Source organism: Dermochelys coriacea, chromosome 3, assembly GCF_009764565.3.
Source record: "Dermochelys coriacea isolate rDerCor1 chromosome 3, rDerCor1.pri.v4, whole genome shotgun sequence".
Classification (NCBI taxonomy): Eukaryota; Metazoa; Chordata; order Testudines; family Dermochelyidae; genus Dermochelys; species Dermochelys coriacea.
Genome location: NC_050070.1, coordinates 21,781,722 through 21,853,810, shown reverse-complemented (window position 1 = coordinate 21,853,810; position 72,089 = coordinate 21,781,722). Strand labels below are relative to the sequence as shown.

Genomic DNA, 72,089 nt, shown 5'->3' with positions numbered 1-72,089 from the left:
AAAGAATTAATTAATTTATTCCTTTTTTTGTTCCTTTCAGATGTGACTTTTATGCATTCTCTCTTTTTGGGAGCCATCAGTGCTCCCCATAACGTTGTAGTAAAGGAGACAGTATCTGTATTTCCCTTCAAAAAGTTGGTAATGGATGTTTCTAGAATCCGAAGAAATGTAGAGTCTCTAAGTAAATGTGTGTATAACTTTCATCTTGAGGATCTTATAGGACTATGACCAGTATCTAAGTGAAGAGAAATTAGAGCATGATCAGAGATGATGATATTACCAACTTCCACCTCCCGATACACAGGAATTAGCACCTTAGATATTATTAAAAAAAAAATCTAATCTGGAATAGGAGGTGTCAACCCTGGAGAAATATTTGTAGTCACACTTCATAAGGTACTTCAGTCTCCAAATATCCACTAGTCCAATATCCTTCAGTAGGGATAATAGATGGCTTGCAAAGGCCTGAGATTTTCACCTGGAACACTGAAATTTGTCTAAAATATCATCCATGACACTGTTCCAGTCTCCTTCTAGTACCACTGAGACATCACCTCTGTTGGAAATAATGTCAGTTATTGCTACAATAAAGGATGAGGATTCATGCATGGGGGTTGAGGAGACCAGGAGTTAGCACAAAGGGGACTGTTTGTGACTCCGTGTTAAGGCTGTTGTAGAGCCTGAGGAGTTTACACCTATTACTGGGTTAGTATGCATGGTAATCTATGTATAGAACTCATAACCTATTTGGGGTGTGTGCCCTGCTTATTAGCAATCTGCCCTAAGGTTGGTACTCATGCTCCTGAGCCACTCCAGATAGCTTGACTGGCGTAGTTATAGATCATAGCTCAGAACGGCTAAAAGTTTAAACTTGATACTGAAAGTTTTTAAAGGCTAAAGAATAGACACAATGAGTGAATCACCATCATATGATGATCTTGACAGAAAAGACCTTGAATAGTTATGCAAGGAGAGGGGAATATCCCATAAAAAGAAAACTTCAGTTCAGGAGCTGAAAGCTTTACTTATAAGTGCTGACCAGACAGAGCCTGAAAACCTTTCTACCCCAGATGCAATAGAGGAAAACACCACAGGGGAATTGGCCTGATTGATTCCTGAGAGCCCAGGAAGAACACGAGCACCAGAGACTCACGGCAGAACTGCTGATCAGGGAGACCAAAGCAGTTGAGGCAGCTGAAGAGAGATAGCCCACCAGAGGCTGATGGAAGCTCAAGCATTACAGCTCAAAATACTGGAGCAGCAAAAGGAATTTCTCCATCCAGTGGCAGGTTTCAGAGTAGCAGCCATGTTCATTTGTATTCGCAAAAAGAAAAGGAGTAGAATCATAGAATCATACTTGGGGCACCTTAGAGACTAACAAATTTATTTAAGCATAAGCTTTCGTGAGCTACCTATGCAAATTGGTGAGGATTTTTATCAAGCTTTCCCCAGGAAAGGGGGTGTAGGGCTTGGGGGGATTTTGGGGGGAAAGACATTTCCAACTGGGCTATTTCCTGGTTATATTTGTTAGACGCTTGGTGGTGGCAGCAATAAAGTTTGTACCTTGGGGAAGTTTTAGCCTAAGCTTGTAAAAATAAGCTTAGTGGGTTTTTTCATGCAGGTCCCCACATCTGTACCCTAGAGTTCAGAGTGGGGAAGGAACCTTGACCTCAAATAAATTTGTTAGTCTCTAAGGTGTCACAAGTACTCCTTTTCTTTTTTTCCATCCAGTGAGTATGCCACCTCACAACACCAGAAAGTGAGAGGAAGTCTGCCCAATTTATAAAGAAACTGACTGTGTAGCAGAGAACCTGTCCACCTCTGAGAGACTTTGTGGGATGCACAAGATTGCAGTGGATAAACAGATGCCTATCCTCTCAATCAGATTAACTGGGAAAGCCACACAAATGTTTAATGATATGGAAGAGGCGATGCTAACAACACAAAATTTAAAGAAAATGTATTGAAAAGATTTAAGATTACCCCTGATACCAATCCACTGAAGTATAGAAATTTCAGAATGTTTGGCAGTATCACTCATGTTGAATATGTGCATAAAATGTGTAGTTTTATGAGAAAAGGGACAATGGGGGCAGCAGCTGAAGTGATTATTAAAAACTGTTTGATCTGATGGCACAGGAGCAATTGTTATGGGTAGTTAACGGTGAGGTGCAGCCATCTGTAACAAAAAAACAACAACAACCGAAAACCAAAACCTTCCACAGTTTTAGGGGCTGCAGAAATTGCTGATGAACATATTGAATCAAGGGTCCACAGGAGTCCAAATCCCAGCAAAGGAAAATCCCCATGTCACCCAGAGTAAGAGGGAGGAGGGGATTGAAAATAAACCTAACCCCAACTTTGATAAAAAAAACAAACAAAAAAAACAAGGAAGCCCAGGTTTTAAAGACCCGTACCAAAAGGGAAGGCAAGTAGTCTGCCATCACTGTGGTCCTGGTCATATAAAGCCAAATTGCCCAACATTTAAGGCAACCCCAAGATCCACACCCACACCTGACACAGTGAGTGCCACTACCACTACCCCAGAGGAGGCAGTAGAGGAGGTGAGAAACCCAGTGAACTATATTAGGACTGAATCTTGGGAAGGTAGTGAAGGATTTATTAAGAATGCTAAGGTAAATGACATACATTGTAATGGCTGGAGAGAGACAGCATCCCAATTCACTTTATTTAAGGAAAGTTTGGTAAGGGAGGAAGACAGACTTCTTGGTAAAAGTTTACATATTTTAGCTTTGGCAGAATTCTCTGGAATTGTACCTTTGGCTAAGGTCCACCTCAAGTTCAAGGATTTTAAGGGAGAGGTTGTGGACATTAGGAATCTGCTTCCTGCTGATATTTCAATAGGTAAAGATATTTTAGTCATGTCTAGGTCGGTTAATGACGTAAGTTGTACCCAGAAAGAGTATGGGTCTTTGTCTGTGGACAGCAGGGATGCTTGCAAGGAGGAGGGAAATGCCCTCTGTCCTTTGTCAGCTGAAGGTAGCAGCTTGACTTCAGAAAAGGATTCCATTGCTTTGCCCAAGTCTGCTCTGAACTTAAGTGAGACTCAAAAGGAGTTTTCTGAGACTCAGCAGGTTGATCCTTCCCTGGACAAAGAGAAGAATGTGGCTCAAATTAGTACCCTGGCTGGGGAAGATTTTTTTTCTAGAAGGGAGTTTGTGCACAGGTGCCAGCTTCTAATTTTCGCTGGGGGTGCTCAAACCCCACTCAGCCCCAGGACACACCCTAACTCCACCTCTTCCCCCAAGCCCCCACCCCTGCCATGCCTTGTCCCACCTCCACTCTACCCCTTCCCCCAAGGCCGCACTCCTGCCCCACTTCTTCCTGCCCCAACTCTTTCCAGCCTCTTTCCACCCCCTCCCTCGAGTGCAACCTGTCCCCACTCCTTCCCCTTCCTCCCAGCACCTCTTGCATAGAATCATAGAATCATAGAATATCAGGGTTGGAAGGGACCCCAGAAGGTCATCTAGTCCAACCCCCTGCTCAAAGCAGGACCAAGTCCCAGTTAAATCATCCCAGCCAGGGCTTTGTCAAGCCTGACCTTAAAAACCTCTAAGGAAGGAGATTCTACCACCTCCCTAGGTAACGCATTCCAGTGTTTCACCACCCTCTTAGTGAAAAAGTTTTTCCTAATATCCAATCTAAACCTCCCCCATTGCAACTTGAGACCATTACTCCTCGTTCTGTCATCTGCTACCATTGAGAACAGTCTAGAGCCATCCTCTTTGAAACCCCCTTTCAGGTAGTTGAAAGCAGCTATCAAATCCCCCCTCATTCTTCTCTTCTGCAGACTAAACAATCCCAGCTCCCTCAGCCTCTCCTCATAAGTCATGTGCTCTAGACCCCTAATCATTTTCGTTGCCCTTCGTTGTACTCTTTCCAATTTATCCACATCCTTCCTGTAGTGTGGGGCCCAAAACTGGACACAGTACTCCAGATGAGGCCTCACCAGTGTCGAATAGAGGGGAACGATCACGTCCCTCGATCTGCTCGCTATGCCCCTACTTATACATCCCAAAATGCCATTGGCCTTCTTGGCAACAAGGGCACACTGCTGACTCATATCCAGCTTCTCGTCCACTGTCACCCCTAGGTCCTTTTCCGCGGAACTGCTGCCGAGCCATTCGGTCCCTAGTCTGTAGCGGTGCATTGGATTCTTCCATCCTAAGTGCAGGACCCTGCACTTATCCTTATTGAACCTCATTAGATTTCTTTTGGCCCAATCCTCCAATTTGTCTAGGTCCTTCTGTATCCTATCCCTCCCCTCCAGCGTATCTACCACTCCTCCCAGTTTAGTATCATCCGCAAATTTGCTGAGAGTGCAATCCACACCATCTTCCAGATCATTTATGAAGATATTGAACAAAACGGGCCCCAGGACCGACCCCTGGGGCACTCCACTTGACACCGGCTGCCAACTAGACATGGAGCCATTGATCACTACCCGTTGAGCCCGACAATCTAGCCAGCTTTCTACCCACCTTATAGTGCATTCATCCAGCCCATACTTCCTTAACTTGCTGACAAGAATGCAGTGGGAGACCGTGTCAAAAGCTTTGCTAAAGTCAAGAAACAATACATCCACTGCTTTCCCTTCATCCACAGAACCAGTAATCTCATCATAAAAGGCGATTAGATTAGTCAGGCATGACCTTCCCTTGGTGAATCCATGCTGACTGTTCCTGATCACTTTCCTCTCCTCTAAGTGCTTCAGGATTGATTCTTTGAGGACCTGCTCCATGATTTTTCCAGGGACTGAGGTGAGGCTGACCGGCCTGTAGTTCCCAGGATCCTCCTTCTTCCCTTTTTTAAAGATGGGCACTACATTAGCCTTTTTCCAGTCATCCGGGACTTCCCCCGTTCGCCACGAGTTTTCAAAGATAATGGCCAAGGGCTCTGCAATCACAGCCGCCAATTCCTTCAGCACTCTCGGATGCAATTCGTCCGGCCCCATGGACTTGTGCACGTCCAGCTTTTCTAAATAGTCCCTAACCACCTCTATCTCTACAGAGGGCTGGCCATCTCTTCCCCATTTTGTGTTGCCCAGCACAGCAGTCTGGGAGCTGACCTTGTTAGTGAAAACAGAGGCAAAAAAAGCATTGAGTACATTAGCTTTTTCCACATCCTCTGTCACTAGCTTGCCTCCCTCATTCAGTAAGGGGCCCACACTTTCCTTGGCTTTCTTCTTGTTGCCAACATACCTGAAGAAACCCTTCTTGTTACTCTTGACATCTCTTGCTCAGGGGGTAGAGAGGGGAGCTTAGCTGCTGGTGAGTGGCATCCTGATGAGGTTTGCAAGCTGGTGCTTGTGCTTGATAAACACAGAACAGAGTTGCTGCAGTTAGCTCATGATTGCCCATTGGTGGGACACTTAGCAGTGGCAAGCACCCACCTGTGACTCCATGTTGAAGCTGTTGCAGTGCCTGAGGAGTTCCCACTTGATACTTTTTTTTTCCCACCAAATGCGTCCGATGAAGTGAGCTGTAGCTCACGAAAGCTTATGCCCTAATAAATTTGTTAGTCTCTAAGGTGCCACAAGTACTCCTTTTCTTTTTGCGAATACAGACTAACACGGCTGCTACTATGAAACCACTTGATACTTGGTTGGTGCAATCTAATTATAGAACTCACAACCAATCTGAAGTGTGCGCCCTGCTTCCTAGCAATCTGCCCTCCGGTTGGTACTCACAATCCTGAGCCACTCCAGACTGTATGACAATATGTACATGAGTTGCCTGGTTTTCCCAATCACCGTTCCTTTTCTTCACGGTTTATATTTTCATTTTCTTTTCCTTTATGAGAGGATCATGCTGTTACCCTTAATGAGATCTGGTCTGAATTCCTGTAGTGCTTGCCAAGCAGCTGATGGGGTATTGAAGTATTTCACAGAGTTAGTCAGCTTCATTATGAAGATTGCAGGATCCTTTGACACCTCGTTTGATGCCATTCAATACTTTTCACTTTTTGCTTAAATTTACAGAGAAGTCTAGATACAAGAAAATTGAAAATCCTTATACTTAAAAATTCATTTTTTCTGAGCAGCAGACATCAGCTAAAACCTGAGCCATTTAAAGATGATGGGTCAGGGGTTGAGTTATTGGCTTTCTTTCTGGTCCTTGCCACTCAATATGTTCTTTCAATATCCAGAGGAAGAAAACTGGAATCCAATCCCAGTACCTCAGAGAATATATTCTGGAGAAAGCTAATAATATTTTTTTCCTTTCAACCCTTCCAGGACCCCAGTAACTGCAAATTATTCTTGCATAATCTGTTTTTAAGATCTTCTTGTTTCTCCCCAAGACTGGTTAGTCTTTGCCTTAAAGAAGCAGTCTCCATTTTAACAACGAGGAGTCCAGGAGCACCTTAAAGACTAACACGGCTACCCCTCTGACACTTATTCTCCATTTTAACCTCCTTCAGTTCTATGGCAGTTTTTTGTAGTTTGTTATCTAAATAGGTCGAACGAGCTTTGACTTCTCCAACATCTGTAAAGAGCTCATGTATATCTTGAGATGAAAGATCAAATTTGGTAGTTAGAAAGTCCTTCATAGCTGCAAAGTTCTGAGTGAGAGACTGCTTGGTTTCCTCAGCCTTACCTTTCTTTGGAGATTCAGGGTTGGGTCATTTGGCATTTCTATTTTTCCCAGCAGGATCCATAATAACATTACAAAAAGTAAAGGAATACTTGTGGCACCTTAGAGACTAACAAATTTATTTGAGCATAAGCTTTCGTGAGCTACGTAAGCTTATGCTCAAATAAATTTGTTAGTCTCTAAGGTGCCACAAGTACTCCTTTTCTTTTTGCGAATACAGACTAACACGGCTGCTACTCTGAAACCTCCGTGAGTAGGGTGACCATATTTTCCCAAAGGGAAAATGGGACACCACTCAGGGCCAACCTGAGGCTCCCATGTTCTCCCCGGACACAGGACCAGCCAAAGACCCTCCCCTGCCACCCACCTGCACGGGGCTAGCCTGAGGCCCCCTTTCATCCCCTGTACGTGGGGCCACCCCAAGACCTCCTGCTACCCGCTTGTGCAGGGCTGGCCCAGCCCAAACCTCTCTCCAGAGCCCTCCCTCCCATACAGGGATGGCATTGTCACTTGCCTCCTCTCCCCCCACACGTTCCTCCACCCACCACTAAGGGTCGCACCGCACTTTTTTGGCAAAACTGGGCAGTTGTCCAATTTCTTTTGCCAACTGATGATCAGTTTGCAAGAGCAAATGGGACAAATGCAGTTTTGCCAAAAAAAGTTGGGAGGGCCGGGACAGGGACCGTACCCATACGTTACCAGGGATGTATCTCGTCTCTGCCAGGCCAGAGACAATGGTGAGTGATTGTTTGTCCATTCAAAGTAAAACACTACCTGGGACAATAGGTTTGCTCTAGCTGGGAGAGTTGTCTGAAGGGAGGGGGGTTTGGAAAGTAATGGAAAGTTGCCAGGAGAACAAAAGAAGCAGGTGATTGTAGCAGGAGTCTCTAAATTGACTCATGGGAGGAGAGGGAGAGTTAAATGGGGAGAAACCCATTTAGCACCCAATTAAAATGAGGAAGGCTGCTGCAAGGGCAGGGTAGGCAATGGGGTGGAGGAATGCCTGACTGACTGATGGAACACCAATGACCCCCGCAAAGACTCCAAAGGGGTGTTGCCAACTCTCATGGTTTTGTCACAGGTCTCATGATAATTACTGTTTTCCTTAAAGCCCCAACTCCTGGAGTTGAGTGGACATGTGATGATTTCAACCTTCATTCTTAAAGAAAAGGTAAGTTTCTAGCTCTCATGGCTGTGGAGAAAGTGCCAAAATGTGACCCCAGTACTGTGCACCCTCAAGGCTCAAAAGGCAAATAAAAAGAACCACCAAATCTATCTTTTTACATAATCTCATGATTTCAAAGCCAATCTCATGATTTCTGGTGAGCCTGACTCATGATTTTTGAACATTTGGGGTTGGCAATACTGAGTGAGGGACACTGTGTTTGAATGTTTATTATGAGCTGTTCTCGCCTGTGTTTACATGATTAAATATAAAGACCATAAAGATGTTAGACTGTACAAAGGGGGAGGAGGGCTGTTTGTGTGGACTGCTTCAAAACCACTGCGTGCCTCGGAGGCAGTTAAAATGTAAACCAGAATCTTTCCATCTTTGGGGTGGAGTTCTGAGAGCAAGGCGTGTTGTAGTACTGGGGACTCTGAAGGCCAAGGGTCCACTCTGCTCCCTGAGAGGCTAGGCAGCTGGACAGTGGGTTCCAATACTTGGAGAGGGATGCCAGATAGAAGGTCTGTACTCTAAGCATGTACCTTGGGACCCCAATATTGGAGCAGTGGCTGGACTCCAGTCAGGCTCCAGAAGGTTGAAAGACCCTAGGGATCCAGAGCACAGAGGCTTGCATTCCCCTCACAGCAGTCCTACTGGGGGGCAAGAAGTGGTGTCCCCTAGAATCTGTGACAGCCTTATTCATATTGTCTAGCCAAACTGCATTTGGCCTGCATTATCTTGAACTGATTTTTATTTTAAAAGTATTCTACTAACACAGGACTTGGCATGTGAAGACAGGCCTTAAACCTACTTAGAGTTAACTACTGGATGTGTGGGTTGGCTTTTCTTATAACGCCCCATGAGCAGCTCCATCCTATACCTCACAAGTAGTTGAGACTGGAATTCCACCTTCCTGGGTTGTACGGTAACTCATATTGCATAACATGCAAATTCTCTCTAAGACCCCAATGGCGGCAGCAAGATGAGTCAAGAACACAGTTACAGCTTTACCTCTCAGTTCCCCTGCTTCACTAGCTTTATGTCAGGCAGACCTTAACGTTATTTCAACACACTTCTGTTGTTTAACACAAAAAGAAAATGCTTTTCCACAAGAATGCCTAATAATATCAGAAGTACACACGAAGGATTGGCTCCTGCACTCTTAGGCTTTGTCTAAACTACAGAGTTTTGTTGACAAAAGGCAGCTTTTGTCAATAAAACAGTGAATGCGTACACACTGCAATGCAATGTTTGGTGGCAAAAATTCCCTGTTTTGGTGACAAAATAAAACCACCCCAAAGACAGACATAAGGTTTTTTGCATGAAATTTTTATTGACAAAGTGCCAGTGTAGCTCCCACTCTTGATTTTGTTGTTTTAATTGGCCTCCAGGAGGTGTCCCACAATGCCTATCCTGACCACTCTTGTCAGCAATTTGAACTCCACTGCCCTGCAGACAGGTAAATAACCATCCACCCCTCCTGCTTGGAAGCCCTGGGAATTTTTGAAATTCCATTTCCTGTTGGCTTGGCGTGGAGAGGTCTCATTGCATCTTTCCAGGTGACCATGGTGGCTTATTGCAGCAAACGCTCACCTGCTTGAACCACTGCAGAGCTGCTGGATCTGCTCAATATATGGGGAGAGGAGGCTGTGCAGTCCCAGCTGTGCTTGAGCTCTATGAATTTTGATACCTACGGGCAGATTTCTTGAGGTTTGTGAGAAAAGGGCTATGATCGGGACACACAGTAGTGCAGATTGAAGATAAAGGAGCTGAGGCAGGTGTACCATAAGGCGAGGGAGGCGAACCATCGCTCCGGTGTTGCACCTAAGACCTGCTGATTCTATAAGGAGCTGGACGCTATCCTCAGTGGACCCCACCTCCATCACTAAGAGACACATGGTGGATACTTCAGCGGGCCTGGAGGTGGCAGAAAGAGGACCTAACCTGGAGAATGAAGTCATTGCTGAAGAGGTGGAGTTAGACGACGATGTGGAGCTCCCGATGGGGTCACCTGGTGGGGCAGGCAGCCAGGAACTGTTCACCACTCTGGCCAGTCTCCACAGTTGCTCTCAGGCGAGCAAGAAGCAGGAGAGGAGACACCTCATAAGTGGCTGTGGTTTGTATAGTGCTGAGGTGGGTTCAGGCTCTAAAAATGTACAAGGCTGGCTGTGTTTCTGTGTGCTGGACATTTCCTTGTGTAACTAATCAGTACAGCAGAACAGGGTGTTGATACATGCTGAGATATCACAGGAATCCTCCAGAGAGATTTCTAGGAAAGTTTCTGGGAGGTACTCAGCAATCCTCTGCCAAAGGTTCCTTGACAGATCTGCTTTGTTCCTTTCCTCATTGTAGGAAACTTTCCCATGCCATTTGGCAATCACTTGTGCAGGGACCAAAGCGGCACACAGGCGCGCAGCATAGGGACTAGGGCGGCAGCCACAGCCGTGTAATAGATGTGCCCTTGCTTCCCTACTTACCCAAAGAAGTGAGATATTTGCTACAGCGTGGGAGAATTTCAGAATTTATTCCCTAGTTGGCTGCAATGCAACCTTTGCAGAGTGCTCTTTTCCCCATGTAGAGCGCTCCCCCACCACCAGCACTCACCATACTTTGGGTGTTTGCCAAGATGTGTGCTTGCCAAGGGTCAGTGAGAAAGTTATTGGTATGTTACCAGAGGTGTATCTTAATGAAATGTTTCAATGTTGTGCGTGAACTTAACAATCATGCTTCTGTGCACTGTCCCTTGTGCTTCGGCAGATGTGGCCTTGAGGAACATCCCACACACACCGGCCAAGCTTCTCTGCCAGATCAGAAAGCACCCAAGACGGAGCAAAGAAGACATGTTCTGGGAGGTCCTGCAGTGCTCCAATGCAGAGAAAATGGAATGCACAGAATGGAGAGAAGCCAAAAGGCAGCACAGAAAAGAAAATCAGGAGTTTGGTAAGGACACCATTGAGCGGATGATTAAAGCCATGGAGGAGCAAACGCAGATGCTGAAGTCCTTAATAATGCTGAAGACTGAGCAGATGTGTGCCTGCCCTCCCCTGCAGTGCATTCAGAACTGTTTTCCATGCCCACCCTCCAAAATTCCACCCACATAGTCCTTTCCGCTTTCCGGGACTTCTCGGTTTCCTCGTACCTCCACCCCCTCGGACAAGTTTCAAAATGATAGCTGGACCTACACACAGCTCTGAAAGTCTGCCCTTCCCTGGCACTTCCTTTCCCACCAAGCATCTTTGGGTATGTGTGTGTTGTTTCTTGTGCAATAAAAGCAAAGTTTTTGAATGGTAACTCATCTTTATTTGTTTCTGACAAATTGAGATAGCAGGCACTACCAATACATACACAGGCAGTTTAAGCATTTGCTTACTGGAATGTAAGACCCAAATTTCACCATTGCTTCCTAGGAAAACTACATTTAATTTAACATTGCGGCACCAATCACTGAGATATACATTACTGGTTCTCATTTTCAAAGTGTTGCCTCAAAACCTCCCTGATTTGAATTGCCCCCCTCTAGGCCCCTCTGATAGCCCTGGTATCTGGCTTCTCAAAATCAGCAGCCAAGTGGTCTGCCTCAACATTCCACCTCTGAGCAAACCATTCACCCTTAGCTTCAAAAAGATTATGCAATGTACAACATACAGCTATGACCACAGGAATATTATCATCATTGAGGTCTAACCTGCCATAAAGGCATTGCAAGTGCACCTTTAATCTGCCAAAGGCACATTCCACGGTCATCGTCACCTACTCAACCTGTTATTGACCCGCTCCTTACTGCTGTCCAGGTTTCCCATGTAAGGTTTCATGAGCCATGGCTGTAACGGGTAGGCTGGGTCTCCCAGGATTACTATGGGCATTTCAACATCCTCCAGTGTAATCTCTGGTCTGGAAAGAAAGTTCCTGTTTGTAGCTTTCTGTACAGGCCAGTGTTCCTGAACATGCATGCGTCATGCACCTTCCTGGACTACCCTGCGTTGATGTCAGTGAAATGCCCACAGTGATCCACAAGCGCCTGCAACACAATGGAGAAGTACCCCTTCCTATTGAAGTACTCTGTTGCAAGGTGGTCTAGTGCCAAAATTGGAATATGTGTGCCATCTATCGCCCCTCCCCAGTTAGGGAAACTCATTACTGCAAAGCTGTCCACTATTTCATGCACATTTCCTAGAGTTCCAGTCCTTTGTAGCAGAATGTGATTAATTGCCCTCACACTTGCATTAATGCAGCCCCAATGATCAACTTCCTGACTCCAAATTGATTCACAATTGACCAGTAGCTTCTCTGTTGATAGGGCAGCTCTCATTCTGGTCATTATGCCATAGTGCTGGGGTGAGCTCTGTGCACAATTCCAGGAAGGTGGCTTTCCACATCCAAAAGTTCTGTAGCCACTTCTCATCATCCCACACCTGCATGATGATACAATCCCACCATTCAGTGCTTGTTTCCAAGCTCAAAAGTGACGATTCCCTGTCTGCAGCTGTTCTGTAAATGCCAAAAGCAATTTAAAGTTGTTCCTATCCATATTACATAGCATGTCAGGCAACTGGGGGGGTCTTCTTCAGTTAGGAACTCTGTGATTAACTGCACTGCCATCCAAGATGACTTCATGACAGTTATCAGAACACAGGAGAGCAGTGAGGGATCCATCCCTTTTCACAATGATGCTGGAGTGCACAGCAAAAAAGGGCCATTGAAAAATGCTGTGAAAGAAATCTGGAAGCCCATGGAATGTTGGGATAGAAAACAATGCATCATGGGACATTGAGCTCAGTCCCAAGATGCGCCATGATCCGCTCTGCCTTCCCACAAGACCTAACGACAGAAGGTGTCGAGCTGGCCTCTGGGATAGGTACCCACAGTGCATTCCTCACACTGTCGATGATAGTGCCCTAACTGTGGACGTGCTCTGCCAACAGAGGGAACTAGTGTGAACATGACATACCAATTTTGATTATAGTGATTTTGAGTGGTGACATCACTTTTGTCAACAAAACCCTGTAGTGTAGACAAGGCCCCTTAGATAGAGGAGCACACATCTCTGCATGTCAAGTTAAACTGACCGATGTGTATGCAACAGAACGTGGGACTGAGCCCTTAAATACTGGACTACAGGTGTAAGAGTCAGAAGCAGATGCTGAAACACAACAACACTGTATTTATATAATGTACTTCATACACTCCATTCAGAAAGTACTATCGAGTCAGTTTTAAGCTATAAAGGATAGGAAAGTCTGGTTTACGTTTATTTAAGATGATGAGGTGGCATAATTACTTGAAAGGAAGTAGTTAGGGAAGTGTTTCCAGGTAAATGGAAGAGACCATGTGCAAAAGTCACCCCTGTCACCCTTACATATGGGGAGTCAAGTGAAGCAGGCCAGGATCATCTCAGGACCATAGGTCCAATGGAGACGCATTGGAGATGAGGACTAGAGTTTTGTGTCACCTACATGCACTGATGTCCAACCAAGGCATGCAAGGAAACATTTCTAACTTTCATGGTTGTGGAGAAAAGCTTGGAAATGTGAGCCCCTAAGAAGGTCTATGTAGCAGAAAAGAGGCTTAGGAACAGTTTACTGCCTAGTATAAAGGAAGAGACAGAGCTGTAAAGCTTCCACCCAATACTCAAAAGGACAAAATAGGTAGGTAGAATTTCAAACAGGAGAAGTATGAGCTAGAGATAAAATCTTTGTACTGGAAGAGCTCAGGAGAGAGAGAGGGTAATCAGCTCCTCCTGAAAAGCCACACTGAGATCAGAGCACAGGTAGGATGAAAAAATAGGGATGACTCATCAGAGGAAAGTAGGTCAGTTATTCACATCCTGGGAAAGGGCACCATAATACAGGGAAAGGTGAGGAAACAAGCACAGGAGATGACTGTGAGGAAACAGTGAGTGAGGAAGGGCCAAGGGAGTATAAATAAAGGGTTGCAAGATTTGGTTTGCAAATGGAACACTAGAATTCTCATATGAGAAGTTGGTCTTGAACCAGACCCATCCTGTTTGCTTTATAGTTTGACTTTGATATATTTAAACTTTCAAGGGAACAAGCATCTGCGAGCACAGGAGCCGAGCTAGAGGCATCACTCAATTTTATACCTCAACCTAGCTCTCCACTGAGGACAAGCCCTCAAAGTTTCCCAGCTACTGCACTAAGCCTCCCAGGGTACTCAGCCTAAGAGAGAGGGACAGTTCACTAAGAGAAGGATTCCCCTCTCCTGCTGGGGCCACTTTCTGGCTATCCAAGTGATATGTGAGGGAAAAGAATTCAGTGGCCTTTCCTGGTAGCTTTCCAAAGATAGAAGATGGGCGAGCAGCCTGTGGTATTAGGAACTTGTACCTTTAAGCAGTTTAGCTTTAGAGATGGGATGTCTGTGGGGGATGAGGGTGCTGCAGAAGTCTATGCTCTGCTATGCAGAGGCAATTGGAACTGGTCAGTGATTAGAAAGGCTCTCTTTCATGCTCTGTGGGCTCAGAGTGATCCCTGAACACCACACAGCCTGCCTGTGTATCTGAAGACCCAGGGAGACATAAGACTGGTGGTAAGGACACTTAGGAACCCATGAAGAAAACTGCGAGAATCAGAGTTCTGGGGGTTGGTGTGGGAGATGGGTTAGCTACTCAGGTACAGGAAGGCATCTGGCTGGGAGGAGAAAGTCTGTGGATGTCTGATGTATTAGCTTCTTCTGCCAGGATGTGCAAAAGGCCATGGACCTCAGACCCAGGCTTTGTTCAAGTGAGCTCAAGGTTTGCTACAAATATTTTGTAAAGCTGTAGTTATAGTATGCATGAGCCTCACAGAATCCTCTCTAGGATTCCAGCAGGTACCTCTCACTTATGAACACTTAAGAGAAAACTTTGCTATCAGCACTGTGAATAAATGGCATAGTGTTTATTGGAGTTTTCCCTTCAAGCATTCATAAACTCCCATTCTTATAAATGATTTATGGCCTTTATAGTACAAAGCAAAGCCAGCCCTGCAATATTCCAGATGAGCAATGCCAACTTGCAACCCTGTTAGTGCTGAGTGTGGCCTCAAAAGCCACTGAGTTGTTACTTTACAATAATAGCATTTATATGTTTTGTATTTGTACCAAATTACTTAGCATCCCTGTTTCCATAGATGGTGCTCCAAATAGTGAACATTTACTCCTTGTTCAGGTCCACAGCTAGGTTTTATGTTGTCCCATGTGAAATAGGACAAGAAGAGCCTGAGGCAAGCTTCCATAACCCCCAAACTATGGGTGGAGGAGTATAAATTGTGTTGTCCAGTGATCACTCAGTACTTACACAGTGTTTGCAAGAGCTCTGCTTTGTTCTGAGTCCGATTGCAACTGGCTGACAAGTGCTTCACAGCGTCCAGCACAGATTCTGTTTGGGACGCTCAGCCCTTAAAGATACAATCCCCAGTACCACAGGAGTGACAGATTGGAGCAGACTGAGGGAGTGATATTCAAGATTCTAGGAATTACAGTGGGGAATCAAGAAGCTTTGAGAGGACACTGAATGTAGAAGTTGTCACTCTAAGCTGAAAGACCCCTGAACACCAAATTCATGTGTCATGGTGGCTTGCAGCAGGCAGTGAAGGTAGTGGTGCATGGTGAGAGAGCAAATGAGCAACAGAACATAGCCCATCCTACGCCCCCACAAAAAATGCATGGTCTCACACTTAATATGTATCTGAGGCCAGCCTTGCTTAATGCATTGGTTTTTGGCCTTTTTCAAACTGAGTACATTAGCGGATCTTCCTTCCTGACACCGGCCCCTCCTTGTCCTGTCCAGTTCTGCCTCGTTGGGATCTTCCCCTATTTAGCAACAGGGGATGGGCAGGGTAGTCATGACCCTTTGTGTGCTGTACACACACTCCCAGGTTGAGAATCTCTGTACTAATCCAATTCAGTTTGACTCTCACATGACACAAAACCCCAGACCCAAATTGCCCCCAAAATGTGAAATTTGGATCCAGACCTAGACCAGGAAATCAGTGATTGCTTCTAGAGCAGGAGGAAATGAATCCCTGAATCTGAACACTGGGGAAGGTTGGCTATAGATCGACATTCAGTCCTGCGGTGAGTGGGCATGACTCCCCATGAAGTCAAGGGGAGATGTGATGCACATTCTTATTCCAAAGGCTTAGATTTGTCCTTCATGTACAAAAAATTATTTGTTTCTAAGATAATCTTGCTCTTGTTTATATGAAAGGAGCTTTGTCGATTGTGTGTTGCAAGAGGTAATGTGACATGGGCCTGAAGCAGACCAATACATTCAAAAGTCTGAGTAACCTCTACAGATATAATTTTCTCTTGAGAAGGCAAGAGTATGTGTTAATTACACACACTTCATGATTGCTGGGTTTTTGTCTTTCCCCAACGCAACTTTGAAAAAACTTTCTCATTTCTATATTTTCTGTTCTACTGCCCTTCCCCCACTGCACCAAAATCACTCCATTTTAAAAATAATTCACTCTTCTTCAGAAACATTTAATAGTGGATTTGGGGTCCCCAGTTGAAAGGCCCCTGATTCAATGCCCAACCTTCTTTCCCTTTGTGCTCCAAAGTCTTGTGCTCTGCCAGCTTCTAGGAGGTCCGGAGTTGGGGGAGAAGAGAACTTTGAAACATAGGCGCCAACTTCTAGTTTTCCCCAGGGGTGCTCCATCCCCACTCTGCCTGAAGGCCCTATCCCCACTCCACCTCTTCCTCCAAGGCCCTGTCCTCACTCTGCCTCTTCCCGCCCCCACTCCACTCTCTCCCCTGAAGCCCTGCCCTCACTCTGCTTCTTCCCACCCCTGAACCATCCCCTCCCTGAGGCCCCCACCTGCCGGTCTCTGCTCTCCACCCTCCCCCAAGCCCTTCCCTGAGCCGCCAAACAGCTGTGTCTGGTTGGTGCTGAGCACCCACTTTTTTTTTCTGTGGGTGCTCCAGCCTATGCTCTGAAATGTGAGCCAAGATAATACCTAGATGGAGATTATATGGAAAGTGGTGTGGGTGTTTGTAGAGGGAATTAGGGGGAGAATGGATAGATGTTTCCTATTAAATAAGAAGTGTGGGAACTTCCTTTATGTTTTAACCAGAAACTTGATAAAGAGGGCGGATGTCCTAATTCCTCAGGGGCTTCAAGTTATTATCACTACAGAGCTCCAAGTCATCACCTAATACCTCCTGCTCCACCTCAGGTAGCAAAGAAACATGGCTATCCCTGGCATCTGCATGTTCGGAAACCTGGGCTGAATCAGCACTGCCTATAAAACATCGATATAATATGTGCCATATATCTGGAAACAAATGATTGCCAAAGGAAAAACCATAATGCAGCAAGGTAACAAGGTAAACAGGTCACGCAGATTATTTTTCCAAAACGTGCAATTTATGTGGAAAGCTGCCTCTTCAGGTAACAAACTGCAGAATCAAAGTCTCTGGGTGCTAGAAGATTTTCCCATAGACATCTTTTTATAGTTGTGGTTAATGTGTGACTAATGCTTTTTGTGGAAAGAAAAGGAGTACTTGTGGCACCTTAGAGACTAACAAATTTATTAGAGCATAAGCTAGCTCACGAAAGCTTATGCTCTAATAAATTTGTTAGTCTCTAAGGTGCCACAAGTACTCCTTTTCTTTTTGCGAATACAGACTAACACAGCTGCTACTCTGAAACCGCTTATTGTGGAGTAACCACACAACCACTCCTTAAAGCTGTGATACAGAATGGAACTTAACTTCATTAGTAGGGGTTTGTTTTAAAGTACAAATGCAGAAAAAGATTAACAACAATGCTTTTAAAAAACCCTCTGAAAGTTTGTGCATTCTCCCACTGTGAATGTGCAAATGGCTGCAAATAGACTTCAATTAATATTTTAAAATAACAAATAGACAAATCACCTGACAAGAACAGTAAACAGGTCAAAGGCTTCTGATTGTAGGCAACAGCCATCAAATATTAACTGTAATATTTCAGCAGTAAGAGCAGTCCCTACTTAAAGTCTCCATAAGCTGTATGCAAATTAACATTTCATCCAGTGTAATAATAAATAATAACAAACAATAATAATTAATAATAAACCACACCATATGTTCAAAGTCTGTAAAAGGGCAGTTAAAGTCACCCAGACCATTTATTTCTGCCCTCTGCAGTGCTGTCCTGAGGACAATCAGAAACTCTAAGGAAAACTTTATCCATCAGATAAGACGATTAAGACTCAAGTACAATTGGCGTTTGATCACTCATGAAATGAATGTGTGATGGATGGATAAGGTTGTCTCAGACTTCTTCCTGTCCTCATGGTGGCTTTTCCAATGCTCAAATCCTTTAGTGAGGGGGCATATAGGTATGGTTGAGTGGTTAACTATGTATTTGCATACTTTTAAAAATACTTTTATTTTAATAGATTCATAGATTCCAAGGCCAGAAGGGATCACTGTGGTCCTCTAATCTGAACTCCTGAATAATCCAGGGCATAGAACATCCCCAAAATCATTCCCAGAGCATATCTCTTATAAAATCATCCCATCTTGGTTTAAAAATTGTCAGTGATGGAGAATCCACCACAATCCATGGTAAATTGTTCCTATGGATAATTAAGCTCACTTTTAAAAATTTACACCTTAGTTCCAGTCTGAATTTGCCTACCTTCAACTTCCAGCCATTGGATTGTGTTACAGCTTTCTCTGCTAGATTGAAGAGCCTGTTATTAAATATTTGTTCCGCAGGTAGGTATTTATAGGCTGTAATCAAGTCACTCCTTAACCTTCTCTTGGTTAAGCAAGATAGACTGAGCTCTTTGATTCTATAAGGCATGTTTTCTAATCCTTTAATCATTCTTATGGCTCTTCTCTGTACCCTCTCCAATTTAGCAACATCCTTCTTGAATTATGGATACCAGAACTGAACACACTATTCTAGCAGCAGTCACACCAGTACCAATACAGAGGTAGAATACCCTCTCAACTCCTATTTGAAGATTCCTCTGTTTATGCATCCAGGAATTGTCTTAATCCTTCTGACTGCAGCATCACACTGGGAGCTCATGTCCAACTGAGTATCCACCACAACCTCCAAATCTTTTTCAGAGACACTGCTTCCAAGGATAGAATCCCCCATCCTACAGTTTTTGTTTCTATTTAGCCATATCAAAATGCATATTGTTTGCTTGCACCCATCTTACTAAGCAATCCAGATCACTCTGTACCAGTGACCTGGCCTCTTCATTATTTACCACTCCCCCAATTTTTGTAGCATCCTTTATCAGCGATGATTTTATGTTTTCTTCCAAAACATTAATAAAAATGTTAAATAGTATAGGGCCAAGAACCGTTTGATGATGTTTTCCCATTTACATTACATATTGAGACCAAGCAGCCAGTTTTTATTTTATTTAATGATATGTCACGTTCATTTTATATCATTCTAGTTTGTTAATCAAAATGTCATGTGGTACCAAGTCAAATACCTTGCAGAAATCTAAGTATATTACATCAACACTATTACCTTTATCAGCCAAACTTGTAATCTCATCAGAAAAGTTATCAGGTAGTCTGACAGGATCTATTTTTCATAAACCCATGTTGATTGGCACTAATTATATTACCCTCTTTAATTCTTTATTATTCGAGTCCCATTCCATTATCTTACCTGGGATTGATGTTAGACCTACAGACCTATAATTACCCTCATCATCCTGTTTGCCCTTTTTACATATTGGCACAACATTAGCTTTCTTCCAGTCTTCTGGAGTGGTATCATCTCTTATGATTGCATCACCTGGTTTTTTTACCAAATAGAGGACAAAAAGTAAAGTGCAACCTTAAATTGGAATGTCTGGGTTTTCTATTATTTGTGACCGTTATAAGAAAATTATAACATTCTCTTGATGATTTTCTTGGCTGAAATTACATTAACCTTAATTCCAGATTAATTTTTTTGCATGGGAATTTCCTTAGGTCTTAAAAAAAAAATTGCTCCATGATAGGAGTCTCTGTGGGCCTTGTAAGAAATTGGAATGCTGGAAGCACCTGTAATGTATGCAGGAACGGACCCTGTTGTTTCCAATCTCTATAGGTGGCTTCTTCTCTCCCACTCCCTGTCCCAGACCTCTTGCCTTGCAGGTAAATTTCCTTCTGTTCCTTCGAAGACCAAATCCACCTGTTCCACATGTGCCAGGTGCCTTCTTATCATGGCCGTTTGCATCTGAGCAATAAACATTATGCAAATCACATATTGCACCATGCAGCCTTACAAAGCAAGTGGCCATCTGACAGGTGCACGCTGTAGCATTCACACATTGAACAGGGTATATAATGAAGGTGTATATTTTTAAATGCATAGTCTTCCCCTCTTACCACTACACAATATACATAGACAAACAAAGACCCAAGTTGCTGGATTAACGACTCCTGAAGCGTGGCTCTCAGCAACAGCACATTTGCTGTGCCTATGCTAAAAAGTTAGAGAAAGTAGAGTGGGAAAACAGACTAGAACAAATCAGTATGTGAAAGTGAGAGCAACCCGCTGGCACTGGGCACCTGTTCACAAGGGAGGAAAGCATTTCCTAATCCCACTCTCTTTGGCATCCACCAAAAGATCTCCTCCTCCAAGTGACTGTCTATTATTATTATTGTGTATGATCATAGTATCTAGGAGCCCCAGTTGTAGACCAGCTCACCATTGTGCTAGGCACTGTACTTACACCATGCCCTCCCTGTTGTGAGATTATCGCGTATTCTAATTTCGGATAAGATCTTCTGGTCCAGGAGCTGTGTTCATGCTGTAAAGCTCTGTGCACATCTACAACCCTGTATAAGTAATAGTAGAGATAGGATGGTGTCAAGTGGACAATGCAATATGAAAATAAAGTTTAATATTCATTACAGAAAATTCAGCACTGAATCAGTGTTGTCATCTTATTGTGACTGTTATAGGGTTATGCCTACATGTAATGAATATAGTAGAAATCTTTCCTCCTTTAATGCCATGAGCTACCTGGGGCTGGGCAAAATGGCTTGGTGATGATTTCTTTTGCCTTCCAATGGTGGCAGTACTGTTAATGGCTAATCTGGTTTGGTCTCTACAAATAGGACATCCCAGAAGCCTTCACCTAGAAATGTGTTCCAGCTGGTCTTACTGTACTAGACAGCAAGAGAATTTGCTTCCTAGATGACAGTGACATAGTCCAGAAGGTCAAGGGCTTTATGTCCTATTACTAGATAGAAGAAAAAAAAAACTAAGGAAAAACATTTTGGAATGAAAAGGGAAGACTTTTCTAATTATTCTCTAGGACTAGGTTCTTTTCAAATGTAAGTCCTTTAAAGGTAGCCAGCCAGTCAGGCAGCGGCACAGACAGCTGCAGCGGCACAGGAGCTAGCAAACAGAGCTGTAAACAGGGGAGTTTGAGTGGGAGTTCTGTTGGAGGAGAAGATTAACAGGACTTAGGTGGGAAGGCGATGACAGATACGAAGGCAGCTGTGGGAGTGACTCCTGTAGTGAAAGACACATTGAGGATGACTGGATGTGGAAGCTGTGGTATGTACATGATCCTGGAGGGGGGACCCGGTAAGAGTTTTTGCTGCATGAAATGCCGTCTGATAGAGCTGATGGAGGAAAAGATCCGAGGTTTGGAGATGCAGGTGGAAAGTCTCGTTGAGTTTAGGAAGGGGTTTGAGCAGATGATGGAGCAAAGATATGAGGTATCTGAAGGGAAAAGCTCAGACTCACAGATGGAAGCAGGGCTGGGGAATTTTGAGGGGAGACTGGGTGAGGAAAATGGTCAGTGGAAGCATGTGACTAAAAGAACCAGGCAGAGGAAAAGACGGGCTAGTGAAGGAGAATAGAGCTTAGGAACAGGTTTGCAGAGTTGGAAAATGAAGAAGGGGCTCAGCAGGTACTTGTTGAAGGTGGAAGGGTAAGGAAGAAGAGAAGAGAGGCTAGTCCTATAGGAAAAGCAGAAGAGTCAAGGGAGACTACACCAAATATAAGCCCCAGGAGGATACAGGATGGGTTGAAGAGGATTATAAGGGAAAATAGGAATGGAAAGAACTTGCAGCCAGAGGGAACAGGGGAGAGACTGGAGAATAGCACTGTCACCAGGAAAAGGCAGGTCTATGTGATAGGGGACTCTTTATTGAGAAGAATAGACAGGCCTGTAACTAGAGCTGATCCAGAGAATAGAAGGGTGTGCTGTCTTCCGGGTGCTAAGATATGGGATGTAGACCTGAGGTTGAAAAGGATCCTAAAGGGAGCGGGAAAGAATCCCCTAATTATTCTTCATGTAGGAACAAATGATACGGCTAGATTCTCGCTGGAAAGTATTAAGGGAGACTATGCTAGGCTGGGGAAGACGCTTAAGGAAATTGAGACTCAGGTGATCTTTAGTGGGATCCTTCCTGTTCCTAGAGAAGGGCAACAAAGGTGTGACAAGATTATGACTGTCAACAGATGACTTAGGCAGTGGTGCTATAAGGAGGGTTTTGGGATGTATGGCCACTGGGAGGCATTCACGGACAGAGGACAGTACTCTCGGGATGGACTTCATCTGAGTAGGGAAGGAAATAGACTTCTAGGATCAAGGCTGGCACAACTGATAAAGAGAGCTTTAAACTAGGAATTAGGGGAAGGTTGGGAGATGTCCAGGTAATCTCCACACCAGATTTTAGCATTGAGAGGGAAGAAGACGAAGTAAGAAAGGATACAGCCGTGGGTAGGAGAATGTATATAAGGAGCGAGGGCGGTGTGGATACTAGTCTAATAGGTTATACTGTCTGTAGAATGACTGTGCCTAATAGGGTACAAAATGTGAGCGAGGCCAAACAGCAAAAATTAAGATGTTTGTACACCAATGCGAGGAGCCTAGGTAACAAAATGGAGGAACTAGAGCTATTGGTGCAGGAAGTGAAACCAGATATTATAGGGATAACAGAAACATGGTGGAATAGTAGTCATGACTGGACTACAGGTATTGAAGGGTATGTGTTGTTTAGGAAAGACAGAAACAAAGGTAAAGGTGGTGGAGTGGCATTGTATATCAATGATGAGGTAGAACGTAAAGAAATAAGAAGCGATGCAATGGATAAGACAGAGTCCGTCTGGGCAAAAATTACATTGGGGAAGATAACTAGTAAAGCCTCTCCTATGATAGTGCTTGGGGTGTGCTATAGACCTCCGGGATCTAATTTGGATATGGATAGAGCCCTTTTTAATGTCTTTAATAAAGTAAATACTAGTGGAAACTGCGTGATCATGGGAGACTTTAACTTCCCAGATATAGACTGGAGGACCAGTGCTAGTAATAATAATAGGACTCAGATTTTCCTAGATGCGATAGCTGATGGATTCCTTCATCAAGTAGTTGCTGAACCGACTAGAGGGGATGCCATTTTAGATTTAATTTTGGTGAGTAGCGAGGACCTCATAGAAGAAATGGTTGTAGGGGACAATCTTGGCTCAAGTGATCATGAGCTAATTCAGTTCAAACTAAATGGAAGGATTAACAAAAATAAATCTGCAACTAGAGTTTTTGATTTCAAAAGGGCTGACTTTCAAAAATTAAGGAAGTTAGTTAGGGAAGTGGATTGGACTGAAGAACTTATGGATCTAAAGGTAGAGAAGGCCTGGGATTACTTTAAATCAAAGCTGCAGAAGCTATCGGAAGCCTGTATCCCAAGAAAGGGGAAAAAATTCATAGGAAGGAGTTGTAGACCAAGCTGGATGAGCAAGCATCTTAGAGAGGTGATTAAGAAGAAGTAGAAGGCATACAGGGAGTGGAAGATGGGAGAGATCAGCAAGGAAAGCTACCTAATTGAGGTCAGAACATGTAGGGATAAAGTGAGACAGGCTAAAAGTCGAGTAGAGTTGGACCTTGCAAAGGGAATTAAAACCAATAGTAAAAGGTTCTATAGCCATATAAATAAGAAGAAAACTAAGAAAGAAGAAGTGGGGCCGCTAAACACTGAGGATAGAGTGGAGGTTAAAGATAATCTAGGCATGGTCCAATATCTAAACAAATACTTTGCCTCAGTCTTTAATAAGGCTAAAGAGGATCTTAGGGATAATGGTAGCATGACAAATGGGAATGAGGATATGGAGGTAGATATTACCATATCTTGAGTAGAAGCGAAAAATCAAACAGCTTAATGGGACTAAATCAGGGGGCCCAGATAATCTTCATCTAAGAATATTAAAGGAATTGGCACCTGAAATTGCAAGCCCATTAGCAAGAATTTTTAATGAATCTGTAAACTCAGGAGTAGTACCGAATGATTGGAGAATTGCTAATATAGTTCCTATTTTTAAGAAAGGAAAAAAAAGTGATCCGGGTAACTACAGGCCAGTTAGTTTGACATCTGTAGTATGCAAGGTCCTGGAAAAAATTTTGAAGGAGAAATTAGTTAAGGACATTGAAGTCAATGGTAAATGGGACAAAATACAACATGGTTTTACAAAAGGTAGATCGTGCCAAACCAACCTAATCTCCTTTTTTGAAAAAGTAACAGATTTTTTAGATAAAGGAAATGCAGTGGATCTAATTTACCTAGATTTCAGTAAGGCATTTGATACCGTGCCACCTGGGGAATTATTAGTTAAATTGGAGAAGATGGGGATCAATATGAACATCAAAAGGTGGATAAGGAATTGGTTAAAGGGGAGACTGCAACGAGTCCTACTGAAAGGAGAACTGTCAGGTTGGAGGGAGGTTACCAGTAGAGTTCCTCAGGGATCTGTTTGGGGACCAATCTTATTTAATCTTTTTATTACTGACCTTGGCACAAAAAGTGGGAGTGTGCTCATAAAGTTTGCAGATGATACAAAGCTGGGAGTTATTGCCAATTCAGAGAAGGATCGGGATGTTATACAGGAGGATCTGGATGACCTTGTAAACTGGAGTAATAGCAATAGGATGTAATTTAATAGTGAGAAGTGTAAGGTTATGCATTTAGGGATTAATAACAAGAATTTTAGTTATAAGTTGGGGACGCATCAATTAGAAGTAACGGAAGAGGAGAAGGACCTTGGAGTATTGGTTGATCATAGGATGACTATGATATGGCTGTGAAAAAAGCTAATGCGGTTTTGGGATGCATCAGGAGAGGCATTTCCAGTAGGGATAAGGAGGTTTTAGTACCATTATACAAGGCACTGGTGAGACCTCACCTAGAATACTGTGTGCAGTTCTGGTCTCCCATGTTTAAAAAAGATGAATTCAAACTGGAGCAGGTACAGGGAAGGGCTACTAGGATGATCCGAGGAATGGAAAACTTGTCTTATGAAAGGAGACTTAAGGAGCTTGGCTTGTTTAGCCTAACTAAAAGAAGGTTGAGGGGAGATATGATTGCTCTCTATAAATATATCAGAGGGATAAATACAGGAGAGGGAGAGGAATTATTTAAGATCAGCACCAATGTGGACACAAGAACAAATGGGTATAAACTGGCCACCAGGAAGTTTAGACTTGAAATTAGACGAAGGTTTCTAACCATCAGAGGAGTGAAGTTTTGAAATAGCCTTCCAAGGGAAGCAGTGGGGGCAAAAGATCTATCTGGTTTTAAGATTCTATTTGATAAGTTTATGGAGGAGATGGTATGATGGGATAATAGGATTTTGGTAAGTAATTGATCTTTAAATATTCAGGGTAAATAGGACTAATCCCCTGAGATGGGATATTAGATGGATAGGATCTGAGTTACCCAGGAAAGAATTTTCTGTAGTATCTGGCTGGTGAATCTTGCCCATATGCTCAGGGTTTAGCTGATCGCTATATTTGGGGTCGGGAAGGAATTTTCCTCCAGGGCAGATTGGAGAGGCCCTGGAGGTTTTTCGCCTTCCTCTGTAGCATGGGGCATGGGTGACTTGAGGGAGGCTTCTCTGCTCCTTGAAGTCTCTAAACCATGATTTAAGGACTTCAATAGCTCAGACATAGGTGAGGTTTTTTGTAGGAGTGGGTGGGTGAGATTCTGTGGCCTGCGCTGTGCAGGAGGTCGGACTAGATGATCAGAATGGTCCCTTCTGACCTTAGTATCTATGAATCCCCCATAGACAGCTCCCCTTATATTTTTTACTCCAATCATAGTTCCAGGCTCAGATTTCTTTGCTGCTTCCTCACTATCATTTACCCTCCTCCACCCTTTTTTCTTTATTTCCACCCCCCCCCCACACACACACACACCATTTTTTCCTCACCAATGCCTGGACATAAGGTCAAGGATTCTCTTCCTGCTGCATCCCATGACTCTCAGATGTAGCATGTTGTCCACCCCAATGTTGAGGAGGTAGGAAACCACGGAGCTATTACTGCATGAGGCATAGTGAATGTAAAGATGAAGAAAAGGAGCAGGGTTTTTCTATACCAGAACATCTACAATACATAGTTAGAATGGCTGAGGATTGGGGGTGGAGGTGTGAGGGGCAAGTGTAGGTGGAGAGCCATTAATAAACCTTTGATTTAATAAGGCATGTGACCCAAACTCAAATCTCAGAGATAGATACTATGACCTCTTATCTAACAGTCCCCATTGGCAATGTGATGCCATTTGTTGAGATGGATGCACCCCAAGAAAGCAAAGAAGAAACATGAGCACAACCTCAAAATGGGATTACACCACCTCCTCCTTAGCCTTAAAGACAGGCATGGGCTGCCTGGTTACCTGGAGCGTATCACTTTATGTTAAGCCTTTAGGATGTAAACCTAGGGTTCTGGCTAAGACACCACAGACATCAGCAATAGGCTTGCAAGGTCCATCATAGATTTATGATGCCTCATTGACATTACTGCATTGATTTATGCCAGTGAAACATATGTCGCTCAGGAATGTGAAAAAAAACCCTCCAAAACCTCCCACCTTCCTGAGTGACATAAGTTTTGCCAACATAAGTGGTAGCGTAGACGTGGCCTAACTCAAAGTCATTGCTAAATACAAGGTGGAACAAATTGTTTAGCATAAGTAGTTAACACTTTACAAGGGAATATTCAAGGTGAAGTGGCCCATTAGTGCCTCTCCAGTCATAGGTAGGAAAGGAAGGGGGATGAAGGGAAGCAACTGAGCTTTTTAAATGGATTACAGATTGTTGTAATAAGCCATAAATACAGCATCTCTATTCATATAGCAACTATGTGGGTGAAATCAGATAATCACTATGCTCTTGAATGAACTCATGATAAAAGAAATGTGTGGGCAAACACTTTTCACAAAGCAATCACCAGCAGTCCTCATCCTCAAGGGAAACCTGCCTACCCCTTTCAGAAGATGAGCCTAGGAGCTTAAGCTCAATTTTACTAGACACTAAAGCAATGTCTATGCTACAGATCTTACAGTAGCATAGCCATATTGCTGCAGCTATGCTACTAGAAGGTCTCCTGTGTAGCCACTCTAGGACAATGGGAAAGAGCTCTCTTGTTGGCATAGTTAAACCACCCCCAATGAGTGGTAGTAGCCATGTTAGCAGGAGAGCATCTCCCACTGACAGTACTGTCCACACCAGTGCTTAGATCAGTGAAAATTGTGTCAGTTGCAGGTTATTTTCACACCCCTGATCAGAGAAAAAACACTTGTAGCATAGACATAGTTATGTCACAGCTAAATACAAGGTGGAACAGATTGCTTAGCATAATTAGTTAAGACATTTCAAGGGATCATTCCAGGCGAAGTGGTCCATTAACACCTCTTTAGTCATAAGGAGGAAAGGAAGTGGGGTGAGGGGGAAAAACAACTGTAGGGTTGGTTAGTGGGTTACTGATTGTTGTGATAAGCCATAAATCTAGTCTACCCAGTCCATGATTAAGCTATGTACACACACTACCACTTACCACAGTATAATGGAGGTCACTCAGGGGTGACAATAAGCTACCCCAAGTACTGCAAGTTACCACCCTAAGGGCCAGTGTGGACATAGCTATGCTGGCTGGAGGCACTCTCCTGTCAACATTGAGCAGTTACAGGAGAGATCTTAGAGCAGCACCACTGTCCTGCTCTAAGGTCTGTAATGTAGATATAGCCTGAGTTAGTTTGCCAGACCTGAAGCAGCTCTGTGCAAGCTTGAAAGCTACTCTCTCACCAACTGAAATTGGTCCAAGATGACATCTCACCCACTTTGTCAGGCTAATTTGGAGACAGTTCAGTGGCCCAAACTCTTCTTCTGAATGGTCTTGGCTTTAGGTTCCTTACCCTTTTAAAATGTGTGCGTTAATCAGCCTTCTTGCAGGGAAATCCTTCCCCCACAGCCCTCCTGTGGAGGGCCATACATATGCACAGCTGATTCCCATTAGACTGAGGAGCCAGGGGGTAACAGCCCCTCTTGAATCTCACAGAATGACCTACTCCAGGTGAGTTTTGATATGGATACAAGCAGCAATGACCAGTGTAGGGGTTTTTTTTTTGGGGGGGGGGGGAGGAAGGAGAGAAAAAAAATGAGCAATACTTATTTGCCAAGTTGCACACAAAAGCAGATTCTTACTTTCTACCCAAGTAGCTGATCTATGAACACCCACAAATGGCATTCAGTCCTTTTCATTTATGGAAAATCCACATCTGGTCATAGGCTCCGGTATCCTCATTATGTTCCTATTGCTTGTTCAGTCTAAAGTTGATTTCACCCCCTCTCCTTTACTTACTCTTTGCCAATTCCCCACTAGTTGGGATTGACTGATCAATATGTAGGAGGGGAATGGTAGGTCTTCAATCCACAGAACCTCTCCCTCCTGTCACTAAAAGTTCATTGTAGCATCAAACTATTTTAGTCCTTTAGCAATGTAGTTCAAACCCTATAGGAAATAGTTCCTGGTGTGGTGACACCTACATGATCCATTCCCTACCCAAAAAAGGGTAGTAAAGGAAGGTACTTTACAGGCAAGATAGAAGTTCTGTGTACCCCGTTAGTATTTGGGACATCTGTGGTCAGGCCTCTCAACCCCCCCCCCCCATGCTTGCAAGAGTCACTTTAGACCACAGAATTAGAAAGGTGAGGTAGGAGGAGACTCCTGGTACACAAGATTTATTACTGTACGTCCTTTTTATTGAAGGGATGCCTACTGAAGAATCTAAGATTAGCACAAGTAGAAGAGTACATGGGATCAGAAAAAACTGATTCCCAACCAGACCTAGACCCCACATTTGTAGGGCTCAGTGTAGAATTGCATGTAGAAACCTGTTCAACTCCTTCTGCTCCTAAAGCCAAGTGCTTCTTACTACCATCTTCAAATCCAAGCCAGTTCCTATGTGCTAGTAATCTCCACTGAGGCAATGGCTGCCTAGTTGAAGCCTTAAAATGTCTGGTGCTACATCTGCAGCCAAAAAAGCCAGAAACAGAGAAAAGCACAACTCTCAATCGGAGTATGGAGAAGGACTTAGACACCCAACCTGCAGTCTGAGCAGCTGTTGGCCTTTGACAGAGATTCAGGTGGCTCTGTTCCCAACTTCTGCTCAGTACTCAAACTGCTTTGCCTCTGAACTGTGTTTCTGGTTAAGAAAGTGCTTCTCCCTACTATTATGAAGTGAGAACATGCTAAACTTTCAGGGCCTACTCTTCAAATGCTCTTTCAGAGCTGAAGCTGCTTGCATTTGTGTAGCTTTATGCTCTTGAGCAAGCTTCAAAGTAAATCCTGGAGTTCTGTATTATGGTTACATGTGACACTCTGAAAATGGGAAGGTAGGCTGACAGTAGACCAGTTATTTGCCAAAATGCCATTTATTGCATGTGTACAGATAACCAACTGAAGATATTCCATTAAAATTATATTTAATTTGTACCACTTAAATACAAAACTTTCTGTATGTCAATAACTCCAGCTATTCTTTTAGATTACCAAAATATACAGTTATTCTTGGCCTGTAGAAAGGTTGGCCGTACAACTGAAGTTACCCTTTTTTAAAATATAGTTTCCTGTGGTTTATGAGAATTCTTCTCATAGAAAAGCCTATTACCAGCATTTCTACATTCCTATACAAAGCAAAGAATTACAGTTATAATTAACACCATCTGGCCATTGCATTAATTTATAAAAATTCAGTGTAAAAATAAAGGCAGTAATGGACATCTCAGTTTTGTCTTTAAGAATGTTAACATACAGCTACATTCATACATCAAGGCAATCTCTTGTCCAGAGAGTTTGGAATGAAGCAAGTATTTTCTTGGTTTTGTTGAGAAATTGAGAAGGCACCAATTTACTCAATTAGCAATTGAGGAAGGACCTTCTACAATTCATTTAAGTTATTAAAAACTGAATTGAATATGCAACACACATGCCTCTGTCAGCAAGTGTTCTTGGATCACTTCCTCTGGCTTGGCAATATAAATATTTACATTGTAAACACTCTCTCCCTCTCCTATACCTTCACTATGAACAGAAAAAGTTATCAAATTGAAACAGGCTAACAAAAAAACCCTAGCTGGCAAAGCAGAGGCAAGGTCTGTGTTGGAATTGAGATTTCCTTCAAACAAAGTTTTATAAATTTGTGGTGCAAGATAGACACTGAAGCAAATGATCTTGTACAAGCTACAACTGAATGCATCTACTCTTAATATATTACATTAAAGACTTGAAAAACCCATTCACAAAACTGTACTTTCATCCAAACAAGAGACTTCTGGGAAGTGTTCCTGTTCTTAGGCCCATTCTAATCAGTAAGCAACCCAATGACTTGGCACCATAGGCTAAGCTGGGCGATGCTGTGGAGATGACAGTTATCCATTGCTAACATCCACCTCTACACTAAAACTGAAGACATTAATATTCAGACCCAATTATGTCAGAAGTTAAAGAGCTAGGCACTTATATAGTAGATATTAGTTTGAGCCTAAACACCACAACCATTCTAAGGTGCAAGAAAGGATCAGTTTAGTTAATATGCTTCTCTGCTCCCTGGTCTTTGGCAGTACAAGCAGCCAGAGATGCTTGGTTTGCTCTGTCTTTTGTACCTTATGGGCCATGTACAGTACATAAGGTATGATGGCACTCATGGCAGACCTTGTTCAAAGTCACCACTACAAACTGACAATGCAGAGAGGTAGATAGCTAGGATATGGCACCAGTTGCCCATCAGAGTACCACACTGGTGTGGAACACAGTAAGGTCTCTCATATAAAGACTTCATCATATTTGAGCCAGTAAGACTAGACTTGGCACTTACATGCATGGTTTAGATACGGTTTGTTCCCAAAAGTCATATATCTTGGTTTAACCTCAAAGGAGCAGAGTGGGGATATGATGCTCAGATGCAATCTATTTAAATTCTAGGTTAATTTTAACAGTACATTCATCCAACTGATAAGAGGAGCTCATTCCTAGTACTCTTAAAAAAATCCCAAACCCAGTGATCAAATACTTGTTTGCCTTGCCCCTCCACTCCTTTTTCCAGTTGACATCTTATGGCCACTATTAAGTGCTATGATCATGGCAGCTAGAAAGAGTGCCAGAACCATGAGCTACCAGCTGTTGGCCTTTGTCAAATGCAGTAGAGACTTTCTAATACACTATACACACTGTGGAGGCCATGAGAGTTTAACAAGGATCTTTATAATGGATAATTTAAGCCTTGTTAGTGTTAATTCTTGCTGTTCTCCTAAAAGTCAATTATATACATACATTCCAGCTCTCCCTCATCTCCTTCCCTCCCAGGAGTCTTTAGATAAGCCAAAGCAAGTTTAGTGTCTTGCAGTCCCATGCTCCACTTTTTTTAAAAAAAGAATCTATATTTGTGCAACAAAGCTGGCTAGGTTCCAGGAATCCAGATGTAATTTGTAGTTAGTTTCCAGTGGCAAGGGTTATATTGATGATTTTATGGCTTGAGTTTAATGCACAAAAACCACAAGCAGGTTGTATGCAAGAACAGAAGAGTTCAAGAAAGAGGGGGGAAGTGTTCTGAAGACTTGTGTTTATGCATAGAATTCTTCTTGTTTCTGTGGTTTTTGGTATCCTCCATTTGATTGTTTTGGTTCATCCAGTGAATAGCTGCCTTCATCTTTTTTCTTCATTCTGTACAGCATAAATCCCACTAGGAATACTGCAAACAGCAGGCCTACTAGTCCTCCAGCAATGACACCTGTGGGGAGGCAAAAGTCACATTAGACACTATGCAGGAGCGAGACATTCTGACTGAAGTTTATTCCAGAGATGCTAGTAGGAGCAGAGACCAGTACTATAAAGGCATTTCATAATCAAGTGATGCAATAGGATCCAGAGAGTTTTCAGAAGAGTCACAAATGGATATTGGGTGTTCACTTTTTAAGCTTTCAATGGGAACTGAGCATCTAGCTGTCCTCTGAAAGCCTCCCCTACAGAGGCTTCAATTCCTTCCCAAAAATGAAAGTTTGAAGATCCATGTTCCTTCCTCCATTACCTGGAGCCCACTGTACCCAAGTCAGGACTCCTGCCAACAGGCTATGCCCTAGTACGGCAAGAGATTTTACTACATCCTTGTTTGGGAGTAGAAGCTTTTCCCTCAGTGTACCACCACACACTTGAACATGTACCTCAGAGTAACCTGGATCAAAACTGCAGCAGCTTCATTTACATTACCAAGGATACTCTCTACATGCTATATTAGGTTTGATTTTACAGTGTTCCCACATTCAATTTGAAATATGCCCATTTTTATTAGCAATGCATTAATCTATATAGACTAGAAGCTTGAGGATCTGGCATCTACCTATTGTGCAGCACTACCTTGATTTAGTGTTTTCAGGTTTCCAAACATCTTGAGCTCAGATAACTAGAGATTTTTAAAATAGAAAGCCTAGGTTCTGCAGTATTGGGTGGATCCTATAGCAGATTAGACAGCCACAGATTAGGAGGACTATACTGGACCTTCTATAGCATTCAATGTATTCTGAAATACCTCCTAGAACTTCTTTCCTGTCCATTAACCCCTGGGAAGTTCCAGCAGCTTCAGCATCTCTTGAAGAGTCAGCCAGTTCAGATTCCGATGGTATTATTCGTTCTTCACTAAAAATAAAGTCTCCCTGTGGGAAAGATATAGTGCAAGTCAGTCACATTTCAGCTCACTGAAAGCATGTGATGAAGTGAGCTGTAGCTCCTGAAAGCTTATGCTCAAATAAATGTGTTAGACTAAGGTGCTACAAGTACTCCTTTTCTTTTTGTGAAAGCTTTACGTTGACCTTGTTTTGTTATATTAGTAGTTAATATTTCCCTTCAACTGATGGCAAAAGAATTTTCCCCACACCCAGCTGTTAACAGCTTATAATGCATCATAATAGAAACTAGTTCCACTCCACATATGAAGCTAAGTTACTACATTCCAGCACTGTTGTATGGCTTTAGCACTGGATATGGGAAAGATCTACATTCGAAACTGTTAATTCGAAACTGTTAATTCGAAACTGTTAATTCGAAACTGTTAATTCTTACCTGATCCCCGGAGCTTTCTTCAGGAGATGGAGTTTCCTTCTCATCTATAGGGTATATACCCCTGGGTAGAATTGTTGTAGTTGGGGAGTGAGCATCTTCCTCACTAATAGTGGTGAAGCTGGGATCAAATGTTTCTTTAGAGACACCAGATGAACTAGAGCTATGGATACTAGGTTCAATTACATGGACTGTGCTTGAGGCTTGTGTAGCGGTTACTCTGACAGTAAGACTGTGAGTAGTTGGACTTCTTGTTGTTACGACTGCCTCATTTGTTGTAGGTTTCTCTGCAGCTGAGCCGAGTTCATGAGTTTCATTCTTAACTGAAAAGACAGCCTCATCTGGCACCACATCACTAGTGGGGGATGATGATACCATTTCCTTTTCAGATGGATTTTCAGTGCCATCAACTGCAGGTTGGTGAACAGTTGCTCCAGTAGACATTGTTGACCTTGATGAAGAATTTGCATGTTCTAAGGGGATATTCCAGGCAACCACAGAATGGTTGGTCAAGGGACCTACACAAGAATATTAAGCATTACTTGATGTACAGATAATTCAATAGCAGACAAGTACAAACAGCTCAGTATGTGTGTGGTGTACTAGCGTTGTTATTAAAAGGCAACTTACTGTAGGGCCTGGATTAGACCCAAAAGCAACTCGATTGCTTCAGTGCCCCATTACCCCCAAAATCCATCCAAGATTGGATGCGCTGGTTATTCAAGTACTGCCAAGTCAGTACGCCATTAGAACTTGTGCCAAGGAGGGAAAGCAGCCCATCAAGGCCAAACATTCCTTTTTGTAACACACTGACCTGTAAGTCTGTTAACTACTTTTGATCAGCTAGTAACTCAGAATTGCCCTATGGGGCAGGGAGTTGTATGCAAGTCTGACAAAACCCAACTCATTTTACCTATCACTAAACTGATCCCAAACTCGTAGCCAGAAATATGGCTTTCCACCTTTCTCCTACCCTCAACCCTACCAGTGAGGATATCCCATCCAAAAAAATGGGTAGCTGGGAACAGGAAGAAGGGTAAAGGGAGAAATAGTGTAGGCAGAAATGCCAGGTTTGACAGTGGCCAGACATCAGAAGTTAATAGTGGAGATGAATGCTGATCCCTTTTCTACAGGGAGATTCCACACCAGAAGGAGGTCTCCAGTCATTTTATTCTAATGGACCAGTTTGAGGAAGTTTTGTTTCTTTTGGGGGAGCTGAAGTCTGGACCAGATTAAATAGGCATTAGTGGTGTACAGAAACTTGCACCCAGTTAGGGTCCCTAGCAGTTTTCTATGACCTGTATCATTATACAGCAAGTTTAACCATTGCTTAATACCTAGATCATAAGTCTTCTGGAACATGGACTTTCTTATTTGGACAAGTCTAGCATAATGGAGAGCCTCATTGGGAATCTAGGAGCTGCTACAATAGAAATAGTGACCCAGCAAGGGGGATGCCTACCAGAGTCCAATTTCATTGAAGGCCTCCTTTGACACTATATGGGGTATATGGTTAGTCCTGCCTCCCATGGGAAGTCACTACTAGAGGAAGTTGATAGTCTAGGGAGGTCTGCCAGGAGTTCAGAGCTTCGGCAGCCTAAGTAGAATTTCTCATCCAGCTGCTTCCCTCCCTCATAATCCAAACAGATGGAATAACTTCTTTAACACCTCTGCTTTGTTTCTTTCACTTGCTCCATGAATGCATGAGCCACTACAGTGGTTTCACATTAGTGGATTGTAAGAGCCAATCACCATTAATATTACAAGTCAGATATAGGTAGGATGTCTTTGTAGACATCGCTGGGATCCCCTGTTTATTCCCACAAGGAGCAGCTAATTGAGAATTGAAGTGGGCTTCCAAAAAGCTTGTGCTTAAGAGGTAAAACAGCCTAAAATGACTATCAGGAGCATTGTGCTCCTGAAAGGAAAGACATTGAGTTACCTTGTTCTAGGGAAAGAAGAGCCAGGACATACCTTTGCTAAGCTGTACACCAAAAGTCACGACCTTGAAGAATTTATGACAACTGAGCAGTTAAAAAAACCACCCACCCAAATCTACTCACCAGCACCAGAGCCGGAGAAAGTATCATCATCATCACCACCACCACCAGATGAGTCCAGGTCTTCAGGAGGAAGGTTTAAATTTGTAGTTTGCTTTAAAGAGAAAGGACTACATTCATGAACAGAGTAGAACAAGAGTGATTTTTTTTTTTTAATTTTATTACTACTCTACACAAAAAGTGCACCACCAAAAAAAATGCATTTGTTACTATTCAATTCATAAGAATGGCCATACTTTCTGGGCTGATTCATTACATATAGAGAGTCACACTGAAAACAGCCTCTTCCGTTCTGGGTTTTATTCAATTGCAGGTGCTTACATGAAGGAGCCCATCATGCTAGAGGCAAATAAAGTGCAATATGCATCCTGAATGAAGATTCCATTCTTTTTGGACAATCACAACCAGATTTATCAGTCCACTACTCTTGATCTAGAGTGGATTGCTGTACAATAGGTACCCTGCAAATGCAGCACACTGCTTGGTTTCCAACCCAAGAGAAATGGACTAATTTGAGGAACACCAACCACTGTGTTTTTTTTTTTTTTTAAGCCATTTCCCCTCTCTTCTGGAAGGGATTTGCTAGGCAAGGCAGACTTGTTTAAATGAATGCTGTTAATTGAGAATGTAAATTTATGCTTTCCATGCAAGATCTCACCTACTTATTCTTTGATGAGATCGCCCTTATATCACCCACCATGCTTTCCAGGATGGAAAAGAGTTTTGAAAAAAATTCAATTCTGTAAGTTTGTGTTTTTTAAATAAGCCTGTTGAAAATGAAATCTAAATTTAATACAACATGTTAAGGCTTAAGCTTGTTATAAATGGTTGTAAATGTGAAACGTGTTTTGATGAGCACTTATGTACCAAACATACTTAAGGTTTTATTTTATTAAACAAAACAATGTATATGCTGATAAGTTGATTAGGATGGTAACTGGAATTTAATTTGACAAATAGTGAGCAAAAAGTTGATTTAGTGAATAAGCAATAGACCATTTTCCAACATATTAAGTGTATACAAATATGAAAACATTAAGCTATAATTTAAGTAAATATATAATTAAAATTGGCCCTCTTAGCTAGCAAGATGTGCCCAATCTTGTGTAAAGGCTCTAGCAGCTATAAGTCAACATGCTTTAATGCACCTCTCTTTAGAGAAAAAAAAAAAGTACTGAAGTACAAATGGAAGAGTTGATTAAAATCAATTTTTTTTTTTAAAAAATTGAGGCTTCCCACTTGGGGATACCATTGAATTTATTGGATGAGAGTTTTGGCCCAGACAGGTGTTCAGAGGTCACCTTCCTACTGAAGGCTCAGCATGCAGGTAGAGATCTGCATCTGTGCATACAGGCAGTTGTGGCAAAAGTGACTAGTGGACTTTAATCCTTTAAAAAAAAAAAAAAAAAAAGGACTTTAACACAATGAAGTCAACATGAAAGCTTCTTAAAGCACAGCCAAGAGTTTACCTAAGAGCAGAACTAAACAAGGAACAGTTTATTACAAGAGCAGGAGAGTTACGTATGAGGGTATTCCAGTTATGACATTCCTGCCCCCAAGTGTGACCACAATGTTTCAGTAGGTCTGGTTAGACAGACAATGGCCATCCTTGGAACAAAAGACAAATAGCACGAATAGAAAAATACAGGTTTCTGTACTGACATGCTACTCAAGGAATTACCAGCCTTTTCAGACACAGCAAAGTCTAACTAGACATTTAATCTGCATGTTGATTCAGAGAATCTGTCTGTAGACATTGACTAGTTCAGTTTTTGATCAAGGAAAGGGATTACATTGTTCAGACAGTGCACACACCTCATGGTCAAGGTTTCTCCATGACCTTTTAATTGCAGTTAGATTTTACCCAAACAGGAAGCCTTTAATCCCACTGACTAATCAGAGTAGCACAATGTAGGTGGAGTTATGCTGCTGTACTTGAAGGCTGAAAGTAAGTTACTAACTTAAACAGCATGGCCATCCTGTGTACTGAAGCAGCATAGGATACTGCTTTCTGGTAACCACAGTAGAAGTACTGGATTGTGAAGGTTACTATTTGAGTACTTACCCATCAGTCACTGCTTGCTATTCAGCTACAGTTGGGCAGCCAGCAAAGGCAGGCTGGGCACAAGTGTGTTCTAGTCCCCTTCCCAACCACAAGAGTTCTAGCCAAGGTGTAGTTACAGTTACTGTCAGAACAGCACCACTGTGCTCCAAACACACCTAATACAGTCTTTGATGAACCACATGACTGAAGCTTATGATCATAACACTGATCCATTTGTTTGTGTGATATACTGCTGAAATGATCTTTTGCTATTCAGCTTGAATGCACACATGTTTTTGGTAGTGGGACTGCCACAGCTATAACCCCATCAATACAGTATGCAACTACTTCATTGTAAGAACTATTGTCTTTCAGAGATGTCATGATTCACTGTCACTGAAAAGACTATCAGTTGCAAATAGCTTGTAACTATCTTTCCAAGTGGTTATATTCTTGTTTTGAATACACATGGCACCAGCTTGCATTAGTTTGTGAGCAAAGCATGCCAATCTTACACAAACCCAAACACCCTAGTGCCTTTAAGGGTCAGAGTATTGCTTTCCCAATGGAGTACCTTAAAATGGAGTCTCTCATTGTCTGGATAAATAGACAGAGTACTTAATACTGTTCTGTTTCACACCATTATGCTAAAGACACTTGCAAGTTGCAGCTAGAGTCCTTCACACCTGCCAGAATACAGACTTCGGACTATTAAAATGAATTGTGAGAAGTAGTGGCTGGAGTTCTGTAGACAGTTGGTGATCTCACCCCACCCACACTTCAATGAAAGTGAGGATTACACACATGCAGGAGCAAACAGGAGGGTTGTGGGAGTGGGGTAGCTCAGTTAATGATTTTTACTGGTTGTAGCAGCCTATGGTGGAGTCAAGTTTTCATAGAAGTCCTTTAGTTAGAAGAAAGATTATTTATATCCCATTCTTATAACTCCCTAGTGGAGATCAGTATTATAGAAGTCTGTTAAAGTTAGACTCTTCAGAGTAAACTTTTGGAACACTAAGATCCATCACTGTGTTGGCAGGGAAGGATTACATTTTTAACCGTTAAGTTCCAATACATATCAATTCCACCATCCAAGCACCAAGGAAAAAATGTTTTTAGAGTCAAAATTTGCAGACAGGCAAAGAAAGAAAAGTGCTGCCTGAGTGAGAACTTAGTGATCTTTTGACATGGAGGTTGAAATGTATTTTACAGTTAAACATTGAATCTCAACATATGTCATTCAATTTGACACTCCCCCCATAATTTCCTACAACTGTGAGTTTACATTAAAGATATTAGTGCTTATTTTTAATATCTGCCAACTACAAAGAGATAAATTATGCCAAGCCTAATTACCTGGAGTAATGCTGCTACGTTGACGTGTTTCTTCCAACTTATAATTCTGCTGCATACTGTGGCTTCCCACCTTGCAGTCCCATTTTAGGCACACATCGTATCCTGAAAAACCTAGCTAGTCTATTACTGACATGATCATTCCCATCTTATCAGACAGCCAATAGCAAACATTTCCTCCAGCCTGTTTCCAGTTTTCACACTGAACATTAATTGCAAAGGAGTTATTGGAATAGATTGAACAGTTAACTCACAAAAATACTTGGACAAATCCACTCTTTCATGCAATTCATCTGAAAATGCTGGAGGCAGTAATGCCATTGGAAGGACTGGCTTTGTACAACAGAGCCATTCAAAAAGCTTTTTAGCTTGACGTGGATACCAGTGGAAGACTATCTTCATCACTCACTAAGAGAAATGTGAGTTTGTTAGAATTAATATCCTGAGTGGGACTAACTCTACCCTCTGCTGCTCAAAGCCACAGGCTTGCAGGATGCTCAGATGGATAGAGAGATTTCAGATTATTTTTCTGTCATCTAACACTGTCAGTCACCTTCAGGCTTGTTTGAAGGTACACAAAGTTATGCTCAGAGACATTAACCAAAAGCATCCTGTGGGAATAGGTTTGCAAAGGGGTTAAGGGAGGCCTGCGTAAGGTCTGGTGCAGTCGTTACTTATAATAGCGAAGGTATTTGCGTCTAAATCAGACAGACAGTCTTGGCCACTGTGTGGTCTTGCTGCACCAGTTTATGGTTGCTTTAGCTAGACTGCTCCAAGGTAGCACAGGCTCGATGGTACATGAGCTCCAATACTGGAGTTTGGATGCCATAAGTCTGACTGACATATTAGCAGGGGAATGTAGTCGTCATTTCCCAATGAGCAAACTCGCTAACACTCAAACCTAGGCCAGCCAAAAGGTTAATGGAAGCTGCATTAGCAATCCAGTCTGTTTTCCTAAGAACCAAGCAAAAGAACATTTCAGAGGCAACCCATGTGCAACTGTTGCACTTTGAACAAGGACCCTCTAATACAGTGTCTTTATCAACTACTATAAAAAGTGAGCAAGAGATACAAGATGCATTTGGAGGACCATCCAAATAATGCAATGGACAGGTTAAAATTCCTGGGTTACATAAAAACCTCCACCACTATTGGAGCACCAATGGAGTACAAGTTTCCTACATATAGGCAAGGCCAAGGCTTCCATGGGTGGTTGCTTTTGGGGTTGTTGGGGGAGGGAGAATGGGGCAGGAATCATGCAGCTCTCCCTGTGTCTCATTACTTTGGCTACTGGGGAAAGCAGAGCTGCTCTTTAGCTCACCATGAAAGTTAGAGGGTACGAACACTTGCACTGGAGAACAGAGAAGCGTCAAGAGATAGCACATATATTCACTATGTTTCACAGCAGGTATGATGGCACAAATTGGATAGTGAAGATAACTATTAGAACAAGCTACTGAGGGAAGATGCGATTCTCCATTGCTTGATTTGAAGTTTGTCAAGACTGGATGCCTTTCTTCAAGAGATGCTTTAACCGTAAGATTCTATGGCTTGCATTATGCAGGTCTGACTAGATGATCCCATGTCCCTGCTGGCCTTAAGTAAATAAAATCTACGAGCCTGCTCAGTTTCCAAAACTCAATGAGTACAAGCCCATTTTAGAATTGAGAGCTCTTTGGAAAAAATCAAAGCCTTTAAGTGCTGGTCTACGCTGGGAGAGGGGGCCTATGTGGCGAGCTAAGTCTGTGTAAGTTACTCAACTTCAGCTACAAAAATAGCATAGCTGAAGTTGACGAACTGAAGTCATGTCTTCACTGCAATAGATCAACTACTGACCCTCCTGTTGGCTCCGCCTACACTTCTCACTCCAGTGGAGTACCAGAGTCAACAGTAGAGTGCTCAGCAGTCGATTTATCGCATCTTCACTAGACAAAAATTGACTCCTGCTGGATCGATCACTCCAGAGGCAAGTGTAGACATGCCCCAGTCTTGGCTCCAGAGCTTGATTTAGCACTAGCTGGTTTTGAGTACTGAAGCCAGTAAAGCTCTTGAAGACAATCCCAGCATCTTCACTGTCAAGATGTGGATATAAAAAGAGTCTTTATATGGGGCCAGGAATCAATAGGACAGGGAAACAGGTTTATTGACTTGGGCCTCTAAAAGAGAGTCTACCCCCTACAGAATCCCTAGTCATTCTGATTTAGGTCACATCAACTTTACCTGTCAGCTACTGATAACAAGGTCCCTTTCAGGTTATCTTGTACAAAATACAAGGAAAAAACTAAACCAAAAAACCCCCCCAACAAACAAACTGAAGCGGTTTGTGTCTGTTTGCTTTGGGAACAGGAAGTCAAAGAAATTCCAGCATAACAGGTGGATCCTCTCCCCCTTACTGGCAGATAAACATTTAACTCTTCACTCCCCAGCTCCACTTTTGATGGTTCCTACCTGAAGGCCACTGTTCCCTTTTCCTTGAGGGGAGATTCTTATTTACACTGAAGTGACATCTCATGTTTCAGGTTTGTGACTGAGCGTGCTCTGTGTGCGTGCGCGCGCTTTGTTTTTTTGTTGTATAGCCATTGGTATACTCAACTATTTCAACTCTGTCAGTGAGAAGACAGCATGGTTTGCAGTCTGTGTCTTGCAAAGAGGATCTAGGACCTATTCCAATTAGGCAGGCCAGCCTACCAGTGAACTCAGAATTAAATCCTGAGAAGTGTCAGGCTCTCTTCTTTTATACTAGTGAAGACCCAGTAATTTACAGTTGCATGGTGAGAGGAGAGTAGGATTTGGCTTGTCTTACAAAGAGGCTGTGCAATGGGAAAGTGTCATGTTTTCTACATCATCCAGTTTGGTATGAATTGATGAGCTATGGCTTCCAAGACTTATGTTATGAGCCATCTAGTTCTACTCTGTTTATTATAGAAATACTCCTTCTAGCTGGTTGTCTGCTTTTCAGAATTGTATTTCAGCTGTTACACGTGACACTGTGGTCTGATCAGCATTACCTTTCCCTACTGGAAATTATCAGAGAGCCAATAACTTGCAAGTTAAACATTAAGCTGCTGAGCTGTTAGGTCCCAAGGTAGATTAACTTCTGTCACACTATGTAGTCTGCTGGTCTAACAACCTCTGATATTGGTGCATGCAAGTCACTACATACATCTCAGGGGCCACATGGCTTTACACAAAAACAGTGAGCACAGAGGGATTCCAAGGGCAAGGGCAGTATTTTCTTTTAAACAAAAACTAAATTCCTCAATCCAGCATGTGCAAGATAAACATAATCCAGACACTGCCTTCAGATCCTCCATGGCCTTCCAGCCAACCAGAGCTACTTAGTCACATACAGGCCAGTGGCTGCTATTCCCACCTCCAGCTCATTCCTCTTGGATTTTAGAGATCAAATGTGGATGTAGCTGTGTGTTAGACACCTTCTGAATTAAGGGAGCAAAAATTAAAAAAAAAAAGTGTCATTCAAATGCTGCCCTTCTTAGTGGTATGCCTTCACTACAGGAGTAACTGGGGTGACTGGCATTCAGATTAGCCTGTTGACTGTGCAGCTATAATGCAAATTCCTACCCTAGTTACAGTGTCTTCATGGTGCCATGCTCCAGTGTGCATCACCTGGACTGCTAGTGCATCCCAGAGTTCTTGAGCTGCAGTATGCTGAGCTCCTCTGTGAGTTGTAGGAGAACTTCTGTCCTGAGCAAGTGGGGTGGGCAGGCAAGATTGTGAGCAAAACATTTACTAGTCATTGAGTAATTTAACCTATGTCCTCACTACAATGAGTGGGTCACCAGCCTGAGGAAAAGCAACATCCAGGCTTTAACTCGTACACCGCCAGTTGGGCCAGCTAGCCTGGGTTAAAGCAACAAACTTGAATGAGAGAGTAGATGGGGAGGATTGAGGCAACACTCAAGAGCCTGAGCTGGCTCTGCCCTGGAAGCAGACTAGGCGCCAAATTGTTCCTAATTGCAGGAGAAGGGTGTGGACTGCTCTGTGTTATGGTTGGGACATGCAGGCTGCCTTTTACTGCCAGATTCAAGCAGCAGAGCCTGCATGTTTAAGAATGAACTAGAATGAGAAACTTTCACTGCAACATGGAAACTAAGTAGCTCAGGAGGAAGAGAAATCAATGTCTTTCTAGAAAGACATTCCTAGAGTACCAGCAGCATCTTTCATACAGTGCATTCTTTTGATTGTGCCTCTTATAATCCCCTGGCCCACTTTTCCTATTAGTTGCTTGTTCAGATAGGATGAGAAAGCCACACCAGTATAACTGCAAGTGTGTACTTAAGCCAAAGGAGTTCAGAATATCCACATGGCTTTTAGCACCAGTTTGACTTGGCGCAAGAATGGCTCATTTCAATTTAGTCCAAGTTAATTAGGAAGAGGTTTAGCTAAACCAGAATAAGCCACATGCACCAGAGAGCCATGTTCACGCTGCATGTTGCGCCAGTTAAACTGTTACCCTCCCTTCTAGAACCTACACCCCAACCCCCTGCCCCAGCCCTGATCCCCCTCCTGGATCCTGTCCCCCCAACCCCTTGCTCCAGCCCTGAGCCTGCTCATGCACTCCAAACCCCTGTGCCCCCAGCCCCAAGCCCTCTCCTGCAATCCAAATCCCTCATTCCTAGCCTAGAGCCTGTACTCCCAGCCAGAGCCCTCACCCCCTCCCACACCCCAACCTCCTGCCCCAGCCTAGTGAAAGTGAGTGAGGGTGGGGGAATAGCTAGTGACAGAGAGAGGGAGGATGGAATGAGTGGGGGCAGGGCCTCAGAAAAGGGGCAGGGCAAAGAAGTTTGGTTTTGTGCAATTAGGAAGTTGGCAACCCTAGCATGTGCTCTGGGACTGCAAGACACTCCCATCCCTCAGACAGGGGATGTACATTAAGTTGCAGGTGCTGGAGTACGTTTGCAGTTCTCCCTCCCATACAGGGTTTTCATTGGTCTCTGAACAAGAGCAAGCTTGGCCTTTGCTGCAATGGCTGCAGCGTCTATTGAAGTTAGTGGGAGTTGCACCCCTTTACACTAGGCCCAAGTTTCATCCTGTGCCCCTTCTACAGAATACGTGAAATAAATCAGGGCAAGTTATACAAGCCACACCCTGATGCATCAAGTCTCTGCAGTTAGGCTACTGCCACCTGTAGAAGCCACCCTCCCTCCTAGAAAATGGCATGAAGTCCTCAAGCAAGTACACTACACCTACCTATCACCCGGGGCGGGGGGTGGGGAGGGGAGGAATAAGTGGCCCATGCAGACTAGTGCTAGAACAGAATATAATTTTCCTTACATTTAGCTTGGACATTAGCAAGAGATTGCATGAGGAAAGTGGCCAAAATGACTTGTAAGGATTTATTTAATCTGGAATGGGCACATTTTTGCATCAAAAATAGTTATTTAAGGTACTCTAATTTATATATGGCATGTCTTACATGTCTGTACAATGCCTAGCACAACAGGGGCCCTGATCCAGGACTACAGCCCTTAGGAGCTTACTTTTACAGGCATTTGTTAGACAACTTTGCTCAATTCTTCAGCCTTCCAAATGCTGTTGTGCCTCTGTTCTCCTGTTGCCACCAGCCCATGCTTCCTGCATGCTATGTCCAGGACTAGAGGACCACTAATATTTGCTAGTCATTGCAGAACCCAGAAAGTCTGTCCTAGCAAACAGCATCTGCTCACAGCTAGGTCAACTGCAGTGCAATTAATGCGTCACTGCTATTGATGAATCATGCTGTTGAGTCACTCACATTCAGAGAAGTGGATCACTTAATACTGTGGAAGACTTCTCCATCTAACCTAATCTCTTACCCTACTTTAGAAGGGCTCTGAGCTTCATGATCAGATATCTCAGGGGTCTATGGTAAAGTAGCTAGAGTTTCTCCACTTCTGCAGATTCAGGTTGGGGTCCTCTTGTTAGCAAACCCCGATCACTTCATGTAGCCTGTCAGGTGTGAACTGAAGTCTCAGGCTGGTTCCTTGCTGGAAACATGCATGGCTGTGGCTTCTGGGATGTGTGCATGTCCCCTTCACTTTAGGAGTTACTAGGTGACATTTTCTGGCCTGTGCTAGGCAGCTGGCCAGTTTTGGTGAACTTAATGGTTCCTTCCTGGTCCTAGAAGTATTGACCCAGTATCTCTCTGCTGCCAGCTGCATAAGAGAGACCAAAGTTAGCAAGAAGTCTCCTCTGAACAAGAGACATACTCCCCAAATCAAAAGGAATGCATGCCAACCTTGGAAGGGGGAAAAATGGGCTACCTGGGTGATCTAGGTCCTCTAGCATTTATCAAGCCTCCGGGCAAACTTCACCTGCCTTTTACTCACTGCCAGTCATCTAACAGGTCATTTGATTATAAATAACCATTTAAAGGTTATTTTTAGGTTTTATACAATGGGTATATCAGAGTATCCAGTGACAGACAGGACATTTAATCAGTTCAGAGCCACAGAGATACCGACAAAATTCTCAGCCAGCAAGGCTTACCACAGAGGTCTTCAACCAAATCAGCCACCGCTTTGGTAGTTACCTTTCTTGTAAAGGACTTAAATATCCTGCATCTGTTTCCACAGTTAGACTGCATATATAATCAGTCAGTAATTTACATATAGTTAAATCTGCATTCTAGAATTTCACACCCCAAAGACAACTTCAGTCACTAATGTTATGGATGTGCCATCCAAGCCTACAAACAGTAACGCTGCAGTTGTTACTTATTGTACGTTGAGCGTTTTGTCCAGTTAAGTGTCAAGTTTAGTTCCAAGTTACTCAGGCAGTGGGGCAGACATCTAACAAGTCCACCCCATATGTAAGGCTAAGATTGTGTTTTGTTTTATTTATTTTTTTTAAACTAAAAAGTGAGACAGGTCACAGGCAATAAAGTAAAATAATCCATGACTTTTACTAAAAACGTGCATGACAAAATGGGTAACCCCTAGGGCTGCCCATACCATCTGGGGGTGCCCAGGACACTCCCAGAGCATTCCCTCCGCTGCCTGTGGCAGCTGGGAGCTTAGGGCCCTGCAGTTCCCAGCCACCACAGGCAATGGGGGGGACCCTGCAGCTCTCAGGTGCTCTGGGCTCAAGTCTTTGGAAATCATGGATTCTGAGACAATTGTAGCCCTACCCATGAGCTACAACAGTACATCTTAAGAGTTTCCTGATTTTAAGTCTTCTTCAGTTTCGTCATGATCTCTAGGGCAGTGGCTCAAATTTTCCAAATGACTGTCCCCCTTTCAGGAGTCTGATTTGCCTTGTTCACTCTAAGTTTCATCTCCCTTAAAAAAAAAAAAAAAAACCAGACCAAAAAAGTTTCACAGCACTTAAGTTACTAAAAGTTTGCTTACTCATTTTCTCTGTATGAAATTTTAGTTTGTATGGACTTTGCTAGTAGATTTTATGTAGTCTGTTGTAAAACTAGGCAAATATCTAGAATGGATGTACCCCCAGAAGTCCTCTGTGTACTCCCTGAGATATGCATCTCTCTGTTTAAGAACCATTGCTCTAGGGTGACCCAACCATGTCCAGTATAAAGGGTCCTTCAGGCCCCTTAGCCAAGGCCCACATGCAGTATTAGAGTGCCTTAGAACATTTCCCAATGCTTTTGCAATCTGGTTTGTTGAAGTGTTTCTAGAAGAAGTGAAATGCTGTATTCAAGTGCTTGGTAAGCCACCTTTTGGTACCTCCTCATCTCTGAATATACAACCCAGGTGTCAGTGGCCTTTAACTGAAGAAGAGTTCCAGCTTGCACAGTCACTGTCTTTTGACAATGCCTGCCTCACCTCCTCCACAGTCCCATTCCAAATATATGAGCTGTGGCTCACAAAAGCTTGTGCTCAAATAAATTTGTTAGAAAAGGAGTACTTGGGGCACCTTAGATGGTTTGCTCCATAGAACAGCTATTCTTTGAGGCTATTTAGGCATCTCAGATTATCACCCAGGCCTATAATGCAGGCAAGGTGTTGGTTGCCCCCACAATATCACATTTACGTGCAGGCTTGTGGGACAACTGTTTGCACTCAACCACTTGATTGTGTGGCTGCAGTTAGTTGCCAGGCTGCAACAGCAAAGGCTGGCTTTGACAGTGGAGTCTGACGTCCAGATTTCCACCATGATTTGCTTCAAGCAAGTGGAGAAAGCAAAGTCTGGCATTTGAGAAACCTGTTTGACTGCAGTCAGCTACAAGGAATGCTTTCCTCATTACAGGAAGTAGATAAATCCTGCTGTGAAAGAGCAGTAGGACATCACTACAAGTCCTATACAGAGTTTTGAGAAGTCTATTTTCAGAATCTTACCAGGCAACCAGTGAGGTCAGTAAGTACAAGCTAGAGTCTGCAAAAACCACACACAAGCAGCTCCTACAGTTTCATCTCAGTATCCCATACCCCTGGTATGAACCTCCTGACAAGGGTGTGTTAATCTTCCTGAAAATTCCCAATACAGCCATGTTTTATGCATTTCCATTATGTAATTAAAATGGTAGCTTAACTAAGGCAAGCAGTGTAGCTGAAAGAGGCTTAAGATGTGCTACAAGAAAGTAGTTAAACACAAGATAGGAAACCTTTCCCCATGCCACTAGACACGGACAATGGGATACCTACACACAATTGTACCATTGTATCTACCCTGCCATGTGGCCACAATTATAAGGAGCTTCTACAGTATAGAATATTCCCCTTCCACTATGGGAATAAGCTACAACATGAACTTTGGTATAATGGCATCTATATCAAGATGCCTACTGTACCAGTTTCAGGTTTCAGTGGTAGCAGTGTTAGTTGTATCAGAAAAAAGTCTATGTGGCACCTTCGAGACTAAAATTTGGGCATAAGCTTTTGTGGGCTAGACCCCACTTCATCAGATGTATGAAGTAAAAGATACAGGAGCAGATATAAATACATGAAAGGATGTGGGTTGCTGTACCAAGTGCTAGGTCAGTCTAATGAGAAATCAATTAACAGCAGGATACCAAGGGAGAAGAAATAACTTTTGAAGTGGTAAGAGTGGCCAATTACCAACAGTTGGTAAGAAGATGTGAGTAACAGTAGGGAGAAAATAGTATTGGGGAAATTAAGTTTAGATTTTGTAATGACCCAACCACTCCCAGTGTACCAACGTATGACTTTGTCATGCCCGTAAGCATGAGTCATACTGGGACAAAGGTTGTACGTAGCCAGGGCTCACTATATCATTTTTCCAGATCTTGGTAAGTAATATTCCTTTCCCATCTCAGTTTTCACCACAGCTAAGCACGATCAGTACCAGGCTTATTTACTACTGTAGAATCTCTCATGCAGGTCTCTCCTTGCTTTAAAAGGTAAATCATGCAACTCTATGGCAGAAGAGTATTTAAGTCGAAGAGTATTAACACTAGCTGATAGACCATTGGTCTGACCCAGTATGGCCATTCTTATAAGTAAGTTTATTGTGGAAACATTGGCTTTGAAACAGTACTTTTCGATGAAACAGTACTCTATCCCAGTATCTGGTCTTTCAACAATGGCTAGTGCCAGATGCTTCAGAGGGAATGAACAGAACAAGGCAATCTGTCATCCAGTCCCAGCTTCTGGCAGTTAGAGGTTCAGAGAGACCCAGAGCATGACATTGCATCCTTGACCATTTTGGCTAAATAGCCCTTGATGGACCTATCCTCCATGAAATTAAATATTGTTTTTTTAATCCAGTTATACTTTTGGCCTTCAAAACAGCCCCTGGCAATGAGTTCCACAGGTTGCCTGTGTATTGTGTGAAGCAACACTTCCTTGTATTTTGTTTCATCAGATTACCCTGGTTCTTGTATTATGAGAAGGAGAAAAATTTCCCTATTCACTTTCTCTATACCATTCAAAATTTTATAAACCTCTATCGCATTTCCCCCCATTCATCTCTTTTCTAAAGATGAGACAACCTAGACTTTTTACTCTTCATATGAAAGCTGTTCCAAACCCCTAATTTTTGTTGCCCATCTCTGTATTTTTGAAGTCCAACATCTATCATGTTTGACATGGGGGACCAGAATTGGATACATTATTCAAGGTGTGGGCATATCATGGATTTATATAGCAACATTTACCGTTTTATTATCTATGCTTTTCCTAATGGTTCTGAAGAGTTAGTTGTTTTGACTGCCATGGCAAAATGAGCAGATGTTCTCAGAATTATCCATTATGACTCCAAGATGGCTTTCTTGAGTAGTAAGGGCTAATTTTGAGGCCACCATTTTGTATGTAGAGCTGGGATTATGTTTTCCAAAGTACCTCACTAAGCACTTAACATTGAATTTCATCTATTTTCTTGCCCACTCACCTGCTTGTGAGATATTTAACTTTGTAGTCAGCTTTGGACTTTATCTCGAGTAATTTTGCAAAATTTGCCGGCAATATGATCTGTTTACCCCTTTTCCCAGATCATTTATGAACATGTTGAACAGCATTGGTTCTAATACAGATCCTTGGGGATCCCATTATTTACCTCTCTTCACTGTGAGAAGACTTCTTACCCTTTGTTTCCTGTCTTAAGGAGTTACTGATTCATGAGGATCTTCTCTCTTATCCATGACTGGTTTGCTTAACAGCCTTTGGTGAAGGATGTGTCAAAGATATTCTAAAAGTCCAAGTACACTATGGCCACTTGTTTGAGATCCCCTTCAAAGGCATGATTTCTCTTTACAAAAGCCATGTTGACAGAACAGGTTTATCTGTCTGATAATTCTGTTCTTTACTATAGTTTCAAAAAATTTGCCTGGTACTGAAGTTAAGGTTACTGACCTATCATTTCCAGGACAGGCTCTAGAGTTTTTTTTAAAAAAAAAAAAAAAAAGCGTTACATTAGCTATCCTCCAGTCATCTGGTACAGAGGTTGATTTAAGTGAGAGGTCACATATCAGTTACTAGTTCTGCAATTTCATATTTAAGTTCCTGCAGAACTCTTGAGTGAAAAACCAACAAATTGGTAAACTATACAGATGGTAAAACAGTTTACCATCTGTGTAGTTTACCAATTTGTTCCAAAACCTCCCTTTGTCACCTTCATCTGGAAGAGTTTCTCAGATCAGGCACCGGTATGGGGATTTCCCTCACATCCTTCACAGTGAGGACACAAAGAATTCATTTAGCTTGCCCTTCCCCCCCTCACCTTGTCTTCCTCAAGTTCTTGTTTAGCTTCTCAATTGTCTAGTGGCCCCAGTTCGGCAGGCTTACTGCTTCCAATATAAATAAACTTTTTTGCTGTTAGTATGGGTTATTTGCTTGTTGCTCTTCAAGTTTTTTGGCCTGCCTAATTATACATTTACACTTTACTTGCCCAAGTTTATGTTCCTTTCTATTTTCCTCAGTAGGATTTGACTTCCAATTTTTAAAGGAAGTCTTTAACTGCCTCTTATTGTTTAGCCATGGTGCCTTTTTGGTCATCTTACTTTATGTTGGGCATATTTAATTTGAGCTACTGACAGTTTGTTGTTTCCATGAAGCTTGCAGATATTTCACTTGTGACCGTTCTTAATTTCCCTTTAACTAGCCTCCTTTTTGAAGTTAAATGCTACTGTGGTGGGTTTCTTTGGTATTCCCCTCCCCCAAAGGATATTGCATGATGGTTACTCTTACCAAGCAGTCCAGCTACATTTGTCTCTTGGAGCAGATCCTGTCTGCCACTTAAGCCGAAATCAGGAGTTGCCTCATCCCTTGTAGGTTCCAGAACTAGCTGCTCCAAGTATCAGTCATTTATAGTGTCCAGAAATTTTATCTCTGCATCCCATCCTGAGGCGACATGTTCCTAATCAATATGGGGAATTACTGAAATCCCCCATTATCAAGTTCTGTTGTTGTAGCCTCTGATCTCCCTGAGCATTCACAAATCAGTCACCATCCTAGTCACCTGCTTGGTAGTATATTCCTCTTCTACACTCACTGTTCAAACATGGAATTTCTATCTATAGAGATTCTATGGTATGCTTTGATTCATTTAAGCTTTTTACTATATTTGATTACGATTTTCACATACAAGGCCACTTCCCCACCAGTGCAGCCTTCTATCATTCCTATATAGTGTGACCTGGTATTGCCATGTCCCACTGATCATCATTCCACCAAGTTTCTGTGATGCCTATTGTATCAATATCCTCATTTAATATTAGGTACTCAAGTTCACCCATCTTTGTATTTAGACTTTTAGCATTTGTACATAAGCACTTCTAAAATGTGTCAACATTTTGTTGTCTGTCTTCATGCAATTGTAGTTGAATAGGACTCTCGTTTGAAGGGAAATGTCTCCACTCCTCATTAGGATATACAGTATCTCCTATAATAAATCCTCCCCTAAGGTAGAGTTTGGACAAACTGTATGATCCTACATACCTGTCAGCCTTCCCCCAGCTCTTTGTTTAAAAAGGTCAGAGATTTTTAATTTTACATGCCAGAAATCTGGTTCCACTTCAGTTTAGGTGGAGCTTCTCTTTCCTGTATAGGTGCCTCCTTTCCTAAAAGGTTCCTCAGTTCCTAATAAACCTAAATCCCTCTGCTGAATATCACCACTTCATCCATGCATTTAGACCCTGCAGTTCTGCCTGTAACTTGCCTTGTGTGTTGAACCAGAAGCATTTCAGAGAATGCTACCATGGAGGTTCTGGACTTTAATCTCTGACCCAACAGTCCCAATTCAGCCTCCAGGACCTCTCTCCTACCTCTCCCTATGTCACTTGTACCTACATGTACCACACCCACTAGCTCCATTCCAGCATTGCATGCAAATCTGTCAAGATGTCTTGAGAGGTCCACAAGCTTTGAATTCAGCAGGCAATTCATCATCAGTTCTCCCAGTCAAACCCAGCTATCTATATTTCTAATAACGAAATCCTCCATTACTAGTCTTCCCATTAACAGGGGTCCTTCCCCTAAAGATGTGTCCTTATTGCAATAGGATACCATGACAGCTTCCCTCCACTCCTGCTTGATTTTCTCCTTCCCTCAGACTTTCATCCTCAACAGCACAGAGATTGTCAGAGTTGGTGTGGCACTGTTCTACTGTGCCCCAGAAAGTCTTCATACTTCTATGTCCCTTCACTTCCAGTTCAAGCAGTCTGGTCTCAAGAGCCTGTACTCAGTCTGAGGGCCATGAGCTGACTGAACCAAATCCACATGTACACTGCTTGCCCACACAGCAAGTAATCAATCATACATGCTGCATTCAGTGCAGTAGAGTGGATAGCCACCACTCTGTTGCTGGACTTCTGCCTGCATTATTTTTTTCCACTCTTGCTAGGGGTTTTGTTGGTTTGGTTTTTTGAGGGGGAGTTTATTGGCATAAATTTATTAAGTGTACCTGGCTCTCATGTACCCTTGCTAAACTCTCTCACAAGAGTCTTGTTCTCTAGCACCTTGGGTGACTTAGGACCTGGCTTTTTAAATCCCTGTTCTCCAAGAGTTAGCTCTGCTCTGCCCCCTTGTCAAGGGATCCTAAAGGGATTAGTGATCAAAGGATGGCAGGCTAAGCTCTCAGCCTTGCCTAGCAGGCTGCTAGGCTCAGCACACAGCCCCCCAGACAGACCACACTATAAAGATTCAATCAAGCAATTTCCAGAGGCATTTGTAAAGCTTGACTAATTCAGATCCAAGCATCTCAGTGACTATAAAAGTCAGTGCTCTGGAAGTATAGTAAGGTCCATAATCACTATTCAATTAAGACCCCTGGTTCAGTCTCATGTTAAGAATCTTGGAATGAGATATTTTAGTTATAGCACCAGAATTAATATTTTCATGTGTTAGCATAGGCATGGGATTCTTGGCTCCCAGGAAGAGCATAGGCCAGTCCAGATGTGGTCATTTAGAATGGCTACATACAGCAACCATCTTGAGACAGCACAGATGGTTGGCTATTATAGATGTGACAATACAGGCCAAAACTAGTGTCCATCTAACAACTGAACAGGATTTTTATAGGACATGGGGCTTGAGCACAAGGAGACTAGCTACTATATTTAAAAAACAGAAACTGTGTAAAGAGGCTCTGAAAGGTATGACCACATAGTTGAGTTCCATGTGGGAAGAATCATTGAGCTTAATGCCCCCCCCCCCCCGCAAAAAAGACCCAGCCTATCAGCTATTCTGTTAAAGGCCATTACTCAATTGATGCAAGTGAGCTAAAAGGCCACTCATCACTACCCAAGTTCTCCAGGATACAGCCCTCTTGTTTGAGCTGCTGTCCTCAGGCGGAAAGAGGAGCCAAAATACAAAAGTTGACCTACTCTAATGGAAGAATCCAAGAGATTCAAGTTTATCTTAAATCAGCCTTTGGCTCAGTTTTGATATTCAGACAGCTGGCAAGTTACTACAAACCTGCCATTCCCACTTCTGTAAATAAAGCTAATGTTGAATGCTGTCATGTTTGACTCTAATCAATGAGTTTTATGCAAGCCTAGATACTTTCCCACTTCACATAGGTGCCATTTAAGCACATTGACCTGTTGTAGATAGTTAAATTGATGACCATATGGGGTTTTTCCACTTAAGTGCCTACTGATGACTGGCTATTGGCTATAGCAGGGTGGCCAAACAGTGGCATGAGGCACTGTTACAATTAAAGTTCAGCTTTGAGACACCCCTCCTCCAATTCCTCACTTACTAAACTGCAGGGGGCGGGAACTTGGGGCTTCTGCCCTGCATGGTATGCCTCTCAGGGTTCTGGGCTTCAGCAGGAGTGGGGCTGAAGCCTTGGCAGGCATGCCCCATGGGGCTGAAGCCCCACTCCAGCTGGTGCTTCCCAGCTCTTGAACTTCTGATCTGAGTGGCATATAATCAGTGTTTGGCCACCCCAACTTCTAGTGTTGAGTGCAGCAAAAGTGACCCTACTCAAGCTATCCCTTTAGTCCACCAAGCTCCATGTAGGTACCCCAGGACACTTCAGCTCCATGTCTAACTAGCTTTTGGATTATTGCTATGCATCCTACATACAGGTTAGAAACAGCAGCATCCACAGGTAAGACCTTAAAGGGCATAGCTTAGTTCTGTTTAAAGACAGACTGTTCCTACATGTGCTGCTAACACTGTTAATTGTGCCACATGTGCTATTCTCTATGAAGAGACTTGCCCCTAACCCAGGCAAACCAAAACAGGGAAGAATGCATAGACCCCCAGTTGTGGTGACCCATTGTTCTTGAAATGGGGACATACTTCCTTAGATACAGAAATAAAAGCAGATGGAAAAAAAAATAGTTTTTAGCTTGTCTTTTACCACAGAAAGATGCGGTCACAGAGCTGCAAGTTACCCAAACTCCTATTTTGCAACTGGGTGTGTCAGTCTCCAAATACCATGCAGGCACGAGATCTGAATAAGTTTAAAACTGCCTTCCTGTGCATGTTGTATGACTTAATGAGGCATGTGACAAGAAATAAGGCAACAAAGAACGGTAAACAGATATGCTTACAGCAAATACCACCTTGCTTTAAAAGCCAGAGCCCTCTTACATCTCTTAAGGGAAACAGACAAGTAATGGCCCAAAACCTTAATAAAAATTAGGTTTAGTATGTAAGATTGACACTATTTTAGTAAGAGATGTGCCTTGCAACCTGGCTCTGTTGTTCCACACACTTTGGAAAACTACACTGGACTGACCGATCACTATGATTAGTGCCTCGCTTAAACACTACTTTGCCTGAAGTAGAGACATTGTTAGGTTATGAATTTGCTTTGAGACTGAAAAGAACTAGGTTATTTTTCTTTTAAGGACTGGCAACCACAGCACAATCCCAGGGGAGTTCATGCAGACACCAGCAAAGTCACTTGTAATGCTGCTACTTACAAAACTAGAGACCTTACACTAACAGCTTCCAGATGAACAGTCGTTTACCATATGGATAGCAAACTGCCTCTGTTCTTCCCTACCCACCCCCATACCTCTAATAGTCTGTCCTCCAATAATCCCCAGATGCAACTTGAGTTAGTGCTACTGCCTGGCTCTAACTGGCATGTGTACTGCTGCCTGGGCTATTAGGCTGTCAGTTGGGGCAGCCTTTCCCATATTAGTCTTTCTGAGCTAAGTCAGAGAAAGCTAATGCATCCTCTGAACTTAGTGCAGATTTTCAAGGGGTGGGGAGAGGAAATCAGGGGTCCTTAAAGCAACCACGTTCTGCATATCCTCAGAGAAAACAATTCAAATTCTATTCTATCTAGGAGATAAGGTCCTTTGTCAGTTTTTGCCTGTTTATAATTACATGTGCCAAAGTGTGGTTTCCAAGAACTGATGAGAAAAAGCTAGTCCACTAAAGAGAAGTTACTGCTCTGTGCTATGGGTAGGCTGGTACATTTCAGAGAGCTAGTTGGTAGAGCAATGTGCAATATCTAATGCAGACATTAACTGGTCTAAAAATCTGAGCCAAGATCTGGAGTGTAAATTTTTCCACAGCAAGGTATTGTAGACATGCCATAATCATGCAATGAATCCAGAACCACCTTAGCTTCCACAGGAGTTAATTCAAAAAGAATTCAAGACAGCTGTTCCTGCCATTAAGCACTTAAGGCAATGAGTGGAATTTGACAGAGGACAGGGCCTCAGTGAAAGGCAAAGCAAGATTTGTAGAGTATTACAAGCCTGCTAGTGAGCCACTGCTGTCAGATAGCTTGTCCCCCACCTTTCACCAGTGCCTTGAGTTGGTGTACTAGGACAAAGATCACTTAAAACCAATTGATCTGAAAGTCTTTTCCCCTCCCTTCAAAAAGTCACAGAAGTTTCAGGTATAAGGGGACCCACATGAGATGAAACATAAGAACTGCCATGCCAAGTCAGACCAATAGCCCACCTAGCCACATACCCTATCTCCAGCAGTAGTCATTACCAGAGCTTTGGGGGGGGGGGGCCAGGAGGAAGTGTACAGAACAGAGTAATTATGGAGAGAGCTACTCTGTCTTCCTTTCCCCAACTTCTGGCAGGCAGAGGTTTAGGATCCTGAGTATGGGGTTGCATCCCTGACCATCTTGACTAATAGTTTTGATGGACCCATCATCCATGAACTTATCCAGTTTTTTTTTGAAGTTATACTTTTGGCCATCACAGCATCCTATGGCAATGAGTTCCACAGGTGAATTGTGCATTGTGAAGACTACTTCCTCTTGTTTGTATTAAACCTGCTGCCTACTAGTTACATTATGTGACCCCTGGTTTTTGTATGACAAGAAAGGGTAAATACTTCTCTATTCACTGTTTGCACACCATTCATGATTTTACAGACCTCTATCATCTCTCTCCTTAATAGTCTCTTAAGCGAAGCAGCCCTATTCCTTTTAGTCCCTCATACAGAGCCCAAGGAGTGGGTGGACCATGGATTTATATAGTGCAGAAGTAATCTTGTCAGAGTCCAAATTTCTTGGTCAAGGTACCGTCAAGATCCAAATGCCAGAGAAAACTCAATGCTCCCTGCCCCCCAAACAAACAAACATTAAGTAAACAAAAAGATGGTCTGTTCAAAAGTATCTGGGTGGTCTGGATTTGTCCCACATCTGCCTATTGACTACCCTGATATAGTGGCATGATGATATTTGTCCTATTTCTCTTTTCCCTAATAGTTCCTAACAAGGTTAGCCTTTTGACTGCTGCTGTGCATTGGGCTGACTTCAGAACACTCCACAGTGGCTCCAAGACCTCTTTTTTGGTAACAGCTAATTTAGAACCCATTATATATGCATACTAGGATTTTTTCCCCAGCATGCTTTTTTTTTTTACTTAATGTTGAATTTTATCTACCATTGTTGCCCACCTCGCTCAGTTTTGTCAGATTCCCCCGTAACGCTTCAGTCAGTTTTGGACTTTGCTAACTTTGCCACCTCACTATTACCCTTTGAGCAGATTAAATATGTTGAACAGCACTGATCCCAATACAGATCCTGCTGTTCACCTCTCACTATTCTGAGAATTGGGCCATTATTCCTACCCTTTGTTTCCTATCTTTTAAACCAGTTAGTGATCCAGGAGACTACTCCCATTATCCCACAACACCCGAGTTTCTGTAAGAGCCTTTGGTGAGGGACAGTGTCAAAGGCTTTCTGAAAAAATCCATGTACAGTAAATCAATTGGATCACTCTGATCCATGACTGACACCCTCAAAGAATTCCTCACCATTACAAGAGCAGTGTTGATTCTTCACCAACAAATTAGGTTTGTCTCATATTCTATTCCTTACTATAGTTTATGGATTGCCTACTAAAGTTAAGATGGCCCTGAAACCCTTTTCAAAGGAGGGTAAAGAAAAATCCCAGCATTGCACTAGCCATCTTCCAGTCACTGACTCCAAAGCTGGGTCCCCTTCCTCCTGTAATTTTTTTATCTAAAAAGTCTCATTCTGGAAAGCTTTCAGACACCACAGACCAGAAGACAACACTGGAAATACGATGTGCCATAGGAACACAGCCATCTATTTGATGTAAGTGAATCACTTTGCAAAGCGGAAGGGGGGGGGGGGAAGACTGACTTTTCTACTAAAAGCAGCACATCCAGATGTTAAGTCAGGCAAGTAGTTTTTATTGCTTCATTTAAGCCAGGACAGCCCCAGAGGGGTTTTGAAGTTAGAGAGGATGAAGAGCCATAAAAGAGTAACATTTTGAGGATTCAGTTGTGACTACAGTTTCAGTGACTCAACAGGAAGTTACATTCCCAACTACACATTGATCCAATGAGCCAGAGATCCCACTAGGAAAGGTTATCCTGGAATAAACCCGCAGTAAGAGCACTTCAGACCCCAACATTCAACTTCAGAACTTTTAAATTAAATCTGTAGTTCTGAGTTTAATCAGATGTTTGCCTCCACCACTCTGCTTCTAAACTTGGTAATGAGAAGTCTGTTCTGATCTTGCTACGCATGGAAGCCACACCTTAGCTTTTCAAATAAAGATTAACTTCCTATATCTAGACAGCTTTCCAGATACCAAACATATTGAGGAAACAATATGCTTCTACAGTAGGCCAAGTGTAGGTACCAAAATCATATTACACACCAAGTAGGTAGCCCAATATCCAGAAGTGCTCAGCATTCAGAATGCTCAACTTCAAAAGGCATCGTGGATCACTTACAGCTGAAAGTTTTAATCACTGACTATTAAATTCAAATCAAGGAAGCTCTACAGTGGATGAGGCTCTCAAATCCAATATTAAAAAATAGGTCAACACAAAGCTTTATTGAAAAAGCATAGGTTAGCATGTAGTACTGGAAAAGTTTGACTACTTTATTATACACATCTGATGAAGGTAAATTTTAGGACCAGGACTCAGATGATAGAAAGTGAAATGCTCATTTGTCAACTTTATTCTCTCAGAGTTTTATCTGCAACTGGATTGTTCAATGATATAGAAGGGCTGAGACCTGGCCTATACAGCATATGAACTACGTGCGTAGGATGGTTAGGTACTCTGTAGTTCCTAGCACAGAACACAGTTTCCTCTAGGTGCAGAGACACGACGTAACCACATTCCTGAAGTCATGCTACAAGACCTAGTAAGACTATAACATTGTTTGCTAGCATTAAGTCTCATATACATTAAGACAAAACAGTATTTTATTATGGTTGGGAACCTCTGTTTACACAGCTCAGATTATGCTTTTCTGCACAGAAGTAATCTGAAAATTTCATATTTGATGTTCCATTCATGAGTGTTCATTGCCATGGAACTTTACAGAAACTACATCAGCCTTTTTCCTAGAAAACTAAGTCACAAATTAATGTTTGAATTAAACTAGAATGAAGACATAAGGAGGGAACGTTGGAGTCCATTAATGGGAACATTAGCATCCTCAGAGAGGAAAGTGTCCAACTTTGACACCAGGAGTCACATCAAGCTAGGTTCATATGGGGAGGAGTCCCAACAGCACTTAAACTTGAGGGCAATTATTTCAATTGTAATGAGTCCCACACATTGCAAGACATGCTTAATGTGGACTACGTATAAGCCTTGTTCTAGCTACAATTCAGGTTAGTGCACTTAAAGGCACAGAATTTCAGCTTCATATTTGAGAAGATTTACAGATTTATTACACTTGCTGTAACTTGTCTCAGGCTGTTAGAGGACTGTTGAGCTTCCAGCAGCTTCCCAGGGTTGCCATTAGAAGTGTTAATTATTCAGTGGTACTAAGCAAGTCATCCTAGAACAATGTGACAGGCAAGAACTATGCTTACATTGGTATCCCTCACCTGGGAAGAGTCTTATGCTAGCTCAAGACCATAGAAGGCCCAATGTTTACCCCTTTTGTACATCAACAGTTGACAGTCAAGAAAAGCCCCATTATGAAGCTTTGCCTGGGTAGTTTGTGTAACAGATTCCTCCTTATATACACAGAGATTTAGCGGGAAAGCTGGACTAGCTAGTTTCCTTATAAGACATTAGCTGACATGCAGCTCCGACTAGCATCACCTTTGAAATGGTCTTCAACACTGAACACAAAGCAAAGCCAGGCTCTTTGCCAGCCCTACCAGTCTTTTGCTAGCCTCCACTGCAGCGTTCACTGTGCCAGGAACCAATCAAAACTAGTTATCCATCTTTAAAAACCATGGCTTCTAGACAATAGAAGTTGCTAATGCAGTTTCCCCTAACTAGGCTTGAGAGGGATTGTGCCATGCCCTCCTGTAGCCAAAGCTATAGATTTGCTACGGTCCTATGAAGTGTATTACACTGCAAGGATACACTGTTCATGCAGCAGTTCTAAAGAGTGGTAACCATTTGGCAATGTTAACCAGTTAAAGTATCATAGGCTACCAACCTAATTGAAATAAACCCAGACAACCAGGATGACCACAACCCATGCATGCTGGACAGGAACACCACCGTTGTGATAGTGTGCTCTATCAGAGGGGAGTCTTTTCCAAATGTGTGGCCAGGCAAAGTAGAGCACGGGCCATGAAGCACGGTCTCAAAGTCAATGGGGAGCTGGACCCATCTTGGGTTTGAGTCATGTACAGACGTGTCCACTCCTCCAGCAAGGGACAGTTACTGCTCAAGTCCCCTTAAGCAATGCAAAGGGCAGTCTATTTCTGTGGGGTTTAGGAAGCCAATAGGGAACCCACCTTCATGGTCCACCTAAGTTTCAGGCCCTTCTCACTTTCCACCCCATCACTTCAGAGAGTGAGCAGGGCAGGTTGTGGCTCATGTCGTACTTTCCTGAACAAAACACTGCCTCCTCCAAGGACAGTGGAAACTCCCTGCTCTCTCCTTGTGGGTAGAGCTCAGAAAGCAGTCAACATACAACATGACAAGCTGAGGAACAGGAAATGAATCTGTTGCTTCATGCAGCAACATGGCAAGGATACAAGTTGTCAAGCAGTTCTCATGGCTGCACAGTTATATCAGGTGATTAGCATGTTTACAACCCACTCCTCAGGCTAGCGGGTGAGGGAACTAGCTAGAACACAGCTAGCAACAAGTATGTTGGATGGATCATAGCATACTAGATGGGACCCCAAGTGGGCAGAGACCTACAGAGCATCGCTGTGCTTTCTACATCCATTACCTGAGGTCATCTTCAGTAATCTTATCAAAAAAGATTAAACTTCATTTTCTGAGTCAAAGGCAGCTTGAGAGGAATACCAACTTTGGTCTGTGCTCTCAGCAACATTCATTTAAACAGAATAATGCAAGCATGGGCCAACAGTGACAAGGGAAGTTATTTAGGTACCGAGTCACCAATGTTTGTCTGCTGCCTGAGGCTTTTTGCTTTATTTATTAATTGATTCTGCCGATATTGGTGAATTGTCTTTAAACCTGAGTTTCTTCTCGTTTAGAGTATTCCTGTTATCAGATTAATGCTATATGTCTATATGACCCGCAGATACGGCCTGGTGGTAAGGGAGAACCTACTCCCCCAACGATGGCCCAAAACCTGGATAGAACCCAACTGTATTTTGTCTTTCCAGTAAAAGTGCCGTTAACAGGTCTCATGCATATCACTTCAACCAGGCCATCTCTGCCAGGGGCAGGATTGGTTATTCCCAGGATAAAATGCAGTGTTAGTTTCCAAAGGCTAGGCCCATCCACAGTTAAGGCCTAATACAGTTACTAGATTTCTAGAATTCTAGTCATACAAGTTAACCAATACGAAGCAGCAGCAGCAGGACGGCAGTGACTGCTCTTTCAAATGTAGGTAGGGACAATCTGTACGACCTACATGGTCTCTTCACCACAACCCTTTGTTATGATTTCTATGACAATCAGGAGAACTGTGTAGTACTTCACCTGTACATAAGTGTATTCTCCTATCCTGAAGAGCTTTCAAACATCCATTTCAGGATTTCTGTAGCATCGCTTTACTGTAGATTTCCCTTCCCTTTCTGGATTAGGGAACATTTGAAATTCAACCAGGGAGGGACAGTTCGGTTTTCAGGACAGGCCATTTAGCCGAGGACACTGCTCTGTCCTGGTAGAAAAAGTTACGCTTTCCTTCCCCTTGTGGCATATCCAAGGGGAGGAACAGACTACACAGTATCTGAATCTGCACTATTCATGTGTTTATAGGACGGGAGAAAGTGGGCACTACATAGACTTGGTCACAATCAATAAATAGTGCACTTGTTCACACAAGTCATAACAAGGCCTGGGAGCCAGTTATTGCTTAATTCTAGTCCTGTGTTGCCACTAACTTGCTGTGTCACCTTGAGTGAAACCTGTTTTTATGAAGTGGGTACACACGAGAGGCAAGTTTTATGGCTCAGTGAGTGTTTAATGAAAGGGGTCAGTGCTTTGCCACTTCACTCAAGCTGGACCAACAGAGTCTATGATTGCATAAGCCATTCTCTCATAGGCACAAACCTTAACTTTTTTGAAATGGTTTTGTAGGACTACTTTGCTCACTAGAGAGACTGAACAGTAGGGAAGTGACTTTGCTATTCAGTGCTGACATCTGGTGGCTACAATGGGTAGCCATCTGAGGGAGAACTTGAGCAGCTACCCCCGATCCACTCAAATTCGGAGCCCACATTGAAAGTAGTTTTTAAGGCAGCAGTTAGATTTTTTTTTGGAAGACTAAAAAAAAAAAAAACTCGTTGACCCCCAAATAAAGCTTTGACCAGGGTAGTAAGGAGAGTGTTGACTCGCAGAGAGCCTAGTTAAGACTGTTTCTTCATTCATCCACCATTGGGAGGATGATCTATACAGAGATTAGCACCATCAACTCAATGGAAAAAAACTCGAGACACTGCTGTAGAAACCCGATTTAAGCCTCCTGCAGAAGCTGAAGTCAGCAGGGAACACGGCAGGCAGCAGGGAACTACAGAACGGGAGTTTAATGTAACTAGGACATTGACTGAAGCAGGGCGATGGGGGAAAAGATTTATTTACTTTTTTTTTTTAATGGTTATGTTAGCCATTAAAGTATTTTATTTAAAATATGAAAGAAAAAAGACACCCATGCAAGAAGGTCTAGGCATGGGAACTACAGCCACGTGATTTTCTGGTTTAGCGCCACAGCAGGAGCACAAGTACACTAGAAAAGAACTGGTTTCAGAGTAGCAGCCGTGTTAGTCTGTATTCGCAAAAAGAAAAGGAGGACTTGTGGCACCTTAGAGACTAACATTTATTAGAGCAGAAGCTTTCGTGAGCTACAGCTCACTTCATCGGATGCATGTGGTGGGGAAAAAAAAGCCACCAAATGCATCCGATGAAGCGAGCTGTAGCTCACGAAAGCTTCTGCTCCGATAAATGTGTTAGTCTCTAAGGCGCCACAAGTCCTCCTTTTCTTTTTAGAAAAGAACTGGATTCGGGAGGACGCTTGAAAGCTTTCCCCGTCTGCACGCTAGCTTTAAGGGGCCATTTCAGAGCCAGGAGCTAGACGATTTTATCGCCTAGCCCAGCCCACGGAGCGGAGCTTCCCCTCCGCGCTCTCGAGAGGGACACGGTGTTTGATTCAAGTGCCCCCCCCCCGCCCCCCGCGTCTTGCCTCCCACTTGGCTTTTTAGTCAGGCGGCGGCCGGCGGCGGGCTCTCTCCTCGGGCGGGCAGCCTACAGCAGCCCGTCGCGCCGCGCCGCCGGAGAGCGCATGGCTGAGCGCCCAGCGGGCCTTTTAGCCAGCTCGGGAGCCCGTCACCGCCGCGGAAAGCGACCCCCGCGCAGGCGAGCGGTACCAAGGCGGGAGCAACTCTCCGGCCCGCTAGAGGAGGGGGCAGGACCCGGCCCAGGTCAGGCGGCGGCGGCGGGCGCGGCTCCGGACGAAGCCCGTCGGGGCGGGCTGCAGCGGGCTCTGGGCGTCAGCCAGCGGCTCGGGGCAGGGGCGGGCGCGGCGCGGCTCTAATAACCTGTTGAAAGGAGGCAGCTGTGCGAGGCTCCGCAGCTCCTGCCAAGGCAGCCGGAGAGCGCTTCCTGCCAGCGCGGGACTGGGAGCCTCGCAACATATGGAGCCGCTTTGGGTAATTGAAGGCAGGGGGTGAAGTGAAGCAACCAGCCCTCCCTTCCCCTCCCCGAGGGCCGGACGCCGAGAGCCCGCCCCGACCACAGCCTCTGCTCCCCCACCGGCGTGGGGGGGGGGGGGAGAAGGGGGAGCCGAGCGCCAAACTGCGCCTGGCTCTCGCCCGGGGGCGCTTCGGCGTGTATAAAAGGGCTGAGCCGCCCCAGTGGAGTTGGGGGGGGGGCGGGGGAGGAGATCGTCCAGCGCCTGTTCCTCCACGGCGCAGCAGCCCCCGCCCCCCCCCCCCGGGGCACAGCACGCCCGCGATCGGGCACAGCACATACTCCCCCTCCCCCCAGGGCGGCATCCCACCAACCCTCCCAGCCCCCTCGGACTCACCGAGCACGCTGCCTGCAAGAAGAGGGCTAACAACCACGCGGCTGACACGTTTCTCATCCTCCCTCCTTGCGGGCGCCGCTGCTCCGGAGCCTGGGCTGGGCGCTCCCCGGGTTCTCCGCTTCACGTGCTCGCTCAGCCGCCCGCAGCTGCAAGGAGCTGACCTAGCCCACGTCTGGCTTCTAATACGGCCAATGCAACTACCTTCACCTATCACCGTTCACCGCCCTCTTCCGCAGCCCCGCCCCCTCCGGCACGGCTCTCAGGGCGAGTACCGCCCACTGCTGCCACGCCCCTCTCCTCTCCCCTTCGCCACCTTTAAGCAATCAGCGCCTAATAGCGCTTCTTCAAGGGCTGTTTCCTAACGAAATCACTGCCTCATCATTACCTGCATCACCTACGCAAGATCTTACTCAACCCTCTGATTTCACACGTCCTTTTAGCTGCGGGCAATCGGCGTTGCATTGTTCTCCCCAGTTAGCCTATTATTTCATTCCCAGGTTTCCTTTGCATAAGAATAATTTCTCCCCCAAACATTTCATTCTCTAGATACAAAAACAAACGCACCCAGTTTCCCAGACCCGGTCTGGAAAATCCCCAGCACGGTCCAGCCCCCCTTTCCCCCCTCCCTTTTTTAAAAAATGCTACACTAGTGAATACTTTTAAAAAAGCTGACACATGGTAGCAATAGGGAAGCAAAACCTGAACAACAGACTATGCAAAAAGAAAAGGAGGACTTGTGGCACCTTAGCGACTAACACATTTATTAGAGCATAAGCTTTCGTGAGCTACAGCTCACTTCATCGGATGCAATCGTGAGCTGTAGCTCACGAAAGCTTATGCTCTAATAAATGTGTTAGTCGCTAAGGTGCCACAAGTCCTCCTTTTCTTTTTGCGAATACAGACTAACACGGCTGCTACTCTGAGACTAATGCAAGTGATGGAGGGAAATTACCTACAGAACCCCTGTGTGGCTTAAAAGCTTGTCTCTCTCACCAACAGAAGTTGGTTTAATAAAATATATTACTTCCTTCCTCCCCCTTAAAACGTGCATTCTGATTCTTGAATCTTGCATTTCCTGCTTAAGAACTTGGAGGTGAGTTTAATCATTCTTTTACCATGTGATGTTTTAATTTAATTATTTATTTTAGCAGCAACTTCCCCCTCCCCCCCCCTTAGATCTAATTGTGAACAGTCATTATGTATGGTCGCGACGCTCCCACATCATGTGATCGAATGATATTACAAATCCACTGAACTGTAATCATTTTCTTTTCTCCTGCAAAAAGGGAGAGCCACTACTGCATTGTTGTTTACTAGTGAGACAATGGGTGAAGTAATCTCTTTTATTGGACCAATTTCTGCTGGTGAGAGAGACAAGTTTTTCAGCTCCTATAGAACTCTTCATTAAGTCATGTTCTTATACAGTGCTTTCTAGAGGGCTACCTGTTGCCTTTCACTGGTTTCAGAGTAGCAGCCGTGTTAGTCTCTATTCGCAAAAAGAAAAGGAAGACTTGTGGCACCTTAGAGACTAACACATTTATTTAAGCATTTGCTCAAATTGCTTAAATTGCAAAATGCTCAAATACATTTTCTAGTCTCTAAGGTGCCACAAGTACTCCTTGACTGTTTGCCTGGGACAATCTTCTCTCACCATCCAATGAAGTGGGCTGTAGCTCATGAAAGCTTATGCTCAAATAAATTTGTCTCTAAGGTGCCACAAGTCCTCCTTTTCTCTTGTGGATACAGACTAACACGGCTGCTACTCTGAAACCCATCTTTTCATTAGGTAGTCATCGTGGGTAGTCTCATCAGTTTGATTTATTTTAAACTATGCTGCTGCACTTTGTGTTCTTAATACATTTTAAAATAGTGCTTAAATAATAAAATCATACTAAATTTGTGACAAAAATGCCAGGTCAAAAACTATATTTAAAAAAGTATCAGGTCTGTGGAAGAAGAGAACTGTACATTATTAGATATTAACTTTGAAATCAAATTTATTTTATCACTAATTGTGTTGTTGATTTTTATTTTATTTTATTGCACTTTTCTGAGCTTGGACAGTTAAAATAAAGTACATTTGGTTCCGGCAAACACTCCTGCACATGCTTAATCTTATTATTGTGTTTGCAGGACTGGAGCCTGCCAGTTTCAGTTTGACAGGCTCAGTTGACAGTTTCAGTTAGTCGGTTTCAGTTTGTTTCCAGTCATTTTCCTGTCAGGTTTACTGCACTGGTGCAGTGTTGCAGAGTTTGGTCATAGACATGGCAAGGGAATGTTTGTTTTCAAAAAGCCTATTTCCCATTTGAATTTTTTTTTTAAAAAAAATCATGAAAATATTTCCACTGGATTAAGTTTTTGTAAAAGTTTGTTTTTCCAAAACCTGCTATTGTGCTATGATGGTGTTTCTTTACAGAATACTTTTAACCTTCAGCTAAGAATCTTAAAGGAATTTACAAGGGAAGGGTCATATTCTGCTACTACTGAAGTTAACAACAAAACTCTCACTGATCTTAAGGAGAGTAATTTGGTCCCACAACCACCACATTTTATATTACAGTAAATTAAAGTGATGCTAAATGAGATGGTAGGGCAATACCACTGGGGAGGGGAATTCCTCAATCCTTGCCATCCACAGCCCCCAGCATAGGAGGTGTGGATGAAGTGTAGCCAGGAAAAGGGGATGTGAAGGAAATATTGCTGTGAGTTGGGGATCTGTGGCTGGAGAAATTACCCTTGCAGCTGTGGGTGGCAGGTATCAAAGGCTGGGGGAGGCTGAGCCTCTGGAAACATCCCTGCATTGCCCCACCTATGCTCCGCCCCCAGACCCTCTCCTGCATCCCACCGGCGCTCTGCGGCTCTTCCCCTGTGGCTGGGGCCCTGGGCAGTGGGCTGTAGCTGGGGCTAGTGGGGGCTGGCCTGCACCCAGGGATGCCGGGCAGCTGGAGGTGGAGTTCTGGGGCTGGGGGCCATGCCACCCGGAGCGCTGGGGCTAGGGGCTGCACTGCCCGCCCGCCGCTCCAGAGTTGGGGGTCATGCCACCTGGCGCTCTGGGGCTGGGGACCGCGCAGGGAGGCTCTGGGACCTCAGGCAGAAGGGGTGGGCCGGGCTGGTGAGCTATTCTGCCTGACCCTGAGGTTTCCCTGCCACCCATGCCCTGCAACAACTTAGATCAGCTCTGAGGCTGATCTTCAGAAAGGGATAAACAAATAACACACAAACCAAGGGTCACAGAATGAAATGAATAGGCAGCAAGTTTAAAACAATATAAGGAAGTGTGTCATAAATATAAAGGGAAGGGTAAACACCTTTAAAATCCCTCCTGGCCAGAGGAAAAACCCTTTCACCTGTAAAGGGTTAAGAAGCTAGGATAACCTCGCAATGACCAATGAGGAGACAAGATACTTTCAAAGATGGAGGGAGGGAGAAACAAAGGGTCTCGGTCTGTCTGGGTGAGGCTTTTGCTGGGGACAGAACAGGAATGGAGTCTAGAATTCAGTAAGTAATCTAGCTAGATATGTGTTAGATTATGATTTCTTTCAATGGCTGAGAAATTAGACTGTGCTGAATAGCATGAATATTCTTGTCTTCGTGTCTTTCTTGTAACTTAAGGTTTTGTCTAGAGGGATTCTCTATGTTTTGAATCTAATTACCCTGTAAGGTATTTACCATCCTGATTTTACAGAGGTGATTCTTTTTACCTTTTCTTATATTAAATATATATATATATATATATATATATATATATATAATTAATAAATTATATTCTTCTTGTAAGAAACTGAATGCTTTTTCCATTGTTCTTAAGATTCAAGGGTTTGGGTCTGTGGTCACCTATGCAAATTGGTGAGGATTTTTATCAAGCCTTCCCCAGGCAGGGGGTTGCAAGGTTTTGGTGAAGATTTTGGGGGGAAAGATGTTCCCAAACAACATTTTCCCAGTAAACCCAGTCGAACGTTTGGTGGTGGCAGTGGAAGTCCAAGGGCAAAGGATAAAATAGTTTGTACCTTGGAGGTTTTAACCTAAGCTGGTAAAAGTAAGCTTAGGAGGTTTTCATGCAGGTCCCCACATCTGTACCCTAGAGTTCAGAATGGGAAAGGAACCTTGACAAAGTGCTTCTTCCTACAATCCACAGTCAACCTCTGGAACTTCTTGCCAGGGCATGTTATGAAGGCCAAAAGTATAACTGGGTTCAAAAAAGAACTGGATAAATTCATGGAGGATAGATCCATCAATGGCTATTAGATAAGATAGTCAGGGACACAACTGCAAGCACTGGGTGTCTCTAAACCTCTGACTGTCAGAAGCTGTGATTGGATGACAAGGGATGGGTCATTTGAACAAAATTATCAAATGATCAAATCTATTCTGTTCATTCCCTCTGAAGCATCTGACATTGGACACTGTTGGAAGACCGGATACTTGGCTAGGTAGACCACTGGTCTGACCCAGTAGATCCATTCTTACAAGTATCCTGCTACAGAAAGAGAATCTGGTTCCACAATTGTCATCCAAAAGCTTAATAGACCCAAGAGTACATTTCAGTGTTGCCAAAACTTTGATGATATTGTCTCACATGACCTTCTCATAAGGAAACTAGAGAAAAATAGGTTAGACAAATCTGCTGTAAGGTGGGTGCAAAACTGGTTGGAAAAGCATACTCTGAGAGTATGTTATCAGTAGTTCACAACCAAGCTGGAAAGGCATATCAAGTGGGGTCCCCCAGGGATCTTTCCTTGATCTGGTTCTGTTCATAAATGATTTGAATATGGCATAGAGAGTACACTTAAAGTGTGTAGACAATACCCAGCTTGGAGGGTTTGTGAGCACTTTAGATGACAGGATTAGAATTCAAAATGATCTCGACAAACTGGAGAAATGGTCTGAAATAAATAGGATGAAAATCAATAAGGACAGATGCAAAGTCATACACTTAGGAAGGAATAATCAATTGCACAAATACAAAAAGGGAAATGCCTAGGAAGGAGTACTGCAGAAAAGGACTTGGGGATTATAGTGGATCACAAACTGAATGTGAGTCAACAATGTAATACTGTTTGCTTCTTTTGCAACATCTGGGATGTATTAGCAGGAGAGTTGTAAGCAAGACACAAGAAGTAATTCTTGCACTCTACTCAGCACTGATAAGGGCTCAACTGGAGTAATGTCCCGGGTTTTGGGCACCACACTTTGGGAAAGATGTGGACAAATTGGAGAAAATCCAAAGGAGTTCAACAAAAATTATTAAAGGTTTAGAAAACATGACCTATGAGGAAAGATTAAAAAAACCTGGGTTTGTTTAATCTGGAGAAGAGAAGACTGAGGCAGGGATATAATAATAGTCCTTATGTAAAAGGTTTTTTATAAAGAGAAAGGTGATAAATTGTTTTCCTTAACTACTGAGAACAGGATAAGAAGCAATGGCCTTACCTTGCAGCAAGGCAGGTTTAGGTTGGACATTAGGAAAAACTTCTGTCGGGGTGGTTAAGCACTCAAATATATTGCCTCAGGAAGTTGTGGAATCTCCATTATTGGAGGTTTTTATGAACAGGTTAGACAAACATGTGTCAGGGATGGCCTTGCTAGATAATACTTAGTCCTGCCTCAGTGCAGGGGACTGGACTAGATGACATATCAAGGTCCCTTCCAACCCTACATTTCTATGATTTTGTTGCAAGTCTTGCAAAATGTTTGTTTCTTTAAAAAACAAAAACTTTCACATGCTCTTCCTATTCCTGGCTTCAATCTTGTTGTATTCCCCTTATTCAGACTGCCATCAATGATGCTGAAGCCAGGCCAGATGGCCACACTTTCCCTACACCCTCCATATGTGAAAATGAGGCTGCCCTAAAAAGATGGCCACCAACTATCTGGGTGGAACTGGAGTACAGGGGTGGAGGGAAAGCATTGTGTGGCCTGGAGCACAGTGGGGAGTTGGGGATGGAAGGCCTGGAGCACAGTGGGGAGTCAGGTAGGATTGCTGGAAGCTGGAGCCGGTCCATGGTCAGTGTCAAGGTTCCTTCCCGACTCTGAACTCTAGGGTACAGATGTGGGGACCTGCATGAAAAACCCCCTAAGCTTATTTTTACCAGCTTAGGTTAAAACTTTCCCAAGGTACAAACTATTTTACCTTTTGTCCCTGGACTTTATTGCTACCACCACCAAGCGTCTAACAAATATAACAGGGAAAAAGACCACTTGGAAACGTCTTTCTCCCCAAAATCCCCCCAAGCCCTGCACCCCCTTTTCTGGGGAATGCTTGATAAAAATCCTCACCAATTTGCATAGGTGAACACAGACCCAAACCCTTGGATCTTAAGAACAATGAAAAAGCAATTGGGTTCTTAAAAGAAGAACTTGAATTAAAGAAAAAGTAAAAGAATCACCTCTGTAAAATCAGGATGGTAAATACCTTACAGAGTAGTCAGATTCAAAACATAGAGAATCCCTCTAGGCAAACCTTAAGTTACAAAAAGACACAAAAACAGGAATATACATTCCATTCAGCACAACTTATTTTATCAGCCATTTAAACAAAACAGAATCTAATGTATATCTAACTAGATTGCTTACTGACTTTTTACAGGAGTTCTGACCTGCATTCCTGCTCTGGTCCCAGTAAAAACAACACACAAATAGAGAGAACCCTTTGTTTCCCCCCCACCCCGCCCCACCGTTGAAAGTATCTTGTCTCCTCATTGGTCATTGCGGTCAGGTGCCAGCGAGGTTGTCTTAGCTTCTTAACCCTTTACAGGTGAAAGGGTTTTTCCTCTGGCCAGGAGGGATTTAAAGGTGTTTACCCTTCCCTTTATATTTATGACACACCCTCCAAAATCACAGATAGGGTGAAACGCTGGCTGGGATTTCTTCCTGGACCGCTAGGAGAAAACAGAGTTAATAAGACACATGCACCTCTAAATATACTACCCAGTATACAAAGTCTAACAATATTTTTCACATCTCAAGGACTATTTTAACCAGTTGATTCTGAGAAACTTTCACGGGAGAGTGCATCAGCCACTTTGTTAGAAGCTCCTAAGATGTGTTGGATGTCGAATCAAAATCTTGGAGAGCTAACTCCACCGAATAAGTTTTTGTTATTTCCCTTGGCGGTATGAAGCCACTGTAGCACAGCATGGTTGGTTTGCAGGTGGAAACGCCGTCCCCAAACGTATGGGCATAGCTTTTCCAGAGCGTAGACAATGGCATAACATTCTTTTTCACTGACTGACCAGTTGCTTTCCCTCTCAGACAGTTTCTTGTTGAGAAACACTACAGGGTGGAATTCTTGATCCGGTCCTTCCTGCATTAAAAGTGCTCCCACAGCATGCTCGGACACATCTGTGGTTACTAGGAACGGTTTGTCAAAGTCTGGGGCCCTTAGCACAGGGTCAGACATGAGTGTCGCTTTAAGCTGGTTAAAGGCCTTCGGACACTCTTCGGTCCACTGAACGACATTTGGCTGTTTCTTTTTGGTTAGGTCTGTCAGTGGGGCGGCGATTTGGCTGTATTGCGGTACACATCACCTGTAATATCCGGCCCAGCCTAAGAAGGATTGAACCTGTTTCTTTGACTTTGGGACAGGCCACTTTTGGATAGCATCCACTTTGGTCTGTAGGGGGTTGATAGTTCCTTGACCCACCTAGTGTCCAAGGTAAGTCACTCTGTTTACGCCTATTTGACACTTCTTAGCCTTAACAGTTAGTCCTGCCTCCCTTATGCGCTCAAAGACTTTTTGTAGATGTTCCAGGTGTTCTGCCCAGGAATCCGAAAATATGGCCACATCATCAAGGTAGGTGACTGCATATTCTCCTAATCCCGCTAGGAGACCATCTACAAGTCTTTGGAAGGTGGCGGGTGCATTCCGCAGCCCGAAAGGGAGTACATTAAATTCATACAGCCCGACATGTGTGGTGAAGGCTGACCTTTCCTTGGCAGATTCATCTAGTGGTATCTGCCAGTATCCCTTGGTTAAGTCCAAGGTAGAGATGAACTGGGCTCGTCCCAGTTTCTCCAATAGTTCATCTGTGCGTGGCATTGGATAGTTGTCTGGGCGAGTTACAGCATTTAGCTTATGGTAGTCCACGCAAAAACGTATCTCCCCATCTGGTTGTGAACTAGAACCACTGGCGATGCCCATGCACTGCCAGAGGGGCGGATTACCCCCATCTGTAGCATATCCTGGATCTCCCGTTCTATAGCAGTTTTAGCTTGAGGAGACACCCGGTAAGGTTGGACTTTAATTGGGTGAGCATTACCTGTGTCAATGGAGTGGTATGCCCGTTCAGTCAGTCCTGGGGGGCTGAGAACATCGGCACGTAGCTAGTGCACAGCTCCTTGATCTGCTGTCACTGCATACGCCCAAGGGTCATGGAGAGGTTCACTTCTCCCACGCCACCAGCACTTTTCCCTTCATAGTAGGCACCTTCAGGCCACTCAGCGTCATCTCCTCCCTGGGCTGCAAACTGACAAACCTGTAATTCTCTGGAATAAAAGGGCTTTAGAGAATAAAAGCCTTAGGCTTTTGGTTGGAGGTGGGGAATGCTATGAGATAATTAACAGCTCCCAGGTGCTCCTGGACCGTGAATGGCCCTTCCCATAATGCTTCCATTTTATGGGCCTGGAGCACCTTTAATAATATGACCTGGTCCCCTACTTTGAAAGAACGCACTCTGGCATGTTTATCATACCAGGCTTTTTGCTCTTTTTGAGCATCCTTTAGGTTTTCTTTAGCAAGGGCTAAAGAGGTTCAGAGGGTGTTTTGTAGGT

At 43.4% G+C, this 72,089-nt stretch overlaps 1 protein-coding gene across 1 annotated transcript; it reads right to left on the bottom strand.

The window, feature by feature from the left end:
- Window positions 1-29,421: 29,421 nt before the first annotated feature.
- On the bottom strand, window positions 29,422-63,732 carry SDC1 (syndecan 1). The gene is made up of 5 exons (XM_038393614.2): window positions 63,321-63,732; window positions 35,180-35,270; window positions 33,120-33,634; window positions 32,590-32,713; window positions 29,422-31,794 (listed from the first exon to the last, which is right to left on the bottom strand). Exons 1-5 carry the CDS (start codon window positions 63,375-63,377, stop codon window positions 31,628-31,630), a joined length of 954 nt encoding a protein of 317 aa, XP_038249542.1. The 5' UTR covers window positions 63,378-63,732; the 3' UTR covers window positions 29,422-31,627.
- Between the last annotated feature and the right edge of the window lie 8,357 nt (window positions 63,733-72,089).

What these genes read in the sequence shown, in the direction of transcription:
- SDC1 (XM_038393614.2), bottom strand. Translation starts at nt 63,377, where the DNA reads ATGAGAAACGTGTCAGCCGCGTGGTTGTTAGCCCTCTTCTTGCAGGCA. An exon ending in TCTTGCAGGCAGCGTGCTCG is followed by an intron (nt 35,271 to 63,320) that starts GTGAGTCCGAGG and finishes TTCTCTTTAAAG; the next exon opens with CAAACTACAAATTTAAACCT. An exon ending in CAGGAAAGAAGTTCTAGGAG is followed by an intron (nt 31,795 to 32,589) that starts GTATTTCAGAAT and finishes GCCTCCCCACAG; the next exon opens with GTGTCATTGCTGGAGGACTA.